This window comes from Astatotilapia calliptera, chromosome 11 (genome assembly GCF_964374335.1).
Source record: "Astatotilapia calliptera chromosome 11, fAstCal68.1, whole genome shotgun sequence".
Taxonomy (NCBI): domain Eukaryota; kingdom Metazoa; phylum Chordata; class Actinopteri; order Cichliformes; family Cichlidae; genus Astatotilapia; species Astatotilapia calliptera.
Window position 1 is genome coordinate 31,255,530 of NC_137432.1, and position 70,286 is coordinate 31,325,815.

Below are 70,286 nucleotides of genomic sequence, written 5' to 3' on the forward strand. Positions count from 1 at the left end.
AAGATATTTTTAAAACCTGAAAACCTGAAACGTGTGCCTAAGGGCAACAGTTCAAACAGAGAGTGTCCAGGGTAGGATGGATCTTTTAGAATCCATCCTACCCTGGACTTGGAAGGCTTTTTTTTAAGGCAGCAGGAAATGTAAAGATCTTCCAGGGAGAGGAGAGGCCATTCAGTTACGTTATGGACAGTGGTGATGACCCTCTGGAGAGCTTTTCTCTCTGCTATTGTGCGGCTGGCAAACCACACACGGACACAGTAGCTTAGCCCTTGCCATAGAAAAACAATGAAGTCAGAAAAACCAAAAATGCTTGGTGGTGAAAGTATACAGTGTTAAATATAATGAAAACTGTCCACTGAATCCCTCGTCCATGCTTCTTTCTAATAGTTGTGAGCTCTGCTATCACTCCCTTTCCATCAAAGCATTCTACCTATGTGCCGGCTATGCAGTGCTGGCTTTTTGGAGGACTTTAGCCAATCATATTAGCATAGGTTGCATACCTACAATCCTTGCACTAAATTACTAAGACTGCATTCTTATTTACCATGTTTGCCTGGCAAAAGGAGAAGCCCATTAAGAAAATGGGTGTAAAAGTGTGGAACTTATAGAGTAGTACATAAAAATACAGTACCTGTATACCTTTAGGATATTGCCCTATATTTGTTGGGATTGGCTCTAGCCCCTTGCAACTTTGAACTGGATAACAGTTGAGAAAATGATGTACTGTTGGACTTTGTTGGATCCTTAAAATCATCATGTTAGTGGAGGATGAATCAGTAGTTCACTTGGACCCTGACTTTTCCATAGGCAAATAAGCACATATATAAAACAGTATGCATGAATTTAAAACCACAGTCCTTGTGCGTAGGTCTGCCTTGGTTTACACATTTGTGTTGTCCTGTGGTGCCTGGTATCTCAATGTTGTGGCAGTATGGCAGGTCTTTGGCTTGTTCCAGAGGATCCCACAGATGCTTGATATCCTGCTGGAGGAGGCTGCTGCCACTGGGGAGTGCCTTTGTCATAGAGTGATGTACCTGGATTTCAGCATTGTTTAGATCAGCAGTGGATGATTAATTTTCCCAAGGAGCAGCATGAGAAACTGGAACTATTGTGGCAACAATAAGCTGTGCCCACTTGGGAAAGTTAATGGTCCACACCTGCTTTAGATGGAAAAGTCAAACCAGCATAATGCCAGGATTCAAGGTTATTCAGCAAAGCATTCCATAATCTAATGCAATGAAATAAACAGTGTCATTCATCTGAACCTGTCAGTGGTTTTAATGTTTGTTTTTTTTGCTGAGTGATTGCTATACCTGCTCCAAGTATAGCCAGCCTTTTACAGCACTAGTTAATGTTACAGCCATTAGCCAACACAATAGCTATAGCGGGAGCCACAGCTTGGATCACAGGATCAATAATGTTCTTATTAAGGTCAGTTGTGTTATTATCTATTTTTCTTACTGATATATTTTAACATTAGTTTAAGAGAACCTCATGTGGAAAAAGGATTGAAAGCTATTGCTATAAAAATGTTACTGCTTTATTCACAGAGGTCACAGAGTTTTTTCATTCAGTTATATAGTACGATATTGTTATGTGATTGTGTTTTTATCTAAATTCCAAAATGTGCTACCTTAATATATAATGCTATCTCACTGTAAAACAGCATGATCCACATTGCCTTCCCTGTGTGACAGGCGCTGCCCTTTGCACTGAAAGGGCATCTTGTGTGTCTCTTGTTTGTGTATGACACACATTTCCGGGTTATTGGCATAAAGATGAATCCCTCAATATTTTCTATTCCTGGAAATTTGTTATTATTAACCTCACTAACTGACATTTCTTCATGATACAAGCAATTCTGTTGTAACTCTCCTTAATCCACACCACTGGCCACAAAAAGTTCCATATAAAAGTCATTTCATTTAGTTAAAAAATAAAATACTAAGAAACATCATGTAATATGATTATAGACATAGACTTAATTATAAGTCTGGGTTTAAAAACGTAAAATATAGTTCTGTGGAAAAATATCAAAGACTTTAATGTCATAACTGATATGCCAAACAGACTAAATATTGAATTGAATAATGTGTAGTGACATTGAAAAACTTTGTCCCTACTGTGTACACAAACAGCATTTTGTCCCAATTAGATTAAAAGCAGAAACTTTACTGTCCAGCTGACGCATGAAAGCTGTTTCCCAATTTGTAAACATCCCCTCTTTGGCTGTCTTGTTGAGTGGCCTTGACCTTTTCATGTAATATCTTCATACTGTAGATGCACAGAAAATTTTTCAGTTTGACAGAAACATGTCTGTTGGCTTATGGATGTGAAAGCTTACTGTCTCTCTGGCTTGTCAACCCCATGCTCAGACTTGTTCCTGTTGCACAACTGTGAGTTCATCGGTTACAGTTTTTGTGAGGAAAAAAAAGCCTAATTTCCCAGTAAAATGATGTCTGAAAGAAAACTAGAGTAGGTCCAATGGACTCACACTGGCAACTACATCAATATCATCAGACTTGGCCTTCATTTAATTTGCCAATACAATAAGGTTTCATAACTATATCTTGCACAGGTATGATGTAATCATGTTGACTAAATTGGTCTACAGACATGTAAATACCTGCCAAAGTGCCCTAGTGGTGCTCTGGAAATGCACACATTGCAAGACTCACTGTCACAGCTGATGTTAGAAATTGTAGGATTTGCTGGAGTAGGACAGGGAGACCGATCTGGGGTTAAAAAAAGGTTGCGAGCACTGGGGATAGAACAGAAGAGCAATGACAAAGAAGGCAACACTTAGGTGGCCCGGTGGATAAGGTGGAACAATTCTGACGGCCACAGAAAAGCCCAGTGAAGGTGAAATCTCTCTGGAGGCTTAGTAGGAGGATGGCTGTGAAGGCGGAGCTTCTCAAATGGCCAAGGTGCTGAGGTGGTGGCTAATGATGGAGAGGCAGAACAGGTGGCCAGCTATGGCGGTGAAATGGTGGCTGAAATTGGGGCTTGGTAGGGCTTAATGAAGGGCATGTAACCCCACTGGAGGCTTTTCCAGCACCTGGTGGTGGAAAAGCATGGCAAGTGGCCAGTTCTCTGAAGACTTAGCAGAAGCACGGTGGCAGTTGGGCTGGCATCGTCATGGACTCATTATGGGACACTGGTGTGGTGGCAGATAGGAGGCTTGGCATCTGCTGACCAAGGTGGCAAAGCTGGGTGATACATTTATAAAGAAAATTATTGTACAATAACTTTTACTCAATAGAAATTTGAGGTATGATATAAAAAAAGCCAGTAGAACTCATTCCATCCATTTTTTGACAGATAACACAAGAAGAGTGCTGCACTAAACAACTCATGTGGATGGAATAAAATCAGAGCCACATCACATTAAGTAGATGTCCACAAAGCACAGAGCATAGAATGAAAAGCGTAGCAGCAGCATATGTGCTAATGTTTGGGGTACTGCAGTCGTGCAGGAAAAGGAAAGAAACAAGAAAAAGAACTCAAATCACTTTCCCAAGAACCTTCTCATTGAGTTTATGTGATGGAGACGCATATATCGAGACTGAAATAATACATCTGTTTATCATGAAGGCTTTAATAAGCTGATGACCTTCCACTCATGATACATTTTATATCACATAACCTTCACTCATAATAAATGAGATGTATTCATGATGGTAAAAGGCACTTTAGATAAAAGCATCCCTCTGTCCTCTTGTATGTTTGAGTCATTCTGAAGGACTTTCAAAGTCAAACATGTATGTTTGTATTCAAAGGAAAGATGGCTCCAGCTTAGTATAGAAAATCAACCGATTCACTGTACAAACCAATAAAAGAACCATACTTGAAAATATGGATTTAAAAAGTGTTTTTCACTCAATATGTTTACATTTTCAACCCTTATTTTACAGTCCAACATTTAGATTTGGAACACATATACATACATAGTTAAATAGATAATGTCTGCAGTCTCAAGTGAGCCTGTGAATATGCCATTTTGACACTGGACAAACATTTCAAATATTAAAAATAAAATAATAAGGTAGGAAAGATAGAAGTGCTTAAACATTTCTTCAAAAGTATAAGATTTTCATTCCTCAGTTATTGTAGTCAGAGTAGTTTTTGATAACAATACTCTTGTAATAACTATAGAAAATCAAAATCTAAAAATAGATTTTAAAAATCAGCACTGCTAATAATACTAGCAATCATGTATGTCCATGTTTAGTATGTATTGTCATTTTGAGCACATTAATTGACTTAAAAACACAAGTGAATGGAGCTGTCAAGTAGTTATATAACCATAACTGTACAAAAGCATACAAAGGGACAGATACACAGTTATTTGGGTATTATCACATATACATTACTGGCACACATCATTATTTTATTATTAAGCAAAAACATTTCCAGTCAAACCATTACATGGTTTTATCAATATTAAACAATGCCAACCAAGCATGTCTCAAACTCTGATATTGATAAATAAGTCAAAGCGTTAATTTTACTCTGACTATAAATTTAGAGTGAATCTAGCCAATCAAAGCTGTTGACGGTTCTGTCATAGCTCCCAAATAGTGGACCGGATGTCCTCATGTACTTTATCAGTAACACTGAAGGTCAAGGTGCAGGTTTTGTACAGTGACACACATCTTTATTCAGACGTACTCTCACCACTCCCTTCAGGACCGCAGTCCAACTTTCCTGGCTGAAAGACATCCCTTTGTCCTGTGGGCGCTGAAGGATATCCAGTCGTATCAGCATGTTTTGTCTCTCTTTGGGAGCTGGTGATTTGTCTGAATAACAGGATATGTCAAACCCTTATAAAGAGGAAGAAGCAGACTACAGTGTCCTCTCACTGTAACCTAGGTCACAACCTAGGCTCACTGACCTCCGTGTGATTGTATGGCTATTAGCTTACTGTCACTATGATAGATGACTTGTGCCAGACAGAAAAATCCGCCTTCAGTAGGGAAATTTGTAAAGAAATGTGGAATTTGTATCCAGAGGCATCATTATCCATGTAAAATGTCTCTTTATCGAATTGTTGTAGAATTTGCCTATCTACCCAAAACCTTTATCAGTAAGTTACAATCTAGTTTAACATCATCCAAACAGAGACGCATGTGGGCCAAGGGCATTTGATGTTTTCCGAAGTGATATAAATGACAGAATATGTGTGGATATTCTTAAGGTGTGATTATACATTATTATATAACAATAATAACAACATTATCACTGCTTCATTCACTGGGTCATTGTGCTTGTTAATCTGGTAAGTCATATAAGAAAAGAAGAAAAAAGTAACAAGGAGCTTTCTGTTTATGGTGCTGTTGTGTAATTTTCCAGATATGTAGAATATTCCAGGCCTTATGCGGACTTGTCAAGACAGGTCGAGGTTGATCGAGAACACATAATCCTCGTCTGAGAAAACATTCTTTGCTTTGTTTACTTCTGACATTTTATCTGGATTTCTTTCTGATTTTTACTTTCAGGTTTGTGGCTTGGAATTCTAGTAATCTAAGAAATAAAATTCCACCCAGTCCTTCCTCTCACTGCAACTAACATTGGTTAAGAGTGTCAGCTAAATGGCTTAACTGGAGGTCAAGCTAACAATGGGCTTTTTGCTGTGTCAGTGAGACAGTTGTTGCATTCACAGCAGAAGAGAAACAGATTGTATCTGTTTAACTTTATTTAAGTGGACTGTCATGAAGCGCTTGTTTAAGTAGCTCAGATTAGAGTGTCGGCTCCTGAAGAAAAATGCTGTAGAAACCTGACTTTATTTCGTTCTAAAATATCCTCCTGCTCAGTTATTTTCTTTCACTTCTTAATTATTTAAAACAAATGGTGAAGAAATGATTGTGTTGTGACAAATAGACTACTGAATATTTTCCTTACAAAACTGGTATAAAAACTATCTGACAATTTGTGAAAATAAAAAGCTGAATGACAGATGAATTCTGAAATTCACATCTGTATACCTAGCACTGGTTACTAGAGAAGAATTTTCACACTGATCAGAACCCTATGATCATCCATCCATCCATCCATCCATCCATCCATCCATCCATCCATCCATCCATCCATCCATCCATCCATCACTTATCCAATTCAGGGCTGGGGGATGCTCAAGTCTTTCCTGGCTGTCACAGAACAATAGGCAGGGTACACTCTGGCAGCCTGCCAGCCTTACACAGTGAGACAGACAGAATGTCCATGCTCACCTTCAACACCTACTGAAAATTTATGATTGTTAATTAACCTAGCACATGCATGTCTGTGGACTCTGTAAGGAAGTCAGAGTACCTGTGCACCTGTGAACACTGTTCCATTTTACTCCCGTGACTGGTTAAACTGAACCCTCTGCTAGGCATTCTATAGAATAATTCTGTTGTATTTTTAGAAGGTTGCAGAGCAAGTCAAACAGTCAGTTAGGAAGACAGTTGCTGTACACCAACTGCTGCACCTCCACCCACCAGTCTGTCAAGCTAATCAAGTTTGCAGATGACACCACCGTTATTGGACTCATCTCGGACGGGGATGAGTCTGCCTACAGGAGGGAGGTTGAACGTCTGGTGTCCTGGTGCAGCCACAACAACCTGGTGCTGAATGCCCAGAAGACAGTGGAGATTATTGTGGACTTCAGGAAGCACACAGCTCCACTCCCCCCCATCATCCTGACTGACACCCCCATCACCTCTGTGGACTCATTCCGCTTCCTGGGTACCACCATCACCCAGGACCTGAAGTGGGAGCCCACCATCACCTCCGTCATTAAGAAAGCCCAGCAGAGGATGTACTTCCTGAGGCAGCTGAAGAAATTCAACCTGCCAACACGGACGATGATGCAATTCTACACTGCAATCATCGAGTCCATCCTCACCTCCTCGATCACCGTGTGGTACGCTGGAGCCACTATCAGGGACAAACAGAGACTGCAGCGTGTTGTGCGCTCTGCTGAGAAGGTGATTGGCTGCAGACTCCCATCTCTGCGTGACCTGTACACTTCCAGGACACTGGGGCGTGCAGCTCGGATCTCAGCTGACCCTTCTCACCCTGGACACAGTCTGTTTGACCTGCTCCCCTCAGGCAGGAGGCTCCGGTCCATTCGCACCAGAACCTCTCGCCATAAGAACAGTTTCTTCCCCTCTTGCACACATGAACAATAAACGTATGACTGTTCCCACCACTAACACATGACCCTACGCTGTGTTCACTGCATCATTCCATGTTTGGCACTGATCACCACCTGCACTCATGTATATATCATGTATATATCTATCTACTTAGCACTTTTAATTCTTATTCTTATTTTTATTTTCATGTCTATTTAAGCGTAATTTATGACAGTATGTTTGCACTGAAGCACCGCAGCAATTTCCTAATGTTGTAAACCTGCCCAACATTTGGCAATAAAACCCTTTCTGATTCTGATTCTGATTCTGATTATCAGGAATGGGCATGACTTTGTTGTTCATCTTGGTAGAGGTGCAGTTGACGTTTAGGGTGATACAGAACAAGAAGTGAATGACCTTTTATATTTCAAAACTTTCAAAGCATTTATTTATTTGCATCCATTTATTTAGCTGATATGTTTTAAGTGGAAATCAAAAGAAAAAAAAAAGACTAGCAGGTTATTTATATTACATCTTGACTATAAGTAAAAACACTGTAGTACAGTAAATGTCTATATGGAGATTCCTGCTGCCCAAACTTATAGAAAAGGTCAGGATATGCAGGCTAGTATCTGTACCTCCAACTTTACACTACTTTACTTGCACCAGATCACCTGTTATTAAAATATAACGCCCTGCTATTTTTAGAAGGTTGCAGAGCAAGTTACATTCAGTTAAGAGGTCAGTTTCTATTACCAAACTAGGTGTAGCTATTTATTTTCATAGAAATGCAGTTGAGGTTTGATGTAATAGAGGCAAAGAGATGAGAGAAGAATAAGAGAGACAAAGACACCTGTTTGTAACAACTCAATGGCACTAGAGGTCTCTGTTTGGGATTTTGTGTTGTGTTGTACTTTGTTCTGCTTGCGCTACCCTGGGGCCCAGTGAACTTTGCTATAAAAGCTTCCTCTCCTCAGTCTCCCCCCTCCATTGCTCCATGTCCTGACATTGCTACCAGCTTTTTGACTTAGACCACCTTAGCTATGGCATGATTTCTGGAGATATTTTTGTTTCTACAAATATATATATATATATGCTTTACTGTACACTACTGACCTGTTGACAAACAAGTTGTCTTTAATTATGGTTTGTAATTTTAAGTTGTCACCTTGTCTGATTCCTCTCTTTTGTTTCAGTCTACAAGCTGAGCTGTGACAAATGACAGATCATCCTTTGCAGCTTAGATTTCTGGCTGGTGTTATATTCTGTAATTAGCTTCATATTCATGTATCTTTGATTTGAAACAGCTAATCAATGGTGGCAGTGTCTTTGTGGTTTGGGACTCTGTTGGCCTTTTAGCTGTGCTGAAAATGGCACAGGTTATGTATTTGTCTTTTATTCCCACCTGTCAATGTGACTAATAAAGAAGGTTAGGCATTACATACTGGCACAATGAGTGTGTTTACTGCTCAGCATATTACATAACAGCATAGGGGGCATACATGGATGCTGACCTTGATAAGAGGATAACCTCTTTGGCCGCATCTATTTGACTTCCTATCAGGATGAGGAAGTGGGATGTGCTCCGCTTTTCAAGGACAGCTCACAAATTGTCACTCATGCAGTATGCTCTGAAAATTTGCATTTAGTATTTCAAGCCTTTGTTGGTTCAAAACTATAAACAGCAGTTCTTTATTCAACCAGTTTTAGACATCAGTTTCAGTTTTATCTTCATTCCACAGTCTACAACTACAGACACTAGAAAATGCCATGTATTTCTGGGACAAATAGATTCTCTCTGCCTCTGAATAAATTTCAATCATTTGCACCAGCTCATGAAAGTAAAACAGATAGCACCAAAACTACAAGACAGTAATTTTGTGTGACATAGGAGACAGCATTTTAAATAGAACAGATTCTTAGGGTGTTACAGATATTTTGGAATTATGTGTTTTATCCAAAATTACAGTACAATTTGAGGTGAAACAAACTTATTTTGCCATGTTTAGGGCATTTTAAAAGATTAAATGATTTATAGTGAATGATTTTTTGATGATTTGATGCACAGCAATAACATGTTAACAAAGTTTTAGTTCCAGCTTTGTCATCAAAATGTATTTTATTGACATGCAGCCAAAACAAGGCTTCAGTAAATATAAAAAACAAACAAACACTCTCATCTAGTGGTCACATGCAGTCAGTACAACTCTTTACTTATAAAATCCAATATTATACAAATACTTGAAAAGCACACATAAATTATTTTGTGGTTAAAGATAAGAAAAAGTGTTGATAATTACATTGCATCAATAGGAATGTTTTGCAATGTATTACACCACCTGTCATAAAAATATGACAACATATTTTAGAAATTTGTCAAAAAACTTTTTAAGCTGAAAATATATTTTAAAATAAGGAATAATTACAAATGGAATTCACATTTTCATACCCAAATTTGAGTCGTCACACTGGACTTCTCTGAGAAGTCAGAAATTACAATTTCTCCTGATTGTTTTGGCGCAATTTCACATCTAAAAAGACTCACTTATAACTGGGTGTGTTTCCATACACCCATGTCCAAATCCAGAAGAAGCAAAGTTTTTTCTGACCTGTTAAGCCAATCCAAACTTTTACAGCACATCTGACTTCACTCACCAGTTTCTGTTTTGGAACAACTGTAGTTAGGATGCTTCATTCACTTAGATTTGAGAACAGCCATAAAACATCAGATGGAGTGTTGGACAGCTGATTTAAGACATTTCAGGAGATAACAGTGAATAGCACACCAGAGACTACATAAGAATAAAGTTACGTTGAAACCAAGCACACCATTGTTTTTCTTGTGACATTACCTATAAGTTTGATGTGTCACATGGCCCTCTTCCTATTGAAAAAACAAAAGTTGTATCCAAGATGGCCGACTTCTAAATGGCCACCATGGTCATCTTGAGGAGTTTGCCCCCTCACATATACTAATGTGCCACAAACAGGACTTTAATATCACCAACCATTCCCATGTTATTACGGTGTATCCATATAAATGGCCCACCCTGTATTTTGCTTTTCTCCCTTTCAGAGATTTTTGTCTAATAAATCCTTCACATTTCATTTTCGTGCCTCATCACTTCCCCCCTCTACATTAGGTCTACATTTTTGCTGTACTCTTTCCAAAGTCCATAAGATTTTGATAAAAGTAAAAAAATTTAATTTATGTCTAAAGAGCACTAAACACTGAAGGCACTGCATAAAACTGACACGATGTTCAGAATTTTATGCATCTGAAATCACCGTGTAACGTACATACGCGCTCCGTTTTTGCGGAAAACTTGACCTCAAAAACGGATTGTGAAAAAAATGAAGTTGACATGAGGAGATGATGAGCTAGTCCTGATGTTACTAAATAAGAAAAGAATGAAACTGAGATTCTATGTTCATCTAATTCTCACGAGAAGACAGCACCAGGGTTTGATCTGGAGTTTCAGACATATTTCAGGATGTCAGTGGGGCAGTTTGAACATGTTAGCAGAGATGGAAGCTCATCCAAATAGGCAGAGAAATCATTTCATAGCTGTGTGCCTGAGGTAAAACAGTTTACTGTTTACTATTTTCCAAATCATAGTATAATCAGTACAGGTGTGCAATTTGAGCTACAAGCACGCATGTGAATGTGCGAATGTGTGATTGTTGTCTAGGTGTGGGCTAAAACTTGTAGACACAAAATAAATAAATAATAATAATTGAGAAAGGATTGTATGATGCTTGCCAATCAAATTATAGACTAGAACAGTGGTTCTCAAACTTTTTTTACAATGAGTACCACCTCATAAAATATATGTCTATTAAAGTATCACCCTTATGACTGACATTAAAGTAAAGTAGTATAGGCCTATTTAACACAATATATGCGAGACAATTTGATTTCTTTTATGAATGTTATTTATTTTAACTGTCATAAACAGGATGTGATGTGATGTGAATAATTCTGGTCAAATGTACAGTGAACAAACAAGCTGATGAGTAAGATAACCAAAAAAATGTTGCACTGTGTTATAGTCTGACAGCTGCTGGTAAGATTGACTTGCGGTAGCGCTCCTTCCTACACTGTGGGTGTAAAAGTCCACTGCTGAACGAGCTGCTCAGAGCTCTTACTGTCTCATGCAGGGGGTGGGAGGTGTTGTCCATGATGGATGTTAGCTTAGACAACATCTTCTCCACCCCAACCTGCTCTATGGACTTCAGCGGACAGTCCAGGACAGAGCAACTTAGACCCTTTTTTGTAGACTGCATTTGTCTTTGTGGACCAGTCCAGTTTATTATTGAGGTGAACACCCAGGTATTTGTACTCCTTCACTGTATACTTACAGTTTCCACGAGCTGTATACTCCTCCTTGCATACTTTGTAAAGCAGTTTGAACTTCCTTTAAGGTTAGAGGCTCCCCCAGCTCCTTGTCTTTCTTGATTTCCCTCTCCATGAGCTACAAGCATCTTCAAAAAAAGAAAAAAAAGAACCCTTTCTCATCCTGTATGTAAAGCATACACATCCACAAATACATTTTTAAACACACCATACTTTGCCTTCACCACCATTATTCTGCCCTTTCCACCTCCTGAAATTCACAGGACTCTGGTAGGAAGTTTTTTGAAAAAAGGAGCGCCACTCCACCACTGGCTGTGTTTAAATGACTCAAAATCCTTTCTCCCTCCCATTCCCTCCAGTCTGTCTCAATTAAACAGTCTGTGTTTTTCTTGGACCATTAGCACATTTATACTCTTCAGTTTGATGAATTCATACACACTGACTCGCTTCCTCATATCTCTGGCTTCATTCAGATTTAAAGGAGAAACTCTGAAGTTACTCATTACAAAGATGCAAGGATAAATAATGACATAAAATAAAATAAATAATGACATAAAACACAAAGCCTCATCTGTCATGTTTAATTAAGAACAGGACACTAACATAGGCCTTTCATGGTTAGCAACAGTGAATTTATTTACAGTGCAAAGCAAAAAGTGTTCCAAACTGTGCAGTTTCCTTTAAGGCAAAACTCCCGACTCCCATAAGGTGTTCTCTTGATCCATGGTGCAAGAATAATCCAAAACGTGTTATTTACAGATGTGCTCATGCCCTTCAGTACTCCTCCCGTGGTTACCTGTGTGGAGTTCTTTTTTACTGAGAGAATTTCAGGAGACAATCTATCTGTTAGTTATATTTTATTGTTGGGCAGTTAAAGATTCGACTTGCGTAGCAGTGGACTTCTCTGCAGAAGTCAGGCAGTCTGCACATGCAGAAGCAAAGTACAATTCATAATTCATTAAAGTATATATTAGACACATGAAAACAGGAAAATAATTGTGATTGGCTATTGATGGGGAAATACTGTGGTTTAGCCTCAGCGCTCCCTGATTTATCTGGTCTTTGACCACCAGTCTGGGATCTTGCCCTGTGTCAGAAAGCTCCTCCTACCTTACAGTTGTTACCAGGAATGTTTTATTTTCATGCTGATTTCAGTTTTAACTGACACAATGACGTCTCTACTTCTTGTTGATTAGAACATCCTGTTATTATACACCCAAGGCCAAGCAGCCTGTCCTGTCTGAAACTGTGTCTTTCTGAAACCTTCTACACTCAACTCTTTCTATCCCTCTTGGGGTTAATACTTATATCCTTTTAAAAGGAGTTTAACAAAATTTATTATGAGCATACATTGCAATTAATTTTAAAAAATAACATAATATAATATTAACTTAAATGGGAGATTCTCCTGAACTTGTTGCAACATAAGCAGCATTCTAGAGAAGACTTGGTCAAAACTTGTTATGTAATTTATTTCTTCCCTCACAAGCTATCTTTGGCTTAGCTCAGTCATAGTTTCCTTCCTGTGGTAACTTGGTAACAAAACCAAAAAAAAAAAAAAGTATTAAGAAAGCAAATTTCCCTAAATCGGCGTATTCTGAACCTTTGGCTGAGTATTATCTGTTTGTGTCACTCCTGCCACTGATGCATCAAAGTCACTCTGTAATCAAAAAATATTTGACAACCTGGTAAAAGAAGATGCAGCAAAATGTGCTGAAGAACAGCATAGCAACTATTTTTGGATGTTTTCTACAACTTGCTTCAAGCTCCAGAATATCGTTAAAAGAAAGAGGGGGGGAAATATAATTAAATACATGTTTAGTTCTCAGAATTGAGTGTGACATCCTTGGCAGCTAATTGATTTTCTTGATCCCAAAGCTCTTGTAGTGTTATATATGATGTTATAAGATGACCTAGAAGGTCATCTTATAAAACAGTTAATGATAGCTAACTGGGTTTTGAGAGAAAAGATTAAATATAAAAATAGAGAAAAACAGATTTCAAACATAGGCAGCCTACATACAAATTTGACATGAGGTCTGAAAGTGTAAATGTCCTGTTTTAGGTTCATACATTTAATTGTTTAAAAAAAAAGACTTTAAAACAAAGAGTTTAGACCCGCCTACTCTCCCTGCAGATTCCCCAGGGATCTTCCAGAAGTGATGACATTATTTTTTGGAGAATTGATTTGTTAATAGGCATACCTGCTCCATATGTTACCATGGCAATTTAGCCCAGTAAGAAGTGAACCACCTTCTTTGTACAAAAAAACCAACAATAACCCTGCAGTTATCCAGATAAACCAAAATCCTTCTTCACAGTCCAGGACTTTGGTAGCAGTTTTACTTTAAAGGGTGCTGATAGCGTAGGTGTGGCCACAGCTGTAACAAAACCAGGAAGGAAAAAAAAATCCAGAGAATTGTTCCTCTTTCTGGATTAAAACGTACTTTTCTTAGAAGTAAGAACCAATATATTCTTTGAATCATCCACTCTTTACTTTCCTGGGGATTCATAATGTTGTGAGTTTGCTTTTTAATAACATTTTGCTGTCAGAGACAGAGAAAATAGAGAAAAAGAAAAAAACAGCAAAAACAAAAGAAAAAAAGGGAGAGATCTGTCTCATAAAGACTAAACAACTGAAATATCAGAATTACCTTTGAGAATTATTGCATATGATGTTTTATCATGCAATCTACAAACCAAAGTACAGCACAGAAAAGCAAGGAATAAACTGCATTTAATATCCAATGTATTGTTATTTGTTTATTTTTGAGCACTGAAAGAAAAAGTATAATCTTTACTTAAAAAATTAAAGGGTTTTGGTTTCTTTTTCTATCATGAAGCATATAGAAAATGGGACAGGCTACAGGTTCACCCTTATTAGATCTTAAAAACACAGAAATAAAACCTTGTCAAGTGGCCACATATGGTCAGTACAACTATTATACAAAGTCCTTTATTATCACTTTATTTAAAATGCAGTCTAATATAAAAGAAAATGGCAACAACGAGCAGTGTCAGATGTACATAAGAAATAAAGCAGCTTTGTCATATTACACAGAAAATTAAAATACACTGCACAGACACATTTTACATGTCATGTGGGCAAGGTTAGAACTCTGAATTCAGGTATCAAGTATTTACATGTGAATTTGGTATGTGTATGGTTTAATCACAGATAAATTCTACTCTCTTATTTCAGGGCACTACAATATTTGGGCGATTCAGAATAGTGTGTGTGCGTGTGTGTGTGTGGGAATAATCAGTTTTGCTGTTTGATGCTTTTTTCTATTTACTAAAGTCAAGCTAGAAGTTTAACTCCTTCTCACACATCCAGTAGTAGTTTTTGTTACATTCAGCAGTATCCCAAATGGACCAAGTTGCACTTTGGTACGCACAAGTCCAGAGTGTAGAGGATGAGGATGTTTGTCCGAAGTTGCTAGAAGAAAAAACAAATATGTTTTCAGTGCATGAGGCTTTGGAGTGTTGAGGTTGAAATGCGCCTAACAAATAGCAGAACAGCAGTGGCTCTACTAAGGCTAAATGGTTAATAATTGTTGCTTCTCTGCTGCTCTTAACCAGCTAACTACAATCAAAAAAGGAGTCCTTTGGTGTGTAGCTCTTGCCTCAGTGGGCAATCAGACATTTTATAGTGTAAGATAACAGGATCGATGTGGTGATTTAAGATTCAAAGGGCCTCACTTATAACACAGTTGGCTTCCATCCACCCATTTCAATGTCCACATACTGCTCATGTTGTTCCACTCATATTTGAAGCCGATCCAAAAATGTACAGCCTGTCCATAAGACCTGACAAAATCCTGTTTTGAGGGAAAGTGGTTTTAATCTTTTATTCACTTTGGTTGGAGGATGACAATAAAAGAATTCAGACATTTCGGAACATGGGAGTGCAGAACACACCAGAGACTAAATCAAATAATAACTATTGTTGTTGCAATACAAACGAGAGTGGCTTTATTCTGCTAAACGTTTTAAGTTTATAGGGGAAAAAGTTTATCTAAATACCTTTTCTGCATCATCACTGATAATCACCAAATGAGCTCCAAGCCTCTCGCAGTTTTGTTTGGCATCCTCCCAGGTGGATTTAAAAGAGGAAAGGCGGTAGCAGCTTGACCTTAATCTTTTCCATCCCGGGGAACATCTTGGAAGGTTTGGTAGCGCTAAATAAACACGACAAGACTGAATCTTTATGAAACGATTTCCATCCCATTTATCACCAAATAAAACATTTATAGCTCAGTTGGTGCAGAATTTTCAATCACATTCATCCATCACCATAGGTACTGGAATAGATAAGTAATGTTTGAATTTTCTGACTTATTTCTTTTACTTACTAATTCTAACTTTAGCTTAGTTTAGCTAATTTTCACTGAAGTGTTGTTTGATGACATTACACATGTACGTGTCTTTCCAATTTCTAATGCAAGTGGCTTGACTCTTGAATCAGTTTTGTTTTACCTTGATTCAGTCTGCTGTTTTCTTCAAGCAGTTTGTCTTTCTCTTGAATGAGCTGATCAATATGTTGATTCAGTTGACTGTTCTCTTCAAGCAGCTTGTCTTTCTCTTGAATGAGCTGATCTTTATGTTGATTCAATTGACTGTTCTCTTGATTCAGTTGACTGTTCTCTTCAAGCAGTTTGTCTTTAGTCTGCAGCAGCTGATCTATAAATTGATTCAGCTGCTCTTTCTCTCGAAGAAGTTGGTCTCTCTCTAAAAGCACTCCTCTGATGTCATCAGCTGACACTGAGGTAAAATTGCAAGTTGAACTGTTTTTTGATTTGTTGGAATTCTCATCTACAAAGTGAATCAGATATGGGTTTGTTCGTTTGTTTGTTTTTGTTTAGTTTTTACTGTGACTTGTAAAATGTGGGCTGATACATACCGACTTGTAGCCACATATAGACATTGAGTGATGATTGTATGACACATAGCAGGCCGAAACTGATTCCAGCCAACTTGTAAATCGTTGATCCTCCTACAACACACACATCTTACATCAAAAATGTATCATCAGCATAAAGAAAGTTACATTTTTTGTTTTCTCTGTGTTTTCATGATGTTTAAATCTAATTATAGAATCCAGCTGTCTTGCATGTACATTTTGTTAACATTGCTGCATTGCATATTTTTCATCATCTTAGCTATGGGCCTGGAGCCCTACATTCTTCCATTACATTTATACAACTTTGTACACTAAATTACTTTTATTGTCATTTCTTAATGTAATTATGCTAGTATGTAGCTTCATTTTTTAAACACCATATAACAACATTTTTATGTGGATGTCCGTCACACTGAAAATCTTTTTGCCTTTGAATGCAGATGATATATCTGGACCCAGGTTTCTCTGCAGTGGTTATTGTTCACAAAAGTAGATTAATTAAGAATAAAAGCTAAAACTATAATCCTTGATTAATTTGCCTTTTGTCAAAACTTTTGTGAACTATCAATTTAGAGAGAAATGTAAATTATAATGATCATACCAGAGATGAAAAGAGTAAAATAATTTAAGAGATACCTGGCTTGTGATTTGCTCTTGTTGTTTCTCTGCTATCAAGAGCTGAAGGGACAGAATATTGAGTTTCCATTCTTCTTACACTGACGATCTGAGAAAGCACTGTTTCATCATGTAAGCTGAATCTCTTATTGTGGCTGTTGCCTTTAGTTTCCTTTAGCCTTTTGTTTCCTTGTGGTAAATTAATCATCTCCTTTTTATATTCACTGATCTTTAGATAGTATAGTTATAGTGGTTGTGTCATGAACCACAAAAAAAAAGTGTAAACAAAGGAAATTATGATAAATCTCCCCATTTTTTTAAAATATAGAGCAAAGGCCTATCGGTGCTTGCATAATTATTTTCTTATGTTGCCTTGTCTTTATGTTACCACAAATAACCTATTATGTTTTTCTTAATGAATAAATAACTAACATTTACAAATTTAAAAAGTATCTATACACACCCTATACCACACAGTCATGCAGTTTTACTTCCCATGAGTTCATATCCTGTCTTGAAGTTATTTGACATGTTTAACATTATTGCACTGCTATAACTGTACACTTCTTATTTTGCAGTGTTTGGGTTGTACATATACATTTAACTTAAACAATTTTCTACCAGATTTTTGTGTTTGTTGCTTTTTGTTGACCATGATGTAGTATAAAATAAACCCCAGTTCCAGACTTATGTTTGCAGGCAGGAACTATGTTAATTATTTTAAAATGCGTTATATATCTTGTGGTATGCATAACCTTTAAATCAGTAGAATACAGCTTAGATTATGTCCAACAGCAGAAAATTACATAATAAAATCTACAATAAAAGAGGTGCATTAGGTGGTATAGGCATAGGAATATTGAACTTAATTATATAATACTTTGTACTAATATCATCTATGTTATGTTTACAGTACGTTTTATGTTCATCTGAACTTGTTATTCAACGCACACTTAAACCTTACTTTAAGTCTTAAACTTAGCAAAAATCCTCACAGGAAAAACTTACTGCTAAAGATTCAATAGATTTTAAACTCAAACTAGAGTCCTGAGTGCTTGATAAACTGGACTTCTTCTGGGTCTGTGAAGACGTTTCGAGGTTATTTCAGTTCTAAAACAACTGATGGAGAGTTATTATAACTCATAGTGAGGTTGTAGACATGTTCCTGAGGTCATTACCCACTATTACTCATGACAGCCATCACATCAGTCAAGGCATAAAACGGAACTTGGATAATTGCAGTCCTCACTCACCAGCCATGAGCCATATTTTTCATAACATACGTCTGTGTTGTGAAAAATAAGTTTTGAGAACTGCATGATGAGTAATGAGAATGACTTTTCTGTTGTGAGAATTGATTGAGGAAAAACTGCAATGAGGAAGTTCTTCAAACCTGCATTCTTGAGGGGGCGACTTCACCCCAATGAAGTCAATCCCATGGTGGTACTTTCTGGTTTTTAGACAACATCTGCATGCTTTTTCACAATTTAACTTTAAGATTCCATAGTCTGCCTTGTGTAATGTAATTGCTATCACTGAACGGCTGTACTTCTCATTTTTGAGCGGCGTTCAGTTTGTGAATATTTACCTGAGAGTGGATCCCAGCTCTTTTATCCTTCCTGAGGAAAAAAAAAATTCTTTGCTGGACTTTCTTTACCAGGTGAAATGCATTCAAAGCCAAGGTCAGATCAGCTGTGATGTCAATGCCCAGGAACTTATTGGCAACCTGTTCTGCTTGGAATTCAAGCATTCCTGTAGTCTGCAATGACCTCCTTGGTCTTGCTGGTGTTAAGGACCAGGTTGTTTGATGAACACCATTCGGTCAGGCGCTGAACCTCCTCTCTGTTGCGAGTCTCATCAACAAAGCCAATGGAAAATCAAACTTGTGGAGTTATTCAGTAACGTCTTTTATAGGCCAAACATTTATAAAAATTAACATTAAAGTATATACTTAAATGTTAGTAAATTCTCCCGAATTTGTTGCAACATAATCAGCTTCCTAGAGAAGGATCAATATTTAAAATTGCCTACTGTATATTCTATACGTTCCCTCACAGCTATCTTTGGCTCTGCTCATACACTTATTGACAGAGTGACTAACTGACAGCCATCTTGCTGTCATAGATCCCAGTTCTATGACTATGGTAATATAGATAGTGTAATAGCTTTCTTAGTAAGGTAAATAGGTTCAAGGGTGCATTGTGTTCCCAAATAAATTTTTGCAAATCTGAGTTATGTTGAAGTATTAACTTGGTAAATTACTCTTACTACAATCATGATCCAAATTTGCCTCGAACAGCAGGTCTATTTAAGAGCTTTGGCTCCTATTTATGGAACATGAATGTTCTACACATTTTTCCTGATGATAATTTCACATAATCCAATAATACTGATCCACACTGTATATAATAAAGAGTCTAAGCTTCTGTGTGGTTGACACAGAGCTAACTGGCTTGTAGCTAACTGGCAAACATTTAGCAAGTTGCAGACAAGGGGAGCTATTTGTATTCTTCATTTCTGACGGGTTTTTTTTCTATGAGTCAACACCATGAGATAAAGCTGTATTTTTCCTGCATGCGAGCCACATAGAACTAAAATTCCCATGATGGTTCTTTTTTTCCCCTGAAACCAACATCCAGATATGTATACACACTCTATACCACAATGTCATGCAATCTTACTTCCCTTATGATGTCATTTCCTGTATTGAGGGTATTTTAAAAAATATCTACTATCATTGCAGTGCATTAATATGGTTGCCCATCTTCAACAGGTTTCTTTCAGTGGAAGCAATTGACTGTGTGGCATGTTAATGGCGTAAGGAAACAAATGCAGACATGTGGAGACAAGTGGAGATTAACTGAAAGTATGCTGTTTATTTGGCTGAAGGCAGATAATACACAAGCAAAAAGGAACTGAAGGCTATAAGTTAATGAATTCCCCAAAAACTGGGAAACATGCTAGAGCTGGAAACATTGAGGCTGGGAACCACTGGGAGACTGTGGAGATCGAGAGGGGTGGACCCAGGCGCTGACAATGAATCGGAATAAGAAACAAAAACAGTCCACAGAAAACAGTGGAGCTCACGAAAACAGTTTATATATAGATCAGAGGACCAGCCCGGAAATTGACAAAGCAGGGGTCCATTACGGAGCAGGTCCGGAGGCCAAAGGCCTGTTTTACTTTTAAGGTCCATGTGTGGTATTCTGTTTTGCTTCCTCCCTGTGATCATTTTAATTATTTACAAAGGCGTGATGTTATGTGGTAAAGATAAGATATATATATATATATATATATATATATATATATGCTAATTGAAATGCATTGTATCTAAAACTACATATAAATTAGTAGTTTTAAATGCAGAAACTTTATTGTCATGAATGAAATGTCATAATAGGGCATAACAGAAAGAAAGATTAATTTCCTTTTGATCTAACTTAATGGTTAATGGTTCTATTATGCTCTCTGCGTGATAGATGATAGATCAGGTGAGACATCAGTGGCACAGGCAGCATTCGGGGGGCACAGGCAGCATTCGGGGGGAAAGGCATCATTACATTACATCATTACACATTCACACAGTGTGTGAATGTGTGTGTGAATGGGTGGATGACTGGATATGTAAAGTGCTTTGGGGTCCTTAGGGACTAGTAAAGTGCTATATAAATACAGGCCATTTAGTGGCACAGGCAGCATTCGGGGGGCACAGGCATCATTGGTGGGACAGGCGGCATTGGGGGGAAAGGCATCATTGGTGGGACAGGCTGCATTGGGGGGAAAGGCATCATTGGTGGGACAGGCTGCATTGGGGGGAAAGGCATCATTGGTGGCACAGGCGGCATTGGGGGGACAGGAGGCATTGGGGGGACAGGCATCATTGATGGCACAGGCAGAGGGTTGCACTGCAGTGGGCGGCACAATTCTTTCACTGAAAAACACCATAGAACACAATGCATTTTGTCATCAATATCATGTCACATTTAATGTTCATGTTCAGCTAAAATTGTTATGCATAGGACACTCACAAAGCAGAAACTCCAGCAACACTTGAGGGAAGATGACCAACTTTAATAATTGACCTACGCGTTTCGGCTTGTGGCCTTCATCAGGGTCAAGCCGAAACGCGTTGGTCAATTATTAAAGTTGTTCATCTTCCCTCAAGTGTTGCTGGAGTTCCTGCTTTGTGAATTATTTCATCTTCTCCATGCACCTTGGAAGCAGGTGAAGTTGTGCCAGAAAAGTTTTTTTGCTGCGATGCATAGGACACTGCAACTTAAAATTTGATAATTTTGCCTTTGTGTGACTCAAAGCCTTGCAGTAAAGGTCTGATCACTGAACTTTTTCTTCAGTGTAACACCATATTAACATCAAACTGCAATGTGCTACTCATGGATGATAAATGAGCCAGAAAAACACTTTGAATGTCTGATTACTTTTTAAAATGCAAATTTACACTCTTACTTTCTGAATTTGAACCTTTCCACCAGTTTTCAAAGACTGGTGGAAAGAGACATTTCAATTTATCCCCTGTGGATCTGAATTAATTCAGTTCATTTCAATTCATTTTTATTTATACAGCATCAAATCACAACAACAGTCGTCTCAAGGTGCTTTATATTGTAAGGTAGACCCTACATTTACATAAATCCCTACCTTATTGTGGTGGAGAGGAGTATGCGCCCTATTGATCCAAGAAGCTATGTTTTTGAGGTCAATTTGCCCTTGTAGTGTCCCAAGAAAAATTTGTTCTAGATGAAGTGTACTAAGTGGAATTCTCAAGACCCTTATTGAAGGTAAACCAATGTACCATAACATCTTGCCTGGATAGGGGTTACCAGGGCCTTAATACTGGAACTAGGCCTGGGCAAGAGGCTCATTGGTGAGCATTGGGTAGTTGGCCCCTAGGCCATGGAGCCTGGCAAGGCTCAGCCTGAATGAGCCACATGGGCCAATCCTTCCTGTGAACACACTACCAACAGGGCAGAGATGATGATGATACTACTACTACTACTACTACTACTACTACTACTAATAATAATAATAATAATAATAATAATACATTTTATTTAAAAGCACCTTTCAAAACACCCAAGGACACTGTGCAGAGTAAATAAGACAAGCATAAAAACAGGAAATAAACACAATAAAAGGCAGAATTCTTGGTGGTCTGATGCCAAATTGCTGAAACTGGCTTTAGGTACATGGAATGTAAGTTCTCTGAACTAGTGTTTGAGACCAAGTGATAGCAGTTGGATATAGTATAGCACACCATAAAACACACTGGGGGATCTAGAACCAGTCTCTGGAGAGGGGTTGAACTCTGTTCCACTCTGGAGCTGCCCTTGGTGAAAGGCAACAAGTAGGGGTGGGTATACTTGTTCAGCATCTATGTGCTGGAGTTTCCCAAGTGGATAAGAGGGTTGGCCTGCTCAACCTGAATCCGAACGGTGTTTTGTTGCCGGACTTCTTTGACAACCATGCTTTGTCAAAAACAAATACTATATATATATTTACATAAGTGCATGTGGCACCAGGGCACCATAAAAGCGAAGGTCGTTTTTGTAATCGTATTACCAAATCTTCGTCCACATGTTCTGGACACAAGGGTGAAGAGCAGAGCTGGAGTTGGATCAAGTGGGCATCTTTAGGGGGATTTCACTTCTCAGCTACTTTTACACTACCTTTTGCTGGAGCTTGGTCCGCACTTCCATCAATAATTCAATCATTCAATCATTCTCGATGGATCTTGGATTCTGCTAGTGCTGCTCATTCAGTTTTTAATTTTTATGGACAGAATCGGTCACAGAATGTCATCTTTGATTTTTGCAGATGATGTTGTTCTGTTCAGTACTTTGGGGTACGTTCACCAGGTGGGGAGAGTTGAATGGGAAATTGACAGATGTATTAGACCCTTGTCTGCAGTAATACAGATACTGTATCGGTCTGTAGTAGTGAAGACAGAGCTTAGTATAAAGACAAAGCTTTTGATTTACTGGTCCATTTATGTCCCAGCCTTCACTTATGGTTATGACCTTTGGGTAATGACTGAAAGAATGAGATCAAAAATACAATACAACACAGTGGAAATTAGCTTTCCCGAAGGGCGACTGGGCTCAGCCTTAGAGCAGCTTGGCTAATTGGGCAAACCTCAGAGTAGAGCAGCTGGAGAGATTATATCAGATTATGTCTGGCTTGGGAATGCCATAGTGTGACCAAAGAAGAGCTGGAGGAGATGGAGGCCAGGGCATCGCTGAATCATGTTACTAGCATAGATTGCAAAATTTAACTTTGTTTATTTAATTCACTTACCCCTGTCTAGTTCGGACTGAAGATCCCTTATCTGAACTTGTTGACTGATGATATTGTCATTACACATCCTCTTCTGTTCAGTTAGGTGTCTATTGGTGGCCTTTAGCTCATTGTTCTTCTTCTCCAGTTGTTTTTTCTCTTGAATGAGTTGTGTTTCATGTCGATACAGCTGGCTGTTTTCTTCAAGCAGTCTTTCGTTATATTGATTCAGCCGATCATTCGCTTCAGTAAGTTGTTTTTTCTCCTGAAGCAACTGGTCTCTCTCTAAGAGTACAGCTGAGATGTCATCAGGTGACAATAGGGTGATATTGCACGTTGAATTGTTTTTTGAGCCACCTGAAGTCCCATCTAGAAGAGGAATTCAATTAAATGTTTGTAATTAATTACATGTTATACATTGACTTGCTACTCAGTGTTATGGGAAACGCATTTGCATTCAGGTCGGGGCTAATTTAACACTGTTCTTTCTGAAACGTCATCCAGGACTCATAGTCTTCGAAACTAATTAAAGGGTGTTAGCTGATTGGATTTAACGAAGTCAATAAGGAAAAATAATGTAGTTAACTTGAAGATAGCATCAGATTGTGTAGCCCACTACAATCAGTCAGTAGAACTCCAGTCAGTGTTTGCTGTGTTTTTATATTTAATGTGATCTAAGGGGTATGCTACAAGTGTAGCTCAACACAACCAGACTTTTTTGTGTTTCTTGTGTTTGCTGCCTTGACAAAACCTAAAGCTCCAGCCAAAGATAACGGCTATTTCTATGATGTTTATCGACTTTCTCTGTTTCTGCCGTATATTCTGTGTGCGCTCAAATAAGAACAGGTGTTTTGTAAGTGATTTGATTCTTCTTCTGCACAAAATGATTCCTTTGCTACTTCTCCAATCAGACATTAGAACGTGATAATGATGATGGGATTTAGTGCAGAGTGGTAAGATAAAAACTTTAACTGAAGTTAATTATTTTATTGCTCAGTGCTGCTGTTTATTTCTAAGGTGATGGCTGCAGATTAGTGCTCTAAAACCTAACACTGGATACATTTAGACATTTTAATGTCTAAAGAATAACATTTCTAACATTTATAAATATAAATAACATTTATACATGTTATTCTTCCATAGCTTAATAAAGGAGACTTTTTTTAGCTGACAAACTAAGATGGGAATCACTTTTCAGCAGATTGAACTGAAATCAATTTTATTAACTTGGCATGTGCTCGTAGTGCTTCCAGCTAATTTTAGACTCAGACATGGAACATAACCTACTCCCAGTCAGGTTATGTGTTTAAAGCAGGTTTCCACAGTAATTTAGTCAAGTAAAATGAAAGTGACCCTAATGATACAGAAAACTCCTACTTTAAACACAACATCGCTGGTTAAGCCATCAATCTGGGTTTGTAGTACATTTCTGTGGAAGGTGTGGGCTGATACGCACCAGCTTGGAGCCAGCTATAAACATTAACAGCAGACTGGATGATGCACAGCAGACCAAAGCTGATTCCAACCAACTTTAAGATTATTGCTCCTCCTACGGGTAGGCAAAAACACACATATACAATCCAACAAGATTCTGTTATTAGCATTATAAAAAAAAGAGTAAATGTTACTTTTCAATATTTTTTTTGAAGTTATTAAATCAAATTATGCAATCCATGTCTTGCCTGCACAATTTATTCATTCATTTAAAAAAAAAAAAAACTGTGTGCCTTTGAAGTCCTGTGGTGATTCTTTACTTGTTAGGGACTGGGCAACATTTAGCTATTTAGCATTATGTTTGATTATAATTTTATGGTCTACTGTCTTCCTTTTTTTGTTCATCTTTTTCTTCTTGGGTTTTCACTTCCAGGAGGACATCGCCCTTTTATTTTTGTTAAATAGATTTATAGTTGTTTATTGTCTTCCTTCCCTCAACCAGTCACAACAGATGGCCGCCACTCCCTGAGCCTGGTTCCTTCCTGTTAAAAAAAGAGTTTTTTCTTCCCACTGTCGCCAAAGCGCTTGCTCATAAGGGGTCATATGCAGAGGTCTCGCACTCCAGGCCTCAAGGGCCAGTGTCCTGCAGGTTTTAGATATCACCCTGGGTTGACACTCCTGAATCAAATGATTAGTTCATGCCTCTGGAGAAATTCAAGACGTGTGGAGGTAATTTAGCCATTTAAATCAGCTATGTTAGATCAAGGACATATTTAAAACCTTCTGGACACCAGCCCTTGAGGCCTGGAGTTCCCCCACCCCTGATCTAAATGTTTTATGACTGTACTCACCAAAAAAGAAAAAGAGCCTCAGGTAAAATGAAGTTTTTCCAAAAGAAATTACATTCTCAAAGACTCAGAGAAAGTCAAAGACTTCTACTTCCTCAAAACATTATTATTATTATTATTATTACTACCCTTAATTCATTTTTCTGCATTACAAATTTAACTTAAAAAAACACCCTGCACAAAATACGCTGGTGGAATAAATATTTCACTGGCTGGGTTTGGAAAAACACAAACCAGAACTTTTTAGTGGCATTTGGAATTTAAGGAATCCTAAATGTATTACAAGCATATAGAAAATGTATGCACTTCAAATAAGCACAGACACACATTTAGTACATTTAGTAAACTACATAGTTATTTTTGTCTTTTAGAGATGGAGCAAGACAAAAGAAGCTTGTAAAGAATGATTATAAACTGCTTATTTGAAGTAAAATGTAACTTCTATAAATTACAGCAATGACAGAAATGGTTGACATAAACAAAACAAAGTTTAATTATTAAAGATTTAGACCTGACTGATTGTCTCTGGTCCTCGCTCTCCTACCAACAGATGAATTGACATAGTGCCGTAGTTCCATTCTTCTTTATTGACAGTCTTGAACCGATGTTCAGCGAACGTGTTCTGGCTTGTAAATTGTGACTGTAATAGTTTCTAAAGTAGTTAGTTCCTTGATTTGTTCAAAGGGGAGGGTAAATTCATCATTTCCTTTTGTGGCCAAGTGATTTGAGACTAAAATTAACAATGAGGAGTAAATGTGACATCATCACTTGCTTTTCATTTTGCTTTGAGTTTTTCAGAGGGGCAACTTATTGTTTTAGCTTGTTTTGTATTGCTTAAAAAATGTTAAAATTTACCAAAGTGAAAGCTTTGAAAACAATGTTCCGTCATAACATTTACTCTACCATCATCGGTAGCACGTGAAAGAACCTTACACAACCACAACAACCTGGCACCTCCTCCTTATGCTGGTCACCAGTTTGGTCCCATGCTGCTGTTAGATGAAATCCAATTCTTCAACCAGCATTAAGCACAAGTCTGCGAGTATAGCTGTGTTGGTCGCTCTTGCACAAAAGTCAAGCACAAGCTGATCCCACAAGTTAGCACGGGACTAAATGCAGTATTTATTTTACTCTCAAATTCTGGAGGTAGTCAGTGGTAAATCCTGCTTTGTTGGGGCAATGTTGCCATTTTGGAGGATAGAGTTTCTCTGGTTGAGGAAATGCCATATCCCATCTCAGTATTTCTGTGGATTGAGATCCAGTGATGACAAGCCTTGTTTTTGGTGGAGATGAGAAAAGCTGTTACCCTATCGGTATAGCAGTCAGCATGGCGCTCTCCGTGTCTTTTCCACGTTTTAAACCTGCGATCCAACTGCCATAGGCCGTATCTGGACTCATTGCTCAACACAACATTGATCAACATGTTCAGGTTTCAGTGCACATGTTGCCGACACCAGGGCAAATGAGCGTGATGGTGTAGGGCAGTCATTGCAGGCCTCCTGGCAGCCATGTGAGACCAGAGACTGGCTGTGTGCACTCTGTTCTGGATTGTCTGGGTAGAAAGCTCAAAAATCCTCCCAATTTTCATCTGATAGTAAGTTGTTTTTGACAGCATTGTAGATATTTATTTAGCTATACAAATAATGATATTTTCTAATTCTTCGGCCATGAATAAATGAAGAAAAAGGGAAGACGTCATTTAGATTGCAGTAAGCTGCAGGAGGCTGTCAGCATAAACAAAACACAAGGCAGTATGTTTTCATGTAGTAAAAGTAGTGGAAGCAGATTTCTGTGTCAATGCGCGCACGTGTGTGTGTGTGTGTGTGTGTGTGTGTGTGTGTGTGTGTGTGTCCTTTCCTTTCTGCAAAAGTCATTGCATGCCATTACTCTGTATCACACTGTCATGCGATTTTACTTCCCTATGAGTTCATGAACTACACTGTTGGTATTTAAAGCCCTTAATGTTGTCCTGCTATATATACATCTATATATAATGTTAATATATAGATGTAATTTATGCACGTTTTTACCAAGCCTAGTGTTTATTTGCTTTTTGTTAAATAGATTTATAGTTGTTTATTGTCTTCCTTCCCTCAACCAGTCACAACAGATGGCCACCACTCCCTGAGCCCCTGAGGTTTCTTCCTGTTAGAAAAAAAAAGAGTTTTTTCTTCCCACTGTCGCCAAAGCGCTTGCTCATAAGGGGTCATATGCAGAGGTCTCGAACTCCAGGCCTCTTGGGCTGGTGTCCTGCAGGTTTTAGATATCACCCTGGGTTGACACACCTGAGTCAAATGAATAGTTCATTGCCTCTGGAGAAATTCAAGACATGTGGAGGTAATTTAGCCATTTAAATCAGCTGTGTTAGATCAAGGACATATCAGGAAGAAAATATAGAAAGAACAGATGCTCCTTTTGGATTAAAACTGTTTCTGAAAACATGAAAAACACATTTTACTAAACTGTTCATATAATTTTCTTAACATCCAACCTTTTGCTGTGTGATGTGGAACATGAGGGTAAATACTCACTTCCTCTAATACAGTTTAGGCCCTTTTTAAATCTGTCTCTCACATCTGACCAAAAATATTGGAAGTAAAAGAGTAATAACAAAAAAGTAGCAAAATTATCATTAATTGTGACATGTAAGACAACATGGATAACATGTAAGGTATTTTACAGCATAATTTCAACATAGAACAGAATATTTACTTTTTCAAATCAGTGTTTGTTTATTCATCACTCAAATTATGATGTAAAATGAGTAACAGAAGCAAGACTATAATATGCATATATTTCAAACCCCAAACCAAAGTTGTTACAGTTATGACGCTATATGTCATCTGAAGTAACCTAATCCATACTTAGTATTTTAAAACTGCAAAACTAGTATTTACTAACATGAACTGAGGTGAATTGCCACAGTGGTTTTCCGACTGTTGCCTAAAAATATTTAAATGCAAACAGCCCCATCTAGGGAGCACATGTGCTCAGTACAACTATTAACTTGCACAAAGCCGTACAAATAGGTTTGTTTCTTTAAAATGTATAATACCTTCCTATTGGTGAGCAATTCATTTTTCCAAGAAGTCTTGTGGAGGACTGATTGAGATTAATTGTGTCTTTATTTTTTATAGATTATTAGGTAATAGTTTTTTTGTTGTTGTTTGGCCCAACCCTGCTTGAGTTTAGATTGGGAGACATGTGGCCATAAAATAAAATAAATCTTAACAGGCCTTCATTTCAAAAAGTAAACATTTTTTACTGATTGAATAATTACTTAGAAACCTGCAGACATATGAGTATAAAACAATGTGCGGGGGCAGTTGTATACACGATAATTGGTGCCTGATATCAGTCACCTCTTAGTTCAGTGCCTCCCACTCCCCACCAGTTTTAACCAGTTAAATAGATACACAGTCTCATATAAAACCATGTGAACTGTTAGTAGATGTTAGTCTCTTCTGGGAAGTTGGCTGCTAACAATACATAGTGATTTCATTTCAGGCTAACATATTATTTGGGATACAATGATATGCCTAGAGTTATATTACTGGAGCTTGCTGGAGGCAACTCTGTACAGTCCACAGCCACCATGGTGATTCACAGATAATGTGGGAAGGTTTGGATCTTGGGCTGTTACTTCATGCTTCCTGTTGTGATATTTTGATACCATGGTAGCATTTACAGGATAATGTTTTGTGGTGATGTTGTGCAGAGAAACTGTCACTCAATAAGGCCCATTTACTAGTTGTTTTTCTCTTTCTCTGTGACCCAAGAATTAATGTGTAAGACTCACAGGCTGGTACCCCAAGGTCGAAAACACCACAGAGACGAGACCACTTCCTTACTCCCATCCTCCCTTTTTCTTTATCTCCTGGAAAAGGCTTGTTAAAGGCCAGGTGGTTTGTTTCAGAATTCACTAATGAAAGAACTCTGTATTCTATGTCTAGGAGTGTATTTTGCTGGGATGATCATAAATTGTAGCTGAACTGATAAACTACACAAGGGATACTTTGCTCAGAAGGCAGGAAGACGTTTCCTTATTTAGTCTGTACCGGTTTGAACTGGGAAAGCTGACACACGAACCTTTTTTTCTCTATATAAACTGCTGTGTACCAAATAAACCTTTGAGTTGATTCTGGGAAAGCAATCTGAACAGTCTCTGTATCACTTTGTTCTCCTAACTGCTCCCGATATCGTAACTAACCCAGCTGAACGGCATACCTGAGTGTTACTTTGAATAATTAGGAGTCTTATAAGGAAAGGACAAAACTCTGCTTATCGCTCACGCCTTGGAGGAAACCGGGGACGGAAATTTCCTTCACTTCCACATTGTCATCACTAAGCTCATTAGTTACTTATTGCCTAAATAAGATAAGCCAGGTTTTATTCTTGCTGTCACACTAATATCAGAGCCATGACTATGGTGGTTTAAATAATGTGATTCAAATGGTTTTATAATGATGCCATGTTATATTCAAACAGTAACTGAGAACCAACTTTTCTGAGTTGTTTTAGGCAATTTTCACTTTAAAATATGTGTAACTGCCTGATGAAACTAATAGGAAATAAAAAGTGTCTGAATCATTATGAGCTAGCCCACATATTGGTAAACGTACATGGATGCTGATTTTCTGGTAGCAGCAGAATCCTTTATCTTACCCTCTGTGGATACAGGACTGTTGTATGCAGTGGATCTGGAAAAGGTATACAGAATAGAATAGCTCTTTATTTTCACTGTTACAAGAACAATGAAAGGCAGTTTGGCATCTCTCCATGTGTGTGAAATACACAATAGCGTAAGTATTTAAACAATAACACAAACAAATGTACATTTACACAAGAAAGATATGTGCAAGTTATACACACATACACATACACACACGCGTACATATGGATATACCCAGTATTCTTCTATACAGTATTCTTCACTAAGATTTATGTACATCTACTTCTACTAAAAATGAGATCTACTAGCTTGAATATTCTGACTGGCTTGGCCATCAAAGAATATCTCATTTCTTTGCTTTGAGAAACACTTGGGCTTGTTACGACCCAGCTCAAAGCCGCAACATAAAAAAGGAGACGAATACCAGAGTATGGGTGAGAAGAGGGTTTTATCTTAAAATGGAAAACCAGGTTGGCTAAAATGGCTGATGCCACCAAGGCAAAGACAAGTGAGCTCCCTTTGAAGCTTGCCTCAGGTATGCTTTTATCCACACCTGACTAGGTGTGGCCAATTAGGACCAGCTGAACACACTGAGCAGATTAGAGGCTGCAGAGGGACGTAACAGGCTGCTTTAGTAGTATGGATTGGGTCATATCCATTTACAATGTGAAGTGCTGTCTGACTGTACACTACTTCTATCAACAATTTGCTTGAAATCATGAGTTGTTCTATTTCTTCCCCACACTTTTCTCTTCCATCAGTCTGGTGCAAGTTATTCTTGGTTTCAACTGACTTATAGTTCAGTCTTTGCAGTGCGATCCCCAGTGAAAAAATAAAAACAAAACAATTAGTCACAATTAAGATGGTGCAGGGAGTTGCCCCTGACAACACAGACAGGGGCAAGACAGTCTGAATTTTAACTGTAGTGCTCAGTAAAAGTGAAAGCTGCATTCAAGGCAACAAAAAAGTGTTTTTTCAACAGAGTGCAAAGAGAGGCAGTAGGTTTGTGGTGGTCAGAAGGAATGCAGATAGTCACACATAGCTGAGCACAGAGTTGCATATCCTCCACCCACGCATCTGCAAACACACTCACACATTGCAGCCAGTGGTGTTCATGCATCTTATGTGAAACCTATAACCTAGTCTGCCATTTGTGCTGTGGTCCTCGTGTTCATCTTTGGTGATTCCTGCTGTTGTATCTTATCTACAATGTCATGGTTTACTGGCTTTGCAGTGGTGCTGTTCATGACTTTTCCGCTGTTGTTTGCTCAGGAGACAGGTTAGTAAACAATTTTTAATTTTTTTTCTCTAAATTTTATTTTCTTGATAACGGATGGTGTCATCGCCAGAAAATCTATCTCAATAAAACCATACATACGTCATTTCTAATTATACTCCTACATTAAGCCAAGAAAATCATCTAAATATAAGAATATGTATGTAGACATATCCGTGGCAGTATAACCTTGTTACAATCAAATGTGTGTTAATAACAGCTTGTAGTCTGACCATTAACCGTATTTGAAAGTGAGGCTTAAAGGTTTTGGGAATAATAGAAAATGTTACAGTATGTGAAATATTTATTCTAATCTTTTCACTGACTTAATACCAAAGAAGCATCACTCATAAACATAAAGCCTGAGTGTATCACTGCTTACAACATAATATTGACCTTCAGTATTTGACATCATCGATACATTTATACTAACCTTTTGTTTTTACATTGGATTTAAAAAGTGACCAGAACAAAGTGAGGAGTAACACCCCCCAAAAAACTCAATATGATATGTCAATATGATATAATAGGCATTAAGGGGTTACAGAATGCAATGCACAGGTCAAATCTCCCTTTTTCACGTAATTAAAAGCAGTATCTTATCCATCAACCTCTTTTGACCAAGTTGACTTTAGTTTACACAACTTAGCAGTGTCTCCAGCCCAGTAAACCGAGACTCCGGCGTATAGCGGCTGACTGAATTTGGTTTGGACTTTGTGAAGGAGAATCATTTCTTCAGAAATGCCGTAGAATGACAGCGTACCGGCCCTGTGATCCAGGAACACCCCAATTTTGGGCATCTGAGAGCCTGAGAGTAAAGTTTTCATATTGTTATGTCTGAAATAGTAATTAAAGTCAAAACATCCTAATGCCCAAGACTTGTCGTTGTTTCCAAATCCACTCTCATCCCCAGTTCTGCTAATGTCTTTGTATGCAACAGCTACTAAAATTCCCCCACCGCTTCTCTCAACCTCCCAGTAACAACGCCCAGTCAGACTCTCTTTGCTGAGGCCTTGAAGCCAGTGAGTGAATCTGTCTGGGTGACAGTCATATATTTGCTTTTCTCTCATCACTGTTGCTTTTGTGTTGCCTTCAGATAATGATATCCACGGGTTGACAGTCTGGGGATCCAACGTGATTTTACGAGAATATTGTAGGAATTCTTCTCTTGTCTCTGGCTCTGGGATTGGCAGTAAAACATCCACTTCAGTCACTTTTAGTGAGATTTTTGGCCATTCCTCATTTAGAACATTTTCCAGCTTACCTCTGATCTCTGACAAAGCCTCTGTCACACGCTCAAAGTACAGGGGAGGATGGACATCTGAGCTGGGCAAGTCTGTGGACTCACTTAAATGTGACAGTGAAGGGTAATTAAGTAGAAACTGGATGTGGTCATCAGTATTTGAGAGCAGCTCTAGTTCCGCATCCTTCACCCACAACTCAGCATTTTCCTGCTCCAGTTTCTCCTTTAACTCTGTAACTCGATTAACTTCAGCTTTCTGCCGGAATCTGATTTGTTCATTTAAAGCAGAGCTCATTTTCTCAACAAGACAAACTAGTTCTGTGAAGATCTTTTTGCTGTCGTTCACTATTTTATCTGCAGAGAAATTGATGGCCTCAATCTCCTCCTGAAGAACTTTCAGATCTTTTTCTCTGTTCTGAATTCTCATCTGGATTTTTTCCCGACTCACCCCAAGCTTCATCTGCTTATGGTTTCTTTCTGCTTTAGCTGAGACTGTGTCGTGATTTTTGTGTTCATCAACAGAGCACAAAAAGCAGATGGCCTGCTGGTCAGTGCGACAAAAGATCTTCATCACCTCATCATGATGAGAGCAAAATTTCTCCTGTAGATTTTTTAGCGGTTCAACCAATTTGTGCTTTTCAAAGGCAGAGGATTCGTAGTGAGGCTGAAGGTGGAGCTCACAGTAGGAGATCCGGCACACCAAACATGACTTGAGGGCTTTCAGCTTTTTGTCAGTGCAGAAATCACAGGCTACATCTCCAGGCTTGGCATAGCAGTGATCAGCTGGAGCAAACTGAAGTCTTGTTTTCTTCAGGGCTTCAACCAAATCAGCAAACATGGCACTTTTCACCAAGTCTGGCTTTGGTGCAAAGGTCTGTTTGCAGTGAGGGCAGCTGTAGCTTTTATTATGTTCCTCTTCAGTCCAGCGGCTTTCAATACAATTCATGCAGTAGCTGTGCCCACAGGGAATGGTCACTGGCTCCTTAAGTAAATCCAAACATATGGAACAGCAGAGCTTTTCTTGGTCTAGCTCCATCGCCATTTCACTTGATAATACATTTGAATATAACTCCGATAGGGAAAAGGGTGTGGTAGTCAGCTTACACAACATTCCAGTAAGAGGAGTGGTTTATTAGAAGAGGAAGTGTGCTTTGAGTCCCTATTTTCTCAGTGAAAGTTGCATGACCTCATAAGTCTTTTTAGCGGTAGCAGAAAAAAAATATGTCTAGATATCAGGTATTTCAAAGATACAGTTTCACTTTTCTTGATTTATTTCTGTTAGAAAAAGTAAGCAATTCAAGGAAGAATGAAATATAACCACAATTTATCTGACAATTGCTGATCTGTTATTTTGTTATGAAGAAAACCTAGACATCTAGTTTTTACTCTTGCTGTAAAAACATAAGCAATAATACTTTCATTAGTAATCCTTAAAACTGCAGATAGCAGTAGAAAAAATAAATGCACTGTTTGATCGACAAAGCACAGCAGTGAGTAAACTTCCAGGCAGCTGTCAGGAAATTCAACCTGCCACAACATGGGTGGTGTCGTTTTTGAGAGTGTCCTGACCTATAATGTCCTGATAATGAGAAGCAGTAGCTCTGGGGCTCACAAAAAGGCCCTTCATAGAGTTAATATAACTGTAGAGAAAACAACACACATACCTGCTCCGAACAATATCAGAACATCCTGCTGTCTCTGGAAAACAACAAACATCATAAAAGACCCATCACACCCAGTTTACCATCTCTTTGAACAGCTCCCATTGGGCAGATGATATTTTAACACACACCAGTAGCACTGACTTTAAGTGACTCAAAAATGATTTGGGAATTCAATTTATTTTCATGAAGCGAGATATTAACACTGGGTTTTTTTTATGTTCTAGATAATTTAGAAGTCCGCTACCTACAGAAGACATTCACTCCGTCTATAGGCTCATCAGTCACACTAACTTGTGAGGCACATTACGACTTCGAATCGTGTGGTGTGGTGCATGTTGTGTGGCATGATGTCACCAGTGGAAGTGTTGAGCTAATTAACCCCAAAAAGTACTTCACAACAGTGAGTGAGACAATCTCTGAAGGGAAAAGACGCAGACTGGTTGTGACAGAGATCCTCAACGTGACACCAAAGGATGCTGGTACCTTTCAGTGCAAGGCTGTGTGTACAGCAAGTGGAGAGACAGCCATGGGCCATTTTATCACTGTTGTTGTCAAAGGTATTTTCATGATCAGAGTCACTAAATATGTCATTATTATTTTTGAACTTTGATTATAACAATCTACTCCTCAGTACGGCTTTGTATTTGAGGAGTTGAAATATTTGTAATTTTTTAACTTTGTGGGAAGGCGGGGAGATAAACTCAGTTTCTACCACATATGGATTTGATGTCTCATTCTGCTGTTCTGTCTGTTCTTTTACAGATCAGTGACTGAGGCAGCTGTTTTTTTTGGATGGATACTTTGATGAATATTGTTCAAAAAGCATTTCGAGAACACCTCTTTGCTCTGATTTGGCTGAATGAAGTAAACGGATCAAACATATTTTTCACCATTTTTCTTATATCACAGCAACAAATGATTTTTTTTTTTTTTTACAAATTTAATGTTTCATCATAGAGTATAACTGCTTCAGTTGCATATTAAAGATTTATCGTATCACTACGACTCCTCTGTCTGTAATCTCTTTAATATACAGTAGTAGTAGTCCCAAAGCAGCTACTTTTTATTTCTGTGTCATTTAGAATAGGGGAGGCTAATATTATAATACAAATCAATTTTACTTTGTATATATTAGGTTGTATTTTACTAGTGCTGTGAATTTTGGACTAATGTAAGAGAACATTAAAAATACATGGAGAAAGAATAAAGAAATATGTTGCTAAACTGACCTAAGTAAATGCAGTTCTTTCTGGATATCAGATTCTGTCATCATTGCCAGAATAATTTGGTGTGGAAACTGAAATTAAACAAAACGCAGTTTGGACGAACAAATTAATAACAATCAAGTGTTAAAATTGCACCTGGAAGCCATGCTGTGCACACATGTTGAGAGTGAAAGCAGAGAAGGAAAGAAACCCAGGCTGCTGCAATGTGGAGAGATTCAGTGGAACAAACAGACCTTTAAGTACGTGCTGGTTTGACTGTGTCGGTGCAGTAGCTGGTTGCAAAAAAGGTGTGAAAAGCCACAGCAACCATCACCAGGTTAAAAAAATATATCAAGGTTGGAACTTGCCTCTATCTCTCAGACCACAATGTCATCATCCAAATTTATACTCACCTATTTATTTATTTTTTAAAATCACACACTAGAGAGCACGTAGCCACGGCAGAAATAATTAACCTGAATTGGGATATATGATGATTAATAAATCATAAAGAAAGAAAATGTAATAAAAAAATAAAACTCAACAATACAAATAATCCCCACAAAATATAGCAGAAATACTAATGAAACATTAATTTCTCCAACAGAATTAGTTAGTTGTATTTATTTTACTGATCAAAATCATTCATCATATTTTATTTAATGATTGTAAAAAAAACCATAACCTAGAATGAACTGGTACGAGCATCTTTAACTGTCTTGGCACTTTCATTTCTCGCTTTACTAGTAGAAAGCTCGAAGAAGCCAAACCACGGGACAGGAAACTGTATCAACTGCATTGTACTGCTTTGAAGTCAGTCTTAAAGCAGCGTGCATGGTCAGATTAAATAGGGCACCTCGCTTAACATATCACCGGATCTCACTAATCACAATTTTCAACATTTTTAAGGGTGTCTTAATTCATGAAAAAATTTGTTACGTAGAACTGAAGCAAATGGCAATTTCTCAGGAATGAGACTAATTTCGTTACATTTTTGGTAACCACAACTTTTCTTCCAGAACCACAGAAAACGTTTTCAGAATCAGAATATTACATTGTGTTAATTAATGACACAATCTTCATGATTGTAATCTAGTACTAGTCCAGCTTTACTAGTTAGCAAATTATGAAATTACTGTCATGAAAATGCATATTTGTTCATGTTTAAAAACATACGTGAAATGTTTAAACAATATAGCCCACTTTACTAGCTCAATATATTACAAGATTGAATTATATTTTAATATAAATATTTATTATTTTAATCTTTACCCACATCCCATTCACTCAAATAATTGTCATTTTGGATTATTTTATTTGACTACATTAAATTTTAGAGGGATTTATGCAATTTTGATACTCACTGTGATTTCTAAAGCCGCCCAAAATCTTTTACTTTCACCACTGGGTAACATATAAAATCTGAAAATGGTAATTTCATATCTGTGACATGAAACACTGTGATGCCAATAAATCGCACTGTGTCAAACACCAAATTACATTTCTGTTTTGAGAGGCACAACAAATCTTTAATGTGTTCTAAACTGGGAAAGTCAGTGGGCGACACAGCTGCTGAACAGGAAGCCACATTTAGTGCATGTTGCAAGTAGCTTGACAGGCCCTAAACCGATTCACCACAGTGGTCTTTTTTAGCAGAATGTACAGTACGATGAAGGCAAACATACATGAATGCAAAACTTAACTAAACTGCATTCACGTATAAAAGCTCTTATATTTGTTGTTAAATCGAAACAACGGCAAACATGTTGATCTTGGGAGCAGCTTATGGTACTGTAGTAAGGGCAGTTCTCTTTTAGGCCTTTGTGTGTCACAGTTGAGAACTTTGATAGCTTTGTGCTCATACTGCTTACAGGTGTTTATGCTTCAAAAGACCTTTTCCAGTGTGATCAATGTAAATTTTTTATCAACTAAATTGTTTAATATGGAGTCCTCGAAATGGGTACAAGGAAGAAAAAATAAAATAAAATAATTTTCCTGTCATTAATTTTTTGTTATTGTGTTTTCTCCATTAAATAGATTTTTAATTTATGCATTTTTAGTAGCCTGTGTTACTGTTAGTCTTTGAATTGATTGCTACTCAGAAATCAAAGGAAATAAAACGTCTTCACAATAAATATTTAGATTCGAAGGTTGTTCACACACTTGCTCATCTAGTTTTTCATATAGACTGAAATGTCTTAATCTACAAGTTGAAAAACATTACAGAATAATAATTTATAACTCATAGATAATTGAATTATCTATTTTGTATTTATGCTTTGGGCAATGTGGATGTCTTAGATTTTGGCATCCTAGCAGCCTTAAAGGTTTCTTCTCTGTTTCTATACAATGAACATTCAGTGACATCTGCCAGGGAAGACGTTTTCATTGAATCGTCTGAAGGAGAGATAGTTAGTTAAAATGATAGTTAAGATAGTTTAGAAAAAAAGGCGCAAATTTAGCATGTTTATTCTTAAACGTGGAAATATCCATACATCCACCACAGGGATTCATGGCCCATAAAATGTGAACCTCAAACAGAATGAGAGGCTTTGCTTTTTCATCCTCAACAATTTTTTTAAATTTCACATCAAAAAGTGGGAAATTATAAAACACAGATTACCATGTCCTCTCACAGTATATGTGGGAAAATAATAAAATACATTTATTTAAAAAAATACATTTTTAAATGATGACTTGAACTCAATATTAGGGGAATGAAGGGCAAGAAAGTCATAATTCTATTACCAATCATATTACTGGTTTATATTTAAAGTGTTTCTCAGAACGGTATCACAAACTGTGAACGTTTAAACAACCATGTTTAATGCCTTTTCTTTCCCCTGAAAAAAATCCAATCAAATCCCTTTAGATGTTGGGAGCAGAGCTTTTCTGGGAGCCTTCCTCAGGTGGTTTGGTCAGCAGATAGCAGGAGTACATACTGCTAAGTTACCTTGATGGCCCAATTTCCATTCTGGTAAGGTTTTGGCACACATTTCCCTCACCTTTTACTGTCCAGTTTTTATCTAACATTTCAGTGCTATGTTTTGCAAAACCTCTGTAGATCTGTGAGACGACAAACGCAAAGTTCAGCTCTCTGGTTTCATAAATTTGCTCTGCAGGAACACTCTGGGTACACAAAGTCCCTCCTTCTTGTTGACAGTCTCTCTAAGAACATAGTCATTAGAAACGCACTTGAAGCCCGTCTTCTCAAACAGCTCAGCCAGGAACTCTGAGGGCAGTTATAAAAAAGAAAGAAAAAGGTTTAGAGATTTTCTGATGTGTCATAAAAAGATGAAATGCACAAATTGAGCCTTCTCTACTTGAAAAGGTTATCTCAACAATGAGTGACCAAGGAAGGAAAGGTCAATGTTCTTGCATATGAATGTGCTGATATTCTGAAATAAAATAAAAGGTGTGAAGCCTCAATTCACACATTTCTAAACCGGTAATATATATATCTATCTCTAATTATTGAGATAAGCTAAGTTAGTATCAACAAAAAAATAACTTCCTTAGAATAAACTACTGACCTTTAGAGAAAAAGTAGGACCTAGTTCCATCTTGCCGTACATAGAAGTTCTCTCCCAGCTTATTTCCGGGTTTAAATCGGAGCATGGCATGGTCATAAAGTCCGTAGTCCCTGAAGAGGATAAATCCCCCAGGCTTCAAAACCTTAAGATCACATGCAAATCACATTAAACTATTTCAATCTGACTAATCTGGCACATTAAAAGCATATCTAGAAATTAACCACCAAATACATCATCAGATTAAAGGCTTCTTTCAATCAAACATTTCGTTTTATCCACATTATGAGTACAGAAAGCAAGTGCTTGTGTAGTTCCAGTAGGAGAGAACTCTCCCACCTATCATTTCATTTAAACTATACAAGCTGTTGGGAGTACAGACTTATACTAAATCTATCCACACGCCATCTCTGCTCTCACCCTGCTAATGTTCTCCAAAACCAGCTTCATTTTGTCAGGATGGACAGCTGACAGGACGAAGATGAGTGTGATGACATCCACACTGCTTTCTGGCACATTTTCCATCAGGTCATCTTTAGTTAAATCACACTGGAAGGCACAACAGCGGTCGGGGCAGTACAGAGGGTTTTGCTGTTAACACAAAGAAAACAAAGGAAAGAATGTTTTTTTTTTACAAAATTCAGTGGGGTTTTTTCTTTTTGTTGATTCCAAGATTCTCAGGTTAAAATGTCTGAATCCATTGAATGTAAAGTAGTATTACAGCTTCACTAATAGAGCTTACTCTGACAAATTCAACAGCTCGTGGTGAGAAGTCACAGGCATAAACAAAGATGTTGAGGTCATCCTCGAGCAGAGGGAAGAAGCAGTTTCCGACACCACAGCCTGCCTCCAGCAGCACCAACTTCTGGGACTCAAACTGCAAGCCAGATGGGACAAAGATAAATTTAAAATAGCCACAAACAAATGTAGTATCTAAGGTAAAAACAGACTTTGTACAATCAAACAAGCTTGAAAAAAATCAGTATTTGGTATGACCACTGTTATTCCTCAACACAGCCGGAACTCTCTTAAGTAAGCTTTCTTGTAATTTCTTCAAGTGGCCTCCAGGAATAGTTCTCCATGCTTCCTTGGGTGTTTATTGTCTTATGTAGTCTGGAAGATGAGTGGATGGTGGGGTGGGTGCAGTTTTCTCTGTGGTGGGGTTGGGTGGAATGTCCCGGGCTCTGTGGGGCCGGGAGGCGCTGCTGCACTGGGCCCCGGTCTGGCGGGTCGCGGAGTATGGGGGTGCCTACTGGGGTCAGCGGGGGAGCTGGCCCCAGGGAGGGGTCACTTGCCCCTCCCTTCCTTCCCTCCCCATCTCCAGCTGCCTCCCTCTTCCCGCTCCACCACAACCACCCACACATGCAGGACCTTGGAGTAGGGGTATGTCACCAGGGTGCAGAGGAGGCTACCCCCCCTCTGTCCCCTTCTGGCTGCCTCTGCCTCAATTTTATCCCACAACTTAGACATTCACATTACTCACACTCTCATTACACATACATATAGGATCTTGGGGGTGGGCACGATACACGGAATCCAAAGTACCATCAGGGTGTACACCTCACCCCTGGCGTCGTTGCCCACCTTTCAATTTTAAATAGACGTAGACATTGAGGGCCAGCAGGAGGGACCATGCGCTTACCTGCTGCTCTCTGGCAGGTAGCTCCATGCCCTCCTGGGTTTTAATTGCACCTTAGAACACACATGCATCAACACTACAATGAGCGGGTGGAGGGAGGTTTGGAGTCTTCTCTCACCCCCGTTCTCTGCGGCCTGCTGGAGCGGGGGGGCTAGGAGGAGGAGTTGGCCGTCCGACTGGGGTCTGGAGTGTGGGGCCTCCCTGCTGCTGCGGAGTCGGGGCAGTCTGCCTCTCCCCACCGCAGGGAAAAGGGTAACACCACCTGGGTCTGGGTGCAGTTCCCCCCTCCAGGGGCAAGGGTACCTAGACCCGGTTTGTAGAGTACGCTTGGGGAGTGTGATCGTGTGTACAGCGTCTCTTTATGTCTGTCTCCACATTGGTTGAGTGTGGAGTAAGTGCATATGAGAGCATGAGGGTGGGAACGGATGTTTGTATCTGTGTGTGCCTGTATTTCTGTGTCTATATGTCAGGTTGGGTATCAGACGCCACCTCTCTGGGGACATCTCAGGCCCTCCAAGGTTTGGAGGCCTATCTCCCCCTACCACCACTTCCCCTGCCAGTGGCGGACTCCCTCAGACATCGGTGCGTTGGTGGTTCTTTGTGTCCGGGGATGGGCGTCCAGGTACACACCGGCTCACTCCTTGGCGGCCGCTTATCGGGGCCTGGAGCCTGGGGCTCGCTCGGGCCACTTCGGAGGTGGGGTGCCCCCGGCCTCTCGGCCTGGGGCTCGGTCACTCAGGCACGGCTGGCTGCCGGCGGAGCTCACGGGCGCGTCACTGCAACTCCCCCTGGCTTCTGCTCCGCGACTGCTGAGTGAGCCCTCATCTGGGACTCTCCTCAGCTCTTTCTGGGACAGTGGCGCGGCTGCCCCTCTGTTGGTCTTCCTTGGTCTCTTGTGTTCTGGGGGCCTCTGGATGTCTGGAGTTTTGATCTCCTCCATACCTGCTTCATGCCCTGGAGGACCCCCACACCCTCTAGCAGATCATTACATGAAGGAACCTTTTAAAAAAAAAACAAGCGTGTCCATGCTCACAGGTGTACACACGGGTGATCACACCCACAAACTACACCCTTTTTGGCTCCTACCTCAAAGCACACTGTGTTCTGTTGATCTTATGTGCTGCACAATAATGTTTAATATTTAGTATTTACTGTCATATTCCCATATATCATTGTGATGTTGTTTATTCTATTACTCTTGTTCTCTTCTGCTTGTTTTCTTTTTCTTTCTCAGCAGGTGATCCAGGTGATTGATATATGCATTTTTTTTTCTGCCCGTTCTGTTGGTTTTTGTCTTTTGCCCTTCTCCCCCGTCCCTCTTCTCAGCTGTTTCTCTTTCCCTCTTTCTTTCTCCCCTTCTTTCCCCCAGTCAAGTCTGTCCCGTATTCAGTAAGTGAAAATAAAATAAACAATAAAAGGTGAATCAAATGGACCATTACGGCAAGGCTGGGATGGTCAATTTGGTAAAGTAAATCCATTGGGCATCTTTCTTTGCCTTTAGACAACAATTCTGATGGCAAAAGAGCCAAACGGGACAGGCAAAAAAAAGAGAAAAAAAATAGCCACAAACACAAGGTATTAGTCTACTCATGTCTCTCAACTCAGCTTAATGATTTTTAATAGTGAAACTCCAAAAACTCACTTAAAAACTTTTACAATATCCTTTATGCTAAATTACTGTTGAAAGTTGCAAGCTTTTAACTGACCTCTAAATATCAGCTCTAGAGAAAAGCATTTACTTTATTAGGTGGTAATTAAGTAAAATCAGAAACTACACAGCTGATAATGTCAAGTCATGTCCTGTGAAGCCTTAATTTTCCTTTAGGGTGTCCATTGTATACATTAAAATCAGTAAATTTTTTATCTATTTCACACAATACCACATGCATGGCAGTCATACAACTCAAATATTTCAAAACATACAGATGTTATGTTTAATATCCTGTAAATGAACCTCCTCTGGTGTGGTCTGTTGTAAATATTTCCTCACCTCTCGGCATGCCTTGAGCTCTTCAAATTCCCTGGTGGTCCAGTGTCTATCCTTGAAGAAATTTGTTGTGTTTCTTTTGTAAAACAAGTCCCAGTTTTTCTGCGCTTCTTTCTCCAGCTTCATCTGTTTGAAGTCAGACACCAGAGCCCGCTCACCGTTCAGTCTTTCCTGCTCCCCCAGGGTTAAAATCCTGGCAGTGGGGGTGTTCGCTTGGTCTTTCGACTCTTCTTTTCCAGGATGTGTACAGTTAATATCACCACTCAAAACCCCACTTTCTGACAATGCCATGATAAACTGCCACAAAGTGTCTCCACGTTCTGTTTATACTCGCTTATGAAAAATAGACTTTTCAAACATGCTAACCCCCAATTAACTGATTTAGAGTTTTATTTTAAAACAAATTTGAGGGTAGCCGTACTTTTTCCACATTTAATGCATCCATGTTGTCCGTTAACTAAATGATGTCGTGTGGTCTTTACTACTTAATTCCGTTTCTCATCGAGTGGCGCGTTTTCTATAATTACTCGTTACTGACTAAATTAAAGCACTGAAAATATTTTCATAGGTTATTATGTAGTGAAATGCGTTGTTTTTTTGTTTTTTTTAAATCTTTTGCTTTAATGAAAACAGGTGACGTTGCTAACACAGCCCACTTTCGGCGATATTTGAGAGCCGGACCAAAAGCGGAAAAGGCGTGGCCACGTGATGTTTTGCTAACTGTTAGCCACAGCAAGCTAACTTTGTGTTGTAGTTGGTATCTTATTTTGATCCTGCTCAACTTGCCAGATTGCTCTCGGGTCTTCGTGGGATTTGACCTAAATGCGAGTTTTAGTAACCATTAAACCAACGGAGCCATGAACGGGAGCACGAATCCGCTGCTGGACAAAGAGGAGCATGTTTTGAAGCTCGGAGAAAGCTTTGAGAAGAGGCCAAAGTCTTCCTTTCACACCATCAGATGTAAGTGTGACAGACTGCGCGATGTGTTAAATAAAACTTTGGCACCATACAAAGCGCACTGTTAGATTACTGTTGTGTCAGACTCACTTTCTCACATGGACGGAGAGGCTGTGTCTTACACAGTCTGTGTATGGGTAATTATATGGAGAAAACAATATAAGTAAGTATTTGTTGCAAATGGTGTGGCAGCATTATACACTGAATTTTATCGTTTTACTCCCCATTCTCAGGTTTTAAATCTGGGTTCGTCGGCTCATAATTTTTCAATATTTGTTTAAGATACTTAATAAAATGTCCATGTATTTGGAATTACCTACATACAATGTCTCCTAAAGCACCTGGTTAAATTATCTGTTGCATCTCCTTTTCAGATGACTTCAAACCAGCATCGATTGACACAAGCTGTGAGGGAGAGCTTCAAGTTGGGAAAGGAGATGAAGTTACCATAACACTACCTCATATTCCAGTAAGACTGCATGATGTGCACTTCTTTCTGTAAATTAAGCAAATAATAAAACAATTTCCATTCTTCTAGCATCAAATTCATCGCTCTTAAATACTGACTGAATTGGTACTTCCAGGAAGTGTGGCACTTGCATGTTAGATGAATATCTGTTCACATCCTGTACTGTGCAAAAGTTTATAAATGCCTTTTCATTTCCTTTTGCTTCCAAGCTATGAGACTTTCTTGTAGTTTTTTTTTTAAGTTGGTTTGAGCAATACTTTTCCAGGCTTCGTCAAGGTCTTTTTGATTGTTCTTTTGCTTGTTTTTTGTTTTTTTTAAACACTGGCTGCATTTTTTGCTCCTTTCAGTCCAGTCCTTGTATCTGACCATTTCCAGAGGCAATTTGTTTCTAGCATTGCTAGTATTTTATGCCAGTCAATTTATAACAGATTGCCTGGCATAAAATACCATAACATTTGCACCAACCAGGTGATTCCCAAATAGCTATTAGGTGTATACTTGGCATATCTCAGCATGGTTTGCAGGGAGTCCTTAGACAAATTGGTTGAAAAGTGAACATTTAGAAGATAAAAGAATAAGTGGTAGGCCTAATAAAACCCCAAAAAACTACAATCTCCATCAGATGAACAAAATCTGAAAGTCGTGTCCTTAAGAACAAGTTGTGGAATGACCTGGACCTCAACGTTATTGAAGCAGTGTGAGATTATTTATTACAAAACAAAAGGCAGCCAACATCCAAAAAGAGCTTTGAATGTCCTTCAGGAAGCATGGAGAACTATTCCTGGAGGCCACTTGAAGAAATTACAAGAAAGCTTACTTAAGAGAGTTCCGGCTGTGTTGAGGAATAACAGTGGTCATACCAAATACTGATTTTTTTTTCAAGCTTGTTTGATTGTACAAAGTCTGTTTTTACCTTAGATACTACATTTGTATTTATGTTTGCACATTTAGAAATCCAGTATCGAGGGTAAAAACAGACTTTGTACAATCAAAGCAATTCAAACTGAAGTCAGCGAGTCAGTCACACCAGGAATAAGCACTGTATAATGATACCTTCTTCCACTGTTTTAATGTAATAGGGTCTGGCAAAATTAGCCAAGACTGTCCATATTTAGTTCTTACATTTTCTTTTTTTTTCTTTCAGGGCTCTACCCCTCCCATGACAGTATTCAAAGGAAACAAGCGGCCATACCAGAAGGACTGTGTGCTCATCATTAACCACGACACTGGGGAGTTTGTACTGGAGAAACTGAGCAGCAGCATCCAGGTCAAGAAAACTAGGTGAGATATCAGTGATTACAAAATTAAGGTTATTGAAGTGGGAAGTTCAGGCTGGCTTCTATGTTACTCTTAAATAAATCCAGGTGAAATCACATCTGTTGTGTGTGTGTTTTACAGGGCAGAAGGCAGCAGTAAGATCCAGGCCCGGATTGAGCAGCAGTCGCTTCGGTCCAGCCAACCCACCTCTCAGTTTAGGGCCCCCACTAAACCCGGGGCTGGGATCAAAACCTCTCCTTCCCCATCTAAGGACAACCCCTCCCCAGAGCCTCAGCTCGATGACATCAAGAGAGGTAAGGAAGGTGATACACGGCCACAGCTCATAATAGAAGAGATGGTTTTCCTGGCATAACTATAGTTTATGATTAACATCACAAATAACATATTCTATATTAAACATATGCTACGTGACACACTTAAGTATCACATAGTTCTAATTAAATGTAAGGACATTACAGTTTGTTATAAAAAAATTTTCAGTAAATGCTGAATGTCTTTTTGTTAACTGTAGCGATTCTCTGCTGTTCTTAACAGAGCTGCGAGCAGAGGTGGAGGTGATAGAGCAGATGAGCAGCAGCGGCAGCAGCAGCTCCTCCGACTCGGGCAGCGCCTCAGGGAGCGGCGATGACAGCAGCAGCAGCGACGGAGAGCTCGAGACCCCCCGACCCCTCAGCCAGACGTCACCCAGCCGCCACCCCATGGCCAACGGAGGACCTGACCGGCAGCAGGGGAACAACCAGCTCATGAACACACTCCGTGAGTACCTTTGGGTTATACTTAGACTTGGTCAGGTCAAGAGATGGAATTTATACATGCGTGCATTCGTTTTCTGTGCTGCTGCTAATCTTGCTCATTCACTGCCAGTGACTCTGTGCTACCACACTGCATTTTTGGTATTATGGTCATTTATCTTCTGCTCACCACAGGAAATGACCTTCAGCTCAGCGAGTCAGGCAGTGACAGCGATGACGACTGAGCTCTGCTGGTCAGTCTCTCTGTCCACACTCCTCCTCCTTTCTGCCTGGTTGACTTGTTTCTTTGCTGTGATAGCTGACCCCAGCTGTGTAGGTTGGTTTGACTACATATATTTTTTTTAATTTGCTTTAGTATATCCTGAAAGCTGGCCAGCCTGGAACTTAAGAGTGTATTTTTTATTAGATGTATATCTTGTTTTGTATAGCGAAACTGGAGACAAAGAAAAAAATTCTTCAGAGGTTTGGAAGATTATATATTAGAGTGCACATACATATTTTCTGTACTTAGAGCAGCTAGTTTTATTTACTTGTATCATTAATATTTTTTTTTCTTTCAGTTTTGTCTATGGTTTGGCAAGCAAGATTTTCTGTAGCTGTGCGATCATCGCTGTAATATTTGTTTTTTGTTTTCATTTTGCTAAGAGTACAAAAATAGCAGAATTGCACAGATGATCTGCAAATAGCAACAAAGCAAAGAAAACAAATGCCGCAGGTATTTTGTCATCCACTAAGTTTTTGAGGTCATTGTGGAACATGATGCAGAATCAGTATCAGTTGCTGATGCTAACTTTAGTTTGCTGTTTGCTGGTCATTTTTCAAGTAGCAACACTACACTCACTAGATGTCACCTTTTAGCAGGTTGAGATTGTGGTTTGCTTATCTACGCTCATGGAAAATTAACAGGGCAACATGCTGCATGTTGTTTTAAAGCTCCAATTAGTTTGTTTTATGTCCACAAGGGGGCAGAAAAGAGTCAACAACGAGCAGAAACTCAGATTGCTGGTATGAATAACATGTAAGTAAGCTATAGAATGTAAGTCTAGTGTTGTAGCTCCCTTTTGAATTCAACTGCCACCCCCCCCCCCCCCCCCCCCCAAAAATGTCAAACTAATTAGCTGCTCAACTTTCCTCACCAGCTGCGTTTTACTTCCACTGTCTACTCTGTGGTGCCAGACACACAAGCTTTTATTTTTCTAAGCTTATTTATATGAAACAGTAGTTACAAACGCACGTGTTTGCTTTTTTTCCTGATGGTCAGAGGAAAATGCAGACTTTAATCCTCCAGTCGGTCTGTGAGGCCATAACTGACAAGTTAATCATATTTGAAAGGAGACGGGTGCATCAGGGTTGGCTTCTACAAAATTTCTGTCAAGATTAAAATACTTAAATAAAATCAAAGAACCAAATTAAAGGGGGAAACTAATTTGCCCCAGAAGCATGCAATGTGTTAATCATCACTTTCAAGTTTGTTGTATCAGCTATGTATCATTTGCAAACAGAGAACATTTTATTTTTTTGCTCCAGTATTTTCATATAAAACCTATACCATTGTACCATTCCACGCCTTAAAGCATGCTAGCTTGGAAAAAATAAGTGAATGTGTCTTTTTCTGAAAATGCCAAAGAGTTGAAATGCCCCTCGTCATGTGCAAGATGTACAGGAATGTTCACAGTGTAACGCCTTTTCCATGCATTTATTGCAGCTCTGAAATGTTTCCAGGCATCGCCTGCAGTGGTTGTATGTGACAATGAAAATCTCTCAGTCGGTCAAACCACAAGTTAAACAGACTTTAACTGGTCAGATCCCTGTTGCACTGTGGTTGTGTGTGCATAGAGCTGGTAATATTAATTTTCTATCATGCTTCCTGCACCCTCTGAACAGGTGCCACCCATTGTATAAACTAAACATAGTGTTTCCAGTAGTTAGAACACAAACAGATCTCTTACTGTGTCCTAAATGTGTGAAAATCACTTAACGACACCAGTGTGTAATTGTACTTTTCATTTTTTTCTGTAGTTTATGTGTAATTGTGATTTGTATCAGTGATTTTCTTCCAATTTCTGCTAGAGACTGTGAAGATCCTGTTTGTGATTATGAATGCAGTATAACAAGCCACAGTGTAGAGAAAACCGAGGAGTTTTATTACAGAATGATTAGACTTAAAGGTCACAGTATTTGTTGTTAAAGAAATTTTGACGAATGCAAAATTTTAGGATGAAACGCCAGATGATTGTCATTTTTGAAACTGGTAACAAGTTTTGGGTCATATTTAAAGGAAATTTCCATCAAAATAATTAAATAGTTACTCTACTCTAAGATTAACATTAGATGTACTTTATTATAATTAGTGTTAAATTTGAGATTGTAAGGGTCTATTTTAATCAATACAGCTGTCTGCAGAGACCCGCTTTATGTGACCCAAAGCGTCTTTTTAGGTCTATTTTCTTCTGTTTAATGCTTGCAACTAGGGCTGCCACGATTAGTCGACTAGTCACGATTACGTCGACTATCAAAATCGTCGACGACTGATTTAATAGTCGACGCGTCATTTGAAGCTTTGTAAGATCCCAAAAGCAGGAATAAGTAGCAGGATTTAAGAGTGTAATAACGGACTGAAACAGAAGATGGCAGCACTGCATGTACAAGGATGCCAGCTGCCGTTAAACCCCGAAGAAGAAGAAACTGTGTCCCAGAATTCATAGCGCGGCCCAGCGCAGTTGTCAACAATGGCGGCAGCTAGTTAGTTTTAATATTACTCTTATTATTCTTTCTGGGTCACAAAATAAACGTTTAACATATTTTCAGGCGAGAATGTAGCTGTGTAAACCTCAAATATCTGCTCAGTTTATCAAGACACCACATATTTTCAAAAGCGCTCCGACGTTTTCGGAGGCGTCTGTTACCCACTAGCTCGATAGCTAGCCGGGGGCCATGAGAGCACCGGACTCCCGGCAGATCGTTTTCAAACCCACCGCCCTACTCAGGTTAAACATATACAAGTCACTTAGATAACTTAAAAATGTTATTGTTTGGCTTTTTTCAGTATTTTATTTGTTCCTGAGTAAATCGGCTGAGTTTATTAAACTCCACCGAAACAATCTGCACATTTAATTAGAATTCAATTAACTATCATCTTGTCTTTATTTTTAGTTAGCACAGACCTTAAACACTTAAAGCTGTAAGCTAATGATAGTTATATAAGAGCAGATGCTGCTGGTGCAATAAGCTGTACTTTTACGTTCAATGGATGATGATCTGATTAGTCGACTAATCGCAAAAATAATCGGTGACTAGTCGACTATCAAAATAATCGTTTGTGGCAGCCCTACTTGCAACCACAGTAATGTGTGTGGCCCATATACCATACTGTGGTTCAGGACCGAGGCTTTGACATGCTACTTTTTCAAAACCTTTTTGTGTGACTGCATTCATTTGCAGAGGAAGAAACAAGTGTATTCAAATAATCCAGCTGCCCCTTACGTACGCATCACTCTGTACAGACGGCTTAAAACTGAACTTTCATTTACTTAAAAACCACATTTAATATAAGGAACAATTACAGGGATTTTCTGAATCCCATGTACACGCATACAGATGCTGTTAAGCCTCTTCTCAGGACTGTGTGGGAGTGGATGGACCATGCTCCATCGACTCCAGCCACCACACTCACATTTTGCACCTTTTAATGTTGAACAAACTTTGAAACAGCTGACCTCATGTAATTCCCAGCATAGCACTATCCCATATACAACCTCAGCAGTACAAGGCTTGCAAACTGAAAACATCAACAAGGAGTAGAAAACGCGTGTAACTGGCATCCCAGTACGTGCATCATTTATTCAAAAAGATGTGTCAGCTACCAAAAGAGAGTAAATTTGCTCTAGTTTTCTGCTATCCTGTACTCCTGAAATGAGAGATTTTACGAGTGGATGTGCAGCATCAACATTTTGATGTTTGACATTGACTCATAGCTACGTTCATTTTATGGGCAGTGTTCTAAACTGAAGCTAGTCTTTTCTTTTTAACTCGCATAACAAAGCAGACATGATTGTGAGTTATAAGACTGTCATACTGTGCAGTACTAGAAAGAGTTACAGTAGCAGGTGAAATGTAAGTATTTCTTCTTGAACAGGGGGGAAAATTCACTATCTTCCATGTGTCAGTGTTTTGTTTCTCCACCTGGGCCAGACTGCAGTCATTTTTTTTTTCTGCTTTTGAACATTGCTTGAAGTGAAAGAGGGTGGCGAATTGTCAAAGCGAGTGAAACCACTGAAACAGGTGGACACACGTCTAATCCCCTAAAACCTGTACAACCCTGGAGACTCAGTTTGCTGTTGAATGAACTCTAATGTATTTGGTGCTTTTAGTCCTTATGTTTTATTTTAGAGATGTGTTCATGTGAAATATGTTTGTATAAATTTGAAGTGTATTAAAGCTGTGCAAATGTATTTAAAATAGTTTTACATCTTTTTTTCTTTCAAGATTTGTGTCTTTTATCTTTAGTGGAGATAAATCTAAGGAGCCACAGATAAACATGAAATCAGCTTTACTTCATTTTTTTTTAAACACTGGCTTCTTTTGGGAATTGAACTAGCAGCCGTAATCTCGATTTTTCTCCAGCACTACATAGAGGAAGGACGACAGTCAAAAATGAACTTCGAGAAAAGATTATATTGCTGGTCTTAAATAATTATCGTCAAGTGAAACATATGCTTTCACGAACACCTTCAGTTTACTAACCACTACAACCTGTACACTGAGCATAATACAATACAGTACTTAATCCCTGCGATGGTGCAACAGCTGAGTCACATTTGGGCATTTCTCTTCAAACAGTAACAAAAAATACACAACAAATATATAAATAGCTTTTGTTTCCCTTTAAATCATTTATAACACAATTATATTCATGATTCTGGCTCTTGCTACAACATTTCATTTGACTGATATATAAATTAACATCAACAACAAATAATAGCAATAATATTAATAATTAGAACAATAATTATATAAAAGCTTGTCTGTCTTTCATATAAATCTGGCTAGCTTACAGTATGAAATGATGGAATAGAGATGATAAGTTCAGTTTTGATATGATGAATCCGAGTTTCTCTTTGACTTTGAATCTCACTATTCCAAATGCAGATGCTCTGTTGTTCACTTTAATGTGTTTGCGAGAGAAACTCAGTCGCCATGTTGGCTCTAAGAGGAGTCCGCTGGCCCCAGACTGTTCCCTGAGGGTCCATGGCAACATGCCGTAGTTCCTGTAATTCGTGAGTTGTAAAATCTCCAAATGCCACTTAAGTTGTCGCTTGAGATTTTAGTTTTTATTCTCCAAAACTGTAATTGGTGGCGACTGGTGTAGTAACAGTGTGACAAAGAGGCGAGAGGAAGTCAGAAATCGAACGCTCCGTGATCAGATGATCATCTGAGTTTCCCTTCAGTCCGTCACCATTGTTTGGATCGCTGGCATCTAAGTCACGACAGCGTACTTCCTTGTGAAGTTATGGACCCTGAGTACCTTGTTGCATCTTATCTGTCAACTTGAGACCCTTTAGTGTCTTCCCAAACTCTGCTTTGCTAGTTTGGACCCTTAGTTTTAGTTCAGATGACCCTCCCTTCAGTCCCCTTCCCCCAGCTCATAGGGGTCACCGTCCAGGGCATGCTGTGGGTTTGATGCACCGTCCCTGGAACATCACCAGGTTGGCGGGGCAGTGGCAGCCGGCCACGCACGGCTTACGGCACGGTCCGATCTCATTCCAGTTGTCACAGGTTTTGGTGCAGCCTGGACCACAGGTGTCGTACACTGCATCGTGTTTACACTGGGTGGCTGATGAGAGGAAGAAAAGGTAGAAAGAGGGGAAAAAGTTAGGACTTGATTATGTCAATGTGAGCAGATTCTCAGCAGCTTCTCATTGGAATTAGCTGTTTCTCATGCACTCATACCAAACCCAATGCATACTGTTCATTTTATCAAGGTTGAACGATAATATCATGCAAAAGAGGGAATTTAAGCATACATAAGGTAAATCCTTTTCTACTTCTCTAAAAGGGAGTACTATGAACTGGAATGGCAGCTGCAGTAAGTGTCAGGTTTGCTCAGAAGTGAGCAGAATTTTCTTTAAACAAAAAACAAAAAGCCAAATCTGGTGTCATTAAGACTGGCTCTAATAGTCAAGAGCACCTCTCAGAATGCTCTGCGATTTATGAGTGTTGTCACTCACCCATACAAGCAGCTTCGGGTTTCCAAAGTACGGGCACACCTTCCCTCTCACAGGCTCTGCTGTAGGCGATGAAGGTCTCGCAGTAACAGTTTTTATGGACTGGACACTCACACATGTCCGTCACACACGACCTAAAGAGGGCAGAATTTGGTTTTGTTTAAGATTAAGTTCCCGTAATGAAAAAAGATTTTACCGAAAGCCTCATACAAGTATGGTTATGGTAGGACAGAGAAATGGATACGTGTGACAAGCTACAGTGTTTGGCACTTTAACAATTAAGTTGTCACTTGAGATTTCTCCTCACCTGTAAAAAGACCCGAAGTCCACCACACTGTGGCACTTACTAAAAAGCCACGATTTTATCTTCTGGCACTCCCGGTGAGCCCTGAACTTGACTTTAACGCTGCCGGGGCACAGGAATGAAGTCGGCCTGCGAGGCGGGTGATGTTTGGTGCAAACCTCATTTCCCTCGACCCTCCATGACTCTGCGAACTCGTCCACGTCAAACTTGAACTGCCCGTCACCGCCTATGGTATCGTCACGCTTGTGGCCATTGTAGTTGCCGCAAAGGCCGCAGAGGCGCCCACGCAGATGAGGAGCAGCTACAACCTCCACAAAACTGTCACCATCCCATGTGATCTCCAGACCTGCAGAAAAAGGTGGAGGTTAGAAACAAAATCTTTATTATTTGTAACCATCTCTTGTAAAAGAATGATTTCAAATTATCAACTAATTTTTCAGATATGTGGTTTTCATCTGCAAAGTTTGTGCTGTTATTCTTAAAGCTGCTTTAATTTTGGACAAAAAATTCATAATAACCTTTCTGCATATTTTATTTGGGTGGCATGAGAGGGCAGAAGACTCCTGCGCTTCTGCTGATGCTTAACAGAAGGCCACACACAGGTACAGTCAGACCAAATCAGGTGAAAGGTCCACACAGAATGTTAAATAGACGATCATACATGGAAAACCAGGCTCCACTCACTGAGCCATGCCATATTTTATCAAGAACTCTCCAATGATTAATTCACCTTCAGCTGAGACCACAAATAGAGGTCAATATTTGCTGATTTAAAAACTTGGATCAGAAAGACGTATACTGACCTGCAATGGTGGTGAGTTTGAGCAGGTATCCATCCAGGTCTACATGCACCCCAGGACCATGGTAGGGCAGGGCGATGCGAGTACCATTCTTCCGTACCGTTAAGTGCTGGTGCAGGCTGAGGATCAAACTACCCAGCTTCACCTCGACAGACTGAGTCCAGGAGAAGGAGCGAGTCCTCCGGGCGTGATTCTTCACCAACACCTGAAATCAAAGTAATGAGATTAAAAGCCAATAAAACAGGACAACTCAGGATCTATTGAGGTCTCAGAGGTCCTGATGTCTTTATAAATTTCAGCTGCTTTTGGTTTCTAATGTGTGAAAAAAGTCAGCAGAGAGGTCAGCAGAGATGAGCAGTTTCCCAATTTTTTTCATCCCATTCTGAGTACACATTTTATCAAATCCTAGTGTATTCTAAATTCCATCAATAACATACTATAATACAGCTTAACCCGGCCTAACTTTCAGGTATTTCACTCCTTTTGAAAATTATATTTGACCAGTGATGGTGAAAGAAAACCATCAAGTTCCATCATTGTACTGTAACATTTTGACTGTATTTATTTTTTTTGTTGTAAGTTGGTAAGATAAATGAATAATTGAATAATAGGACATCCAGCATGCACATCAATATAACAAATATAAAATAAAGATTAATACGCTCTGTAATAAGGCCTGCGGCCTGAAAAGTACAGCATGCTTATGATATAAGATGGGGAAATATGGTTTGTTTTCCTCCAGCATTACCATGAAATTGCACACTACTTAAAATTACCAACCCAATATCTAAATTTACTTACAATATAATTATTTATTTGTTTCCTGTATATACACTCAAATTCCATTTAATTACAGAGGAAGTATGCCCTCAGTTGTGGGCTATATTATGAAGTGATACCCTTCCATTTTACCGTGAAGCTCGAGTCTGGGCTGTTGAGGTTGATGTTATTCCCAGGCCCTCCAGAGGGAATGCTACCACAATCACGAGTCAGAACATACTGACAAGTTCCCTGAAAGTTAAAGGTCCTGCCGTCAAAGGTGTTGTAGTGAGGGTCGCCAAAGACTGTACACACGCCTGGCTCTGAAGTAGGACAAAGAAAAAGAAAGCTCTTGATATGTTTAACCAAAAAAATAGAAAGAAGTCAAAGAAAGCAAATGCCTTTTTTAACCTCAGTGACCTAAAACATGAACTTTGGAACAGCAGTAGGTCCCTGGACAGCAAGAGGCAACCCAAAGTTAAGCACTTTATAAAAAAGGATACATGTTGAAATCTGACAGCTAACAGCGGAAAAATTATTTACGATAAATGCTGAAATATGTGGCACTAATGTGACTCACTGTGGTAATACATCTGCCTGACCAGCTAAATCTAAACTCTATATTATACACAAGTGGGGTTTATGGAGTATTTGTAGTCCTGAAAGAGAACATTTTGGGGGATTTTTTTGCTGCAGTTTGAAGCCAAAAGCTAAAGTAAAACGACCCAAAGGGTAAACCACAGTCTGGACTGAAGTTCACGGGGAATACTCAAGTGAACTGCAGAGGCCAGGATGAGATTTTATTTTTTATTGCTCATAAAAAGAACAATTCATAGGTTCTGAAGTATAATTAGCTTTCTAAACATTCAGTATCAATAACTCTGATTCTTGTGCAGCCACAAACAAAATATATATATATAAATATATTTGAGATATTTTAAGACTTTGATGGGCTCAAATTAAAGGGCTTCCCTAGATATATAGATTAGAAGACACTGCAGTGAGAATCCCACAAATCACTGTGTGGAGGGTGGAGAAGGACTTACTCACTTTCAGTGCAAACTGGGCAGCAGCCAGTTCTGTTCAGGATTTTATTCTGCAAGAGAACAGACACAGAAACACTGGATTAGATAACTGACAGAGGAATTAAGGGAAGATGACAAGAAGCCTGAATGTGGCAAGGAAACTTGTTTTGACAGAATGTGGAGCAGTGTCACGAGCAAAGCATAGACACATGGAATAAAAACCTAAAAGAAAATTACAATAAGAAAAAACTGTTATGCTTCTGACTAGCTTTGCAGTTTACAAATTTCAACCGAACTGTACACGAATCAGAATGTCCAGGAAAAAAAGTTTCTCTTTTGATAAATATTTCTAAAAACCATTAACTTTTTTGCCCTTGTTAAACTTTCTTCTACTGATCACAGATCACTAAGTCAGATTATTCCTAGTTTTCTGTATTTGGGAGAAAAAGAAGATCAGAGTTTTGTAAATGCAAGAAAACTAACAAAGTAGGCCTAAAGTAAAAATAAATAAAAACAGTAAAATAAAACAGAATCTGAATCAGAATACTTTATTAATCCCGAAGGAAATTGTAGGTTACAGCAGGCAGGATGCTAATGGCGCACGCGCAAAGGAACCTTCTGACCAAACTTTACATAAACATCACATTGGGAAGAAAAATAGTAGTTGGAGTTGATTCCTGATGGACCCCTGTTATTGAACGTAGGTCTGCCACATAAAATACAGTATTATAATGTATGACTTAGAATATGATGACTATTACTAATAATCTCTCATAATATTTTAACTTGTTCTTTTTCCTCTAATTTAAAGTCTTGTTTCCACACAGTTGAGAACCAAGTACTGGTGGTCAAACGATATATATTTCCCATTTTTGTTGGTAGAGATTATCAACAGTTCTAATTTTGTGCTGTCATTCAAGCAGAGGTAACAGAAGTTACATGAAAGATGGCGATACAGGAAAAGTTCACGTTTTGACAAGTTCACAGCAACACCAGGAAGGTTTCAGAGACACACATACTCCAACTTCAACTGCTGAACTTTGTCTGTGTAACAGGACCCTCTGTGTGTGTGTGTGTGTGCGTGCGTGCGTGCGTGTGTGTGTGTGTGTCCGCTGTATGTTTCAACTTCCATCAAAAGTGCAGATCAGAGGGCTCTTTCACACACCTAGTTTTTTTGCCTCAGGGAAGCCCTTTTTTTCACACGCACACACACACACACACATGTAATTCTATCTTTGTGAGGACCTTCGCTGATACAATGCCTTCCTTGCCCCTTAAAACTACCTTAACCAGCCTAACTAAATGTTTTAACCCCAGCCCCTACCCCTGTTAACCACCCTTTGAGTCTAGACTAACCAAATACCCTCCCTTTTGAAAAATGACTCCTCTCCCAAGGTCTAAAACTGGAACCAGTCCTCACAAATAGACATATAAACGTATACGCAGTCTTTTCCCCCTGTCTTCCAGACATACACACACACACACACACACACACACACACACACACACACACACACACACACACACACACCACTCATCTGTCATCTCATAAAGAAGTTCTCTGTACCCTCAATGCAGACTCCAGAGTCCTAACCTCGGCACAAAGGGCACTCTCTCTCTTTGAAGAGGGCTGCCTTTTGACAGACTGATGACACAAACAAGGACACGCACACACACACTCATTCAGGCACACACAGTGTCAGAGATTGGTTTTCAGGGGCCTAAATATAGGGAACCTCTTCTTTGCTGTCACTCAAATGCCACACAGACAAAAGGCTGTTCGGAGACACACTGTCTCCAAATGGGACCCACACGCTCTGCCGACCTGCTGCTGACCGCAGGATGATGGCATGGGAAAGAGTATGCGTGAGGTATGTGTGTGTGTTTTGAAGGTAATGTGGACTGTAATGACCTCTGTGAGAGTGATAAGCCACACTAGATTACATTTACTAATATCTTTTCATATCAAGAATAGTGCAAATGTCAGATTTTTCATTGTTATTAAACTGTGGGACAGATTGTTTAAAACACCTGCCTACAAATCAAACCTGACTTTGTATTTTCATAAGAGAAACATTTTCATAAGAGAAACATTGCAACAATTTTATTGCAATCAGAATTTAATAAATTCACAAATTATGCTTAATATCAACATATTTTTACAAGAAATTATGTTTACTTTATGTAAAGAGCAGAAAAGTCAACCCAGGGGGTTAGCGGTAACCTCTCCACTGGTCCTGAAGTGTCCGATTTCACTCACTGATATCAACCTCACAATGCAGCACACACGTGTTATCCGATATCGTGCTATATATTCCCCACTGAAAATCTGTTTACATCCTTTTGCATTCCTTTACATACAACTACATGCATCTGGGTAACTTTTTCCTGTGTCACTTCTTTCATGTTGTTTTTTCTTATACAGCTCTCAAAAAGTGATGTCACATACTGTCTCAATGTTGTGTCAATGCTCTAAAAAGTGCATTAATATGTTAAGAATAGAGACTTTAACTGTATATAAAAGACAGCCACTGTGAAATCACTTACTAGTTAGGAAAGTGCCGGATTTAACCCATTAAAACCGACTGGAGCATCTGTGCTCCCATAGGTTTTAGGTTAAACTTTTACGTCAAACTACCATAACTCTTACACCATTTGTGCAACCACAAAATTTCAGTGGTTTCTGAAAGCAGAAACTGTTATTTTCAGTGATATAAAGGTCATTACAGTAATCCCAAGCAAGGCCCACATTCAGTACTTAGCAAATAACACAGAAAACAGGAAAAAGAAAAAAAACCCCAAAAAAGAACCCCAAAAGATCAAAAGAAAACAGATAAAAAGTTCTGTTTTCTGTTGAGCTCTTTCTCCCCTCACTCTCTCTTCTCTCAACCAACCTTCGTCTTTGCGGGGCAGTACTTGAGAAAATCGCCGAGTCTGTGCTTTCAGGAAGTTTTGGAATTCTTTCAATTGAGCATGAGCTTAAGGAGTTACGGGAGTTACAGATGTTTTTAAAAAAAAAAAAACGCTGTAAAACACCTGTCTGATGCCAGCGATGGAAACAGAAATACAATACACATTCATATGGCAGCAACTTGCCAATCTCCCTCTGTGGTTTCCTTTTTTTCTCCTTTTTTGATGAGTATGTCATCAAAACATCTACATTATTTTGCAATCAGTAAGACTAGAAACTTGTGACTGAGACCATAGAGGAATCACAAAAGTGTTTACTAGGATCACAGATCAAGGAAGCAGGAGGGTCATTTTCTTACAAACATTTCAACAATCTGGCTTTTTTTTTTAGCAACCAGAAAAGTCGCCCCCTGCAGGCCACTAAAAAGAATGGCTGCTGCATTCACTGCACTTTTTCAACATTGAAGCTACAGTCCTTAAAAAACTATTTGCCCTCTTCCACATTTAAAGTGACTTATAAAACTGCTTTTTCTCTGGAGACAAAACTGAATGTGGACCACCAACGGCACTGTGCCTGTTCTGACCGCAAACAACAGGTGAGGGCTCGTTGTAACCACTGGAAGCGTGTGAACTTAGACCAACATTGACACCGGCTTTGACTGCGTGACAGCCACCGGCATGCCAGGAATCCACTCCATCACGAAACGCACGACAGATAACCTCAAAGCGACCTCTGCAACAGGTGAACGCACCATAGACCATTCTCTTGCCAGCAGTTCCCCGAGTTCCCAGCTAATGCCACATTTCAGCTGTGTTACAGTGCACTAATTGAGACCTCTTTATGCAACAGGCTGTGTTACTCTTTGATATACCCTTATAGTTATTTTGCTTATTTCTTGCATATGTCATGTAAAAAAGAGGATACATTTTTACATGACATGTTCAATGTTTTGATTCAAGCTGATACTCTACACCTGCATTTTGAGGTGAACCTGTTGAAATTGAGAGTCGGTTATGGCAGCACTGCCGATAAATCTTGACAGTATTGTCATTTTGAGGCGTTACGCATGTGAAATGAGAATCACGAAGTTAGTCATGGGCTGTAAAGTATGAGTGTGAGACAGGTCAGATGGAGAAAAGGAAAGCAGATAAAGTGGAGTGACAAAGACAGGGTTGTTGTAGGTTAAACCACCAGGGGTATGAGGTATTTTTGTTTGTGCCACCAAATCTCCACCCACCCCATCACCTTTGGATGACTGACTGCTCCCAGCCTTCACTAGAGATTGCAGTGTTTTTTGCAAACATTATAGTCCAAGAAATTAAAAAGACAAATACACAGTCAAAAAGCAGCTAGGGTAACATAACAGCACATAACACACCGCTATAAATAAATGTAATCCATTGATCAACTGGTGTCACTCACCGAGGGGCAGCTGGTGATTGGTACACACTGTTTGGGCTGACACTCAATGCTGCCTTTAACGCAAGTACAGAGAGTACAGTTAACTGATGACCACATGTCTCCTTCCTGCAAAGGAAAAAAGACACAATAGGGTTAGAACAACATCCATCAAGACGTAAAGGCACTTATCATTCCAACAATACCCAAGAATACAGCTACGTATTATCTATACGTTCATCCTTTGCTGTTGTAGTCTTTCTGATCACTCAGAGTGCTTTAAGCCACTACTTTACCAATTCTTGCACATGGAACTTTAGTCACATTTTAGCTACCATGCATTCACACCTACAGCCTCTATAGAATCACCAATGTATCTAACGTGCATGTCTTCAGAGCTGTGAGAAGTCTGAGTATGCAGAGGAGGGTCACACAGGAAACATGCTCCACACAGAAAGGTCTCAGCCACCAAAAAGATTTTAACAAGGAGGCAACAGAGCTAACCGTTACCATCATCCCACTCCATAATCCACCCATCCATCCATCCATCCATCCATCCATCCATTCATCCATCCTGCTCTTACCCTGTAGATCTTGTTCCGGACTCTGCAGTACTTCACCTCCTCCACCTTTACATAGGACAGACACTCCTCACAGCAGTGGCTGCCTTGGCAAGTTCCCTGCCGCGAGCAGCGTTTCTTGCACACTACAGTGGAATTCTAGAAAGATTATTTGAATTAGGATTTTTTAAATTTACTAACTGACCATTGCTTTGTTTAATGAAGCCTTTGCTATTCAGGCTGATACCTGGCAGGTGCAGGTGGTACAGTTGTCGTGTATAAAGGAGGTGCCATTGTCATAGACCTGACTGTAGAACAGACAGCTTCCCAAAGAGAGATCGAACACCTTCCTCTGACCTGGAGGAAAGACAGAGTCATGTAGAGAAAAATGGGGATTAAAAACGGAATTGATTTGGTTGTATCTAAATAAAATTCTGACTGCTTCAGACATCCATGAGTGCAAAACAAAAAAATTCCCCTGCAAGATATGACTAAAGTTATGAAATTAAAATTAATGGAGGCTGAGAATAAAAAAGATATTTAGGGTTATTAGGAGCAGCATTAACCCCTTCTCTAAGGAGATTACATGTTTCATTGCCTATCTATGCTTCTGGCCACAGCTGTGTAATGTCTGCCACCTCATTTTAACAGGAGTTATGTTTTGTGGTGTTGCCCATCATTATGATCCCCATCATTGAATTTCCCAGTCTTTACCGACACATCTGGGACAACACTGTCCAGGCGGGGTGTGGGTGAGCTGAGAGGGGCAAGAAAGGATGGGACACACCTCCCTCGTGCAGAGAGTTCGGCCTCCCTGAAACAAAAACAGAATAACAGCAGCAGAATTAACCTTTGAATGAAACTTTCCTAGGAAGGTGATTTGTTTAATTTTGTTGTCAATCTTTCAGTGTTTCATGCATCAGCAGAAAAGGGGGTGTGTGGTTGAATGTGTGACTTCATATTACCTTTGCAAACTACGGTACTCACATCTGACTTGTGAAATACGCTTAGATATTTGGTACAAAGCCTTCATCAGTGTAAAGTCTGGATATTTTGGTTCAGTTTTATTAGCACAAGAGCCGAGTTAGTACACAGCTAATGTTTGAACGTAGTTACCCGCAGAATCAATAACTGGTTTTCTGTCCCTGAATTCTTTTCACAGAGGCCAATAACAATTAGACAACAACAACAACAAACAGATAACTGTCTTTAGCCCCCATAAAATAAGACTTCATACACCGCCATATTTCTCTACTTGATGGCTACAAAAGTACATTTTAAAACCCAGAAAATCCATCCATCTTCTTCCTGCTGTGACAAAACAAATTTCCCACATGTGGGACTAATAAAGGTTATCTTATCTTATCTTATCTTATCTTATCTTATCTTTCCAGTTCAGTGTCACAGGTGGTCTGGAGGCTAACCCAGAGTGTGACAGGATATCACAGGACAAAGTAAATTCAGTGTAGTTATATTTATGTTGACAATTGGTTATTCATATTATTTTTTTAATTAAGACAAAACAGAAAATTTAACAGAACGATTAGTAACAGCATGCTGATTTCTATTTGGGAAACACCTCTGTATGTGTGTACATGTGTTAAAAGCTTACAGGTTGTCAAACTAGGTGTCAGCACATTAATGCTTTAATGTGTTTATGGACAAACCTGTAGGGTTTGTTTATCTAAGGTGTGTGTGTGTGTGTGTGTGTGTGTGTGTGTGTATGTGTGTGTGTGTAAGAGAGAGAGAGAGAGAGAGAGAGAGAGAGTGAGAGAGAGCAAAGAAGTTATGGGGGAAAAACCAAGGAAAGGGATGTTGTTCCAACCAAAAATTTGTGACTCCCAGGAGAGTCCAACACTAACCAACTGGTGGGACAGAGCCCCTGCTTTGCTCAGAGGGGGGTGTAAGTAGAGGGTATGTGTACTCACAGTGCAGGTACACTTGATGCAAGGTTTCCCTTCTGGACTGAACTCCTGATTCTCTTTATATAGACGACCCTCAAAGATACAACCTGCAGGGAAATACGTTACACCAAACAAATTATTTTTTAATCCACTCATGTTCACACAAATCTTTTGCCTCTTCACCTGAAGCTTTTATTACTGCACTTTTAAAGTGATTTAAATATAGACAACAGCCACAGACACAGACCCTTCTACCAGCAGAAGAAATACACATTAAGTCAGAATTCAAAAAACTGCAGTGCAAGTATGTTGACTGTTTGCGCACATTGGCAAGTCCAAAAATGTTACTCCCAATTTCAACATAAGTGGAATTTGTCATATCTCATAAATAAATAAAAACTCTATTATGAAATAAGATAAAAGATCCTGTTTCATCAACTCTAATCTTTTTCTCTCCCATTCTTCAGGTCAAATAAAATGTAGTTCAAAATCACAACAAACTGCATGAGGTTCCTCTTCTTTTTTGACCAGAGAGCTAAGAGAAATTCATAACTATTGTTTAAATTTTCCTCATCAACTACAGGAAGCTTTGGGCTTAATGCTAGTTAATACATTTCCAGAAAGAGAAAGAAAAAGAGACAAAGAGATATGACATAAATGTAGCGCCCCTGGCTTCGACCTTCTGAAATTGCTGAGCACATCCTGAATTTGTTTTACTTTATCTTAACTATTAAGCTTGTTATCAGTTCCTGTTTAATATCTATAAATATTTCATTTCTGGGTTTCCTTTCAGCCAAACGGCCGCCTCTCCCTGAGCCGGGTTCTGCCGGAGGTTTCTTCCTGTTAAACAGGAGTTTTTCCTTCCCACTGTCACCAAAGTGCTTGTTCATAGGGGATCATATGATTGTTGGGTTTATCTCTGTATGTATTATTGTGGGGTCTACCTTACAATATAAAGTGCTTTGAGGTGACTGTTGTTTTGATTTGGTGCTGTACAAATTAAATTGAATTTAACTGAATTAAATTAAACCTTAACTCCACTAATGTGGATATAAAGAAAATGAATAAACAGAATCTATGCATGTACAGTAGAAATAAAACTGAACCCCCAAATGTTTCCAGGCTACACTTGTGTTAAAATTCATACTCACCGGGGCAGGTGGGGCAGCACTTCTTTGGGTGGTTTTTGGGGTTTTTGCAGTGGATGACACACTGAACTTCTGCTTCAGTGATGACACCTTCCTGTCACAACCAAGTGGAAAATATTTTCTTCAGTTTGTGCATCTTTATAAGTAACATGTTAATGTATCTTTAATGCTGCTACTTTAAAGCTTATTGTTCCACCATATTGCCTTCCTTTTCTTGCTATACATATATCTTTCCTCTGCTTCTGCTTCCTCTATTTGATTCTGTTCCTCCTCACTATGTTTTTCCTACTTACCTGAATTCCTTCTGTCCAGTGCTGCCTGTTCCTTTTTTTATCCATACCTCTTTTGAGCAGTTTTCCAGACCTGTTCGTGCTTACTCCACATTTCTTCTTAATCTTTCTGGCTTATTTCCTTTCTTCCATCCCTCAGTTCTCATACTTGTTTTGTTTTCTTCCATGGCTACTCACTTTCTTTCCTTCAGTGTCTTTGTTTACTTCCCTGCCTTTTCCTTTTCCCAACCCTTTTCCTTTTTTTCCCATCCTTCACTCTTCTAGCATTATGCCTTCTTGCTAACAACATGTCTGTGTGTTTTTCACATCTGATTTGGGATCAGTGCTTTCAACTCGAAGCCCGAGCTTTGCTTCCATTACCTCTCATCTGCTAACAGTGCAGCTTGGTCAGTCAGCGCATATACACACCTGACAACGTCTTGTTATGCAGGGTTTCGTGGAGGTGGTCCAGGATACTGAACTGTTATAGGAGCATCCATCTAACGTACAACCTGGGAGAGAAAAATATAACCTTAACTTGGAAGACAAGGGAGAAGCTGGGGAACAGGAACAATGTCAAGAGCTCAGTTGCTCTAATTGTGTTTCAAGTAGTTTCTAAATTTCAAGGATGTGTAATTTCTAAAATACCTACAACTTCAGACGCATTTCACTTGTAGCTTGTGGCCGAGAAGACGGCTTGGAGAAGCCAAAGTCATTTTATGGCAAATGACCAAACTTTTTTCCAATTTGTTATTTTGACAAAGGGAATTTAAGACTGCCATCCTTCAGATAGTAAAGATAACTTTTTTAATCTCCCAGAATGTTGGTCCCAGTGTAGAAATGCAAACTATCCATGCAAATGATCTACTGGAGGAACATTCACTTTCCTGCCAATGTTTCTGTGAATTCATTTTTTGGGAAACAGAAAGCATACATTTTCAATTTCTGCAAATGCTTTAATTTTTCTGCCATGCAAAGAAAATTTTCTTAATCTGAAAACTTAGATTTTAGTGTGGAAAATGAGAAAGCAGTAATCATAATTATGACTACAGCCCTGCAAAATGTTCATATGTTTATAGCGGTGTCATTTCTAATGTAGAAAAATAAATTGTGTTCTAATCTTGGCCAAAGCTCACGGAAGTGACTAAGAACATCTGGTAGACATGTTTCAATTAGCTTTATATATTGTTTCTTTTCCTTCTCTTTGTTGTTGGTAGCCAAAGTTTCATCTAAGTTTTCATTGTAAGATGCATTAAAATATCAAGGAGGTCAAATATTACAGCTGTGTGAGGTCAAAGTCAAGTCTTCATTTTTGTGACTTAAATCTAATTTAAAGTCTCGAGTCTAAAAATAACCACATCTGATTATATGATGTGAATATTTAAACTCTCTTTCAGTTTAATGTTAAATCCAGTGTGTACACACTGATCTCTTCCTCATATACTTGGATGAGTCGCCCTCTGAGCTGTCAGCAGCTGTCTATTCAACTCTAAATGAATAGCCTATTCATTTCATCCCATTTGCAGAAAGTGGGTTCAGATCAATATAGAACTTTCCATACAATGAAACCTGATCACACCCATTGATCTACTTTCCTCAGTGTAAACTAAACCCTGTGATACTGTAATACTGCAGCAGGAAGATGTACAGTATATATTTTATTAGTACAAGTACAAGAACCCACAGAGACCAATACCCTGGCAAAACACTCAAACTGTTAATATACTGCATAAATATGACGGCTGTCAGAAAGAAGCACTTTTGCATTTGTATACCAATATGTAGAAGAACACTCATGTGAAAAACACAGTCCATGCTGTGACTCAGAAGCTTTGGTCCCTGTGGCTGAAAAAACAAACCTAAAACATTGCCCCTTGACCACTGTGCTCGACAGTTGGTATGAGGTTTTTGTGCTGATATTCTCTTTTCTGGTGTTAGCCAACTGTTGCCCTGTGGATTATGGCTCTCCACTTTGGTCTCATCTGTCCAAAGAACAGTGTTGCAGAAGTCTTGAATTGTACGATAAGATGGTGGGAAGGATTTACTGAACCATCCAGTCCTGGGAAGGCTGTGGCATTGTGTTAACACACACCTGAATGCTCTGAACCAGTAAAGTGATGATGATCAGTTGATCAACTGCATTTGATTATCACTGACTGGCTGCTAGCAGTAAGGGTATCCCCGCTGAAGAGAATGTTTAAAGTCCTGTGGAAACTTTCGATTTTACATGACTGTTTTAGTCAAAACCTGGTGACAGTTGTGTTTGTTTGGTGAGGCTGCCGAGGAAGTTCTGACAGCTATACTCCTAAAAATACGTATTTTTCAATCTCAAGTGCACTTGCTATTACACTGCTGCATATATAAACGCCTTAATTAAAGCCGCTTTATAAAGCTGTTCCCAATAAACTGATGCAGTCAAGCTGTGATTCTCTTTAACTGTCGGCATGATTTCATAAAAGTGAGAAAATGGTGATATGACATCTAGGAATTAGTGTGTTTTAAAAAGCAAAGACACAAAGCAGTCCTAAATTTGGTCACAGTGGCTACAACTTAACCACACAACTAAAACTAACACCGACTGCTGTGGTGACGTGGGGCTTTCCATGTCCGAGTCGAGCATGTTCTGTCTCTCTTAACGAAGTGCCGTGTCGTAAAATGGCGAACCGCAAACAAAAGGGCCCCCTCCCTGCCGAGAGCTGGGAGGTAGGTGTGACAGTTTATGTATTTCCGCAGAGCCACATGAGCTTCATAAGCACAGAAAAAGTAAGGGAAGCCATCGTAGTGCAGACTTTGTTTAAGGGTCCCCTTTTGGGTTTTTATAGAGGTTAAGTGTCTAAGCCAGTACAGTGGGAACTAAAGATTCGGTTCCTTTTATACTTGCTGGATGTTGAAGCTCTACAGCTATGCAAAAATCAGCTACAGTGGCTTACTTTGTCCAATACAGATCTTTTAATTCTAAAGAGGGCAAAAAATACAACAAGTCAGAGCTCACAATTGTAAATGATATATTTATGTAGCTACAGTGTGCAGTTGGAATTTAGGTTTGATGATTGCTTCAGCATTATGTCTCTGTTTTAGCCTGAATGCATGTATCTGTTTGTCTTAAATGTAGTACATAAATGTGCACGGAAAGGGTTTTTGTTAAAATGCCCAGTTTAATTAGGCTGATGTGAAGTGACTAAAACCGTACACAGAGGATGAAGAAGGAAGGTATATAGAGGAGTTCCTGCCTCATAAAAACAACTGTATTTTTGTGGGCTGTAAACCCAGCAGTGAACCCCTTCAGCAGCAGCACAGTCTCCTTGTAGTGCAACTGTGTATATGTGGCTTTTATGTGAGGTAAATAATGAAGCTTTACTCTCACATGCTCTCCTAATATAGGCCTCGCTGTTAGGATACGGTGAGATAAAGTAGTCCCCGAAGGGTCTGTGTGTGCGTGAGATTAGCATCTCTATATTTCCAGTGTCTCCCATTAGTACAGAGGACCTGCAGGCATACATAGCTTTACAATGAATATAAAAAAGCAAAGGCGCACAGGTATTCTCTCATTGTCGCCTGACCTCTGTCCACTTGCTTGTCTTACCTTTACACCTTTCACAGCAAGCTCCAGTCTGTTTCACCACCAGAGCACAGTCCTCTGAGACAAGTGGACATTTCTCCTGTTTACAGTCTGCTTTACCGTCCTGCAAAAGAGACAGAGAGAAGAAAACAACACCCAGGGTTATATTTTTCCAACATTTTTCTCCTTTTACTTTCATCCCAATTTTTACTTTCTCACAGATTTCTCTGGCTGTTATTTCTCTCTGTGGAAATTAAAATGGGATATAATACCATCATAAAGTCAAGGATTCAAATGTTAAATTTGCTGAAGAAGATTAAGGAGAAATATAAATAATGTACTTGCCAAAATCCAAGGCGTGATTATTACTGGCAAACTGTTTTTTTTCTCCCACAAGTACCAAAATATCTCGGCTTTACAATTCCTCACGGTGAACACGTGCATTGTTTAAGGTATCAAAATTGAATGAATATAGAGTCAGCAGTGTGTCTGTTATACCCTAAGCCCGTTGACTAACTCTGAAATCATAAAGTGAAAGTGTCTAAATTTGTGACCTCAACATGTGTCTTGAATTATTTTATCCTTTTTAAATCAACCGCCCCTAAAGAGACTAAAACCAGGAATTATTTATCCTGTTAACACTTCTGATTTTTCGCTGCCATCCATCTTACATTGCTTTGATATTTCAGTCTTTAAAGGTCAACACTTTCATCCATCTAGACATGCTCATGGAATGAGTAAAGCTAAAACTCAGGATAATTGTAATATAAATATTTTTTGTGTGTATGTGGTTTAGGACCACTCTTTACCTAATATACCATCTCCGTTCTCTGCTGTCAACTTCATCTAATGTGAAAAGGCTGCAGGTAAAGTTCCTACATAACAAAGTGCCTCAGTCTTCACAGTTTAGCTGTGAATTTTCACACCAGTTCAACAATCCTCCTGTCACCTTCAGAAACACTGCACACTGTATCCGTCATCACCAATAACTGCACCGCAGGACTGGACAGAATCAGCGCTTTTTAAAAATTCACTCTACTTTCACACCCAGCTTTTATTGCAGATTTTATCCACATGCTGCGTGTGTTTTATTTTACACACTGTGAGGGTTCATAAAGTGGAGGCTGGCAGGTCCCGTGGCTCTGTGGCGGGCGGCTCTAACGAGAACGGATCAAAGGAGGGCGAAAATATATCAGTGTGGTTTAATATAGCTGCAGTGCTCCAACTAAACCCCAACCACACTGAGGACAGATGATGTCATGACATAAGAGCAGGGAGGAGAGAAATGGAGATGGAAAAGAGGGACAGAGGATGTAAAAGAGGCTAGAAGGACAAGGAGAAACACATGAAAGAAAAGAGACAAAGAGGGGCGGAAGAAAGACAAACGTCACGTCTTTATTCTGGAAAAGTTGATTTGAGAATACAACAGTTAAATGACAGTGGATTAGGCTTAATTACTTTTTTCTTTTTGCTCCATGTCCCTGGCAAATCAGTGTGTTTTATCCACCCAGATTAGATGTGGGATTTCTTCTACACTTGTAGGCTCGTAGCAGTCAAAACATCATTTACCCATAAACCCAGCCCTGATCTTAAACCAGAGGTGAGAGATTTCCCAGATGAACATCACAGAAAACAGTCATTCACAATGGTGAATGAACAAAAACATGTGCGTTTTACCTCTGAGCAACAGGCCTTACCAAATCAGTCAGTCAGTCAAAGAGTTTCAGATTTAAACACTGAAACAAATATCCGGCAGCACGAAACTAAAAAAAAACAACCAATGCATGATTTGGGATTTAAAATATACAACAGATTAAAATACAGTTAAAAGTCCAAAATTTATGCCCATCTTCACACTTTATGTCCCCAGCCATTATATTTGACACCCCTCCCTTAGAGGGTTGGTCACTGCAAAATAACAATGTTGTTCTGAGTGATCACCTTGATTTCTATACTGATCTGCAGCGAATAGAACACCAACATCCATATGTCATGAGGGGAGAATGAAAATAGCCATATGTTAAAGCCTTCATATATACCAGTTCTTAATCCAGAAGACAAAGGTCCTGCTCGGCCTTACCACTTGAAAATAAAAGCAGCAAACAAAAGCAAGGGAAGCAATTTGCTATCTGTTCATTTCAAGGGTTGGACTTGTGTGCAGGTTTTCCAACAAAAACAAAGAAGTTCATAACCTGAAGTAAAGTCATGAATGCATTAGGAGAAATGGAAATGGCATTTCCACTCAGCTTGCTGCTGTTTTCCTAGTATTTAAGTACTGCAAGGAACCAGAAGAGCACATTTTCATCACAGACTAAGAAACCTGGGGAATCACTAATCATGCAGTCACACAAAACAGGAAAGTGCACAATGCACTTTTTTACATCCACAAAAAGTCTTGGATGACATTTGGTTTCTATGGTACAGAATGATCTCAGCACAGGCAGCATGGAAGGAAATAAAAACATATGAAGAGATGCTTCAGACTTTGATTATGATGGCAAACAACAGCAGCAAAAAAATACAAAAAACTGCCGTCGGGTAGAATATACACGATGTTTGCCAAAATGCAATCAAAAATAAAATGGAACAAATAAAGAACATAGAAAGATTTCGTTAAAATCTCACAGTTTGGTCAAAAGCCTCCAAGGTCATGTCCTTCTCTCTCTCTCTCTCTTTAGTCATTCATTAGCAGAAAGTGGTGTTAGTAGGCCTCCTCCACCACTACCCGTCTTGTCATGAGGTCAAAGGTCACAGCAGGTCACCACACCTTATAAACACTCGACATACCACCACGGCACCATTGCTGGCCAACTGGACGACCGTCTGTTGGAGAGTGACGACCCCCTCGACATGTGGAGGGGGATAAAGCTCTGGTATGCTCATAAGTGTGTGTGTCAGACAAAGAGAAAGTGAGCGTGATAATGGCTTTGTGTTTGTGTTTCTCTCTGTGCACATGCTACTACAAGGGCTTCCACTTTAACTAATTTACAGTGAACGCATTTGTGTGCAGATCTTTAAATTGTGGTAAATGAACACTGTTGATCAAAAACATGCTGATCACGAGGCATGACATAGAAAGGTCCAGTAAGGTGTGCACCATCAGCATTATTGTCAGTTTAAATAACCTGTGAAAACTACGTTCTTCTAGAATATTTTCCTTTTTTTTTTTTTGTCTATGTCCATGAAG

General features: G+C 39.1%; 6 protein-coding genes across 9 annotated transcripts in view; 2 read left to right on the forward strand and 4 right to left on the reverse strand.

Moving 5' to 3' along the window:
- Positions 1 to 12,041: 12,041 nt before the first annotated feature.
- On the reverse strand, positions 12,042 to 18,793 carry LOC113032726 (uncharacterized). Of its 3 annotated transcripts, none has more exons than XM_026185787.2 (6): positions 18,582 to 18,793; positions 16,379 to 16,471; positions 15,955 to 16,290; positions 15,502 to 15,656; positions 15,178 to 15,296; positions 12,042 to 14,914 (listed from the first exon to the last, which is right to left on the reverse strand). In XM_026185787.2, the coding sequence occupies exons 2-6, from the start codon at positions 16,392 to 16,394 to the stop codon at positions 14,782 to 14,784; spliced, it is 759 nt and encodes a 252-aa protein (XP_026041572.2). In that variant the 5' UTR covers positions 16,395 to 16,471; positions 18,582 to 18,793; the 3' UTR covers positions 12,042 to 14,781. The 3 variants fall into 3 exon arrangements, 2 of the variants coding, with proteins under 2 accessions (XP_026041572.2, XP_080164599.1); XM_080308473.1 differs by lacking the exon at positions 18,582 to 18,793 and adding an exon at positions 17,015 to 17,489; XR_013912291.1 differs by lacking the exon at positions 15,955 to 16,290.
- A 1,551-nt stretch (positions 18,794 to 20,344) lies between these two features.
- On the reverse strand, positions 20,345 to 26,274 carry LOC145432028 (uncharacterized). The gene is made up of 4 exons (XM_080308639.1): positions 26,078 to 26,274; positions 24,741 to 24,833; positions 23,306 to 23,653; positions 20,345 to 20,924 (listed from the first exon to the last, which is right to left on the reverse strand). The coding sequence occupies exons 1-4, from the start codon at positions 26,142 to 26,144 to the stop codon at positions 20,674 to 20,676; spliced, it is 759 nt and encodes a 252-aa protein (XP_080164765.1). The 5' UTR covers positions 26,145 to 26,274; the 3' UTR covers positions 20,345 to 20,673.
- A 4,933-nt stretch (positions 26,275 to 31,207) lies between these two features.
- On the forward strand, positions 31,208 to 35,426 carry LOC145431956 (uncharacterized). The gene is made up of 3 exons (XM_080308475.1): positions 31,208 to 31,517; positions 34,646 to 34,978; positions 35,184 to 35,426. Exons 1-3 carry the CDS (start codon positions 31,448 to 31,450, stop codon positions 35,189 to 35,191), a joined length of 411 nt encoding a protein of 136 aa, XP_080164601.1. The 5' UTR covers positions 31,208 to 31,447; the 3' UTR covers positions 35,192 to 35,426.
- Positions 35,427 to 38,063: 2,637 nt separating this feature from the next.
- mettl6 (methyltransferase 6, methylcytidine) lies at positions 38,064 to 43,243 on the reverse strand. The gene is made up of 5 exons (XM_026185347.2): positions 42,786 to 43,243; positions 39,899 to 40,033; positions 39,577 to 39,747; positions 39,160 to 39,301; positions 38,064 to 38,858 (listed from the first exon to the last, which is right to left on the reverse strand). The coding sequence occupies exons 1-5, from the start codon at positions 43,071 to 43,073 to the stop codon at positions 38,716 to 38,718; spliced, it is 879 nt and encodes a 292-aa protein (XP_026041132.1). The 5' UTR covers positions 43,074 to 43,243; the 3' UTR covers positions 38,064 to 38,715.
- A 200-nt stretch (positions 43,244 to 43,443) lies between these two features.
- Positions 43,444 to 48,843, forward strand: eaf1 (ELL associated factor 1). The gene is made up of 6 exons (XM_026185348.2): positions 43,444 to 43,742; positions 44,114 to 44,208; positions 45,353 to 45,489; positions 45,607 to 45,779; positions 46,021 to 46,242; positions 46,413 to 48,843. Exons 1-6 carry the CDS (start codon positions 43,640 to 43,642, stop codon positions 46,460 to 46,462), a joined length of 780 nt encoding a protein of 259 aa, XP_026041133.1. The 5' UTR covers positions 43,444 to 43,639; the 3' UTR covers positions 46,463 to 48,843.
- A 2,049-nt stretch (positions 48,844 to 50,892) lies between these two features.
- The window catches only part of bmper (BMP binding endothelial regulator), a 32,978-nt gene continuing 13,584 nt past the window's right edge, over positions 50,893 to 70,286 (reverse strand). For both annotated transcript variants that reach the window (XM_026184633.2, XM_026184632.2), the window contains 14 exons: positions 67,124 to 67,223; positions 63,970 to 64,052; positions 63,275 to 63,365; positions 62,148 to 62,230; positions 60,934 to 61,033; positions 60,467 to 60,576; positions 60,244 to 60,378; positions 59,684 to 59,788; positions 55,376 to 55,421; positions 54,479 to 54,648; positions 53,570 to 53,771; positions 52,770 to 53,112; positions 52,466 to 52,596; positions 50,893 to 52,071 (listed from right to left, as the gene is read on the reverse strand). In XM_026184633.2, the coding sequence (XP_026040418.2) occupies positions 51,890 to 52,071; positions 52,466 to 52,596; positions 52,770 to 53,112; positions 53,570 to 53,771; positions 54,479 to 54,648; positions 55,376 to 55,421; positions 59,684 to 59,788; positions 60,244 to 60,378; positions 60,467 to 60,576; positions 60,934 to 61,033; positions 62,148 to 62,230; positions 63,275 to 63,365; positions 63,970 to 64,052; positions 67,124 to 67,223 (1,881 nt within the window). In that variant the 3' untranslated portion in view covers positions 50,893 to 51,889. The remainder of the gene's footprint in view (positions 52,072 to 52,465; positions 52,597 to 52,769; positions 53,113 to 53,569; positions 53,772 to 54,478; positions 54,649 to 55,375; positions 55,422 to 59,683; positions 59,789 to 60,243; positions 60,379 to 60,466; positions 60,577 to 60,933; positions 61,034 to 62,147; positions 62,231 to 63,274; positions 63,366 to 63,969; positions 64,053 to 67,123; positions 67,224 to 70,286) is intronic.

Coding starts and splice junctions, on each gene's coding strand:
- mettl6 (XM_026185347.2), bottom strand. CDS start 43,073: ATGGCATTGTCAGAAAGTGGGGTTTTGAGTGGTGATATTAACTGTACA. Junction 39,302..39,576: donor TTTTGGAGAACATTAGCAGG/GTGAGAGCAGAG, acceptor TGTGATCTTAAG/GTTTTGAAGCCTGGGGGATT. Junction 38,859..39,159: donor GTCCTACTTTTTCTCTAAAG/GTCAGTAGTTTA, acceptor AACTGCCCTCAG/AGTTCCTGGCTGAGCTGTTT.
- eaf1 (XM_026185348.2), top strand. CDS start 43,640: ATGAACGGGAGCACGAATCCGCTGCTGGACAAAGAGGAGCATGTTTTG. Junction 43,743..44,113: donor TTCCTTTCACACCATCAGAT/GTAAGTGTGACA, acceptor TCTCCTTTTCAG/ATGACTTCAAACCAGCATCG. Junction 45,780..46,020: donor GCTCGATGACATCAAGAGAG/GTAAGGAAGGTG, acceptor TGTTCTTAACAG/AGCTGCGAGCAGAGGTGGAG.
- LOC145431956 (XM_080308475.1), top strand. CDS start 31,448: ATGTCATGGTTTACTGGCTTTGCAGTGGTGCTGTTCATGACTTTTCCG. Junction 31,518..34,645: donor GTTGTTTGCTCAGGAGACAG/GTTAGTAAACAA, acceptor TTTATGTTCTAG/ATAATTTAGAAGTCCGCTAC.
- LOC113032726 (XM_080308473.1), bottom strand. CDS start 17,201: ATGATTAATTTACCACAAGGAAACAAAAGGCTAAAGGAAACTAAAGGC. Junction 16,472..17,014: donor AAGAGCAAATCACAAGCCAG/GTATCTCTTAAA, acceptor TGTGTGTTGTAG/GAGGATCAACGATTTACAAG. Junction 14,915..15,177: donor GGAAGCCAACTGTGTTATAA/GTGAGGCCCTTT, acceptor TTTTTCTTCTAG/CAACTTCGGACAAACATCCT.
- LOC145432028 (XM_080308639.1), bottom strand. CDS start 26,144: ATGGAACTACGGCACTATGTCAATTCATCTGTTGGTAGGAGAGCGAGG. Junction 24,834..26,077: donor GACCAGAGACAATCAGTCAG/GTCTAAATCTTT, acceptor GCCTACCCGTAG/GAGGAGCAATAATCTTAAAG. Junction 23,654..24,740: donor TTATAGCTGGCTCCAAGCTG/GTGCGTATCAGC, acceptor TTCCTCTTCTAG/ATGGGACTTCAGGTGGCTCA.